The sequence below is a fragment of the Pteropus vampyrus genome, unplaced genomic scaffold (assembly GCF_000151845.1).
Source record: "Pteropus vampyrus isolate Shadow unplaced genomic scaffold, Pvam_2.0 Scaffold331, whole genome shotgun sequence".
In the NCBI taxonomy this organism is placed as follows: Eukaryota; Metazoa; Chordata; class Mammalia; order Chiroptera; family Pteropodidae; genus Pteropus; species Pteropus vampyrus.
The window spans coordinates 663752-735840 of record NW_011889112.1 but is presented as its reverse complement, the minus strand read 5'-3'; the positions used below and the strand labels follow the sequence as shown (position 1 = coordinate 735840).

General features: G+C 47.9%; 1 protein-coding gene across 1 annotated transcript; it reads right to left on the bottom strand.

The window, feature by feature from the left end:
• Positions 1-19525: 19525 nt before the first annotated feature.
• LOC105304166 (ATP-sensitive inward rectifier potassium channel 12) lies at positions 19526-58751 on the bottom strand. The gene is made up of 3 exons (XM_011378138.1): positions 58675-58751; positions 27461-27582; positions 19526-21864 (listed from the first exon to the last, which is right to left on the bottom strand). Exon 3 carries the CDS (start codon positions 21814-21816, stop codon positions 20530-20532), a length of 1287 nt encoding a protein of 428 aa, XP_011376440.1. The 5' UTR covers positions 21817-21864; positions 27461-27582; positions 58675-58751; the 3' UTR covers positions 19526-20529.
• Positions 58752-72089: the final 13338 nt, after the last annotated feature.

Sequence of the window (72089 nt, the reverse complement as noted above, 5' to 3'; positions counted from 1 at the left end):
ACATGCATTACCAGGAGCCCCAGAAAAAAGAGAAGGAAAGAGGCAGAAAGATTAAAAGATAGATGTCCAGATTCTAGAAGCCCACAAGACATTACTAGGTTAAACATAAAGAGGCCTACACTGAGGCAGGTGTAATTGTCAAAAGTTAAAGGCAAGAGAGAAGTTTGAAAGCATTTAGGCTCTCAGCGAATTTTCAGTACAAATATTGCAGGCCCGGAGAGAGACAGATTATATATTCAAAGTCGTAAAGGAAAAAAACTGCCTAATGAATACTATATCTGACCTATTCTTTTAAGATGAAGAAGAGATAAAGTCCTTTCCAGGCCAATAATAATACTTAATTATAATAATAAGTTAGAACCTGAGGGAGTTTGTCAACACTAGACTTAATGTACCTGAAATGTTTAAGGAAGTTCTTCAAAGTTAAATGAAAATAGGTTTACTAGCAATACACAAGTCTAGGAAAGAAAGCATAAATCTCACTGATAAAGGTATAGACAAAACAAAATAATACACTGCTGTAATGGTAGTATGTAAATTATTTTTTAACCCTAATAAAAACTAAAGCAAAAATGTTTTAATGGATACGCGATATAAATAAAAGCAAACCCTGTCTAAAAGTACATAATGCGTATGAGTGGGAGTAAAGTAGAGTTTTATTTCTAGGTACTTTCACCATAAGCATCTTTTCTTTAGCTATGTTGCAAGCATTTGTCCACATGACTAATTGGCTGACAGGGAATTTTGCCATTAAAATAAAATCATGATAAATAAAAAATAGTCATTTAAAAGGACATAATGAGTTATGGATAAATGAATAACAAAATTAAAAAGACTTTGTTGAGAGGGAGGAAGAAAATGGCATAGATGATAGAGGTTCTGTTCATCCCTCTGGAGACTAAATCATAGTTGTAATGGAAACAAGGAGCAACAACAAGGAAAAATCACCTGGGATGAACAAGCCATACAATTGGGGAGAAATCCAAGAAATCACCCTGTAACGGCAGAAAGTAGGATGGAGCAAGGACGCAGGGCTGCCTAGTCTTGAGCAGCTGAGTGGGATGGAGGCTGCGGTGGTGGCAGAGGCAGATGCCTCTTAAAGAGGCTGGATCCATGAGCTGATTTTCACGGTAACAGACCTACTCTGAACATCAGTGCCAATACGGCTGAGCGCAGGGAGCACCAGAGTCTTATAAGCAGACATTGAGTGAGAGCCGAAGTGAGATTCACTTGGTACAGAAGTGCCAGCAGTATCCATTGTTTCCTCAACAGGAGTTGAGCCCTCTCCCCTACCAGTGCGCTGGACACAGTGCCATTATAGCGTGACATCATCAAACTGGGTAACGGAGATTGCTCCGCCCAGAGGATTCCCTGAAACCCCGCCTCCCCCAACTTGCGGGCCTACCCAAGTGTATATCCTCAGCAAGTCAGGTGCTCCTTGCTGAGCAGCACCTAGACTCACATTGGAGCCAGCTGGCCTCGGTTTCTGGTATGTCCTTTTGAGGCAACTATAAGCACAGCATCTGTGGATTGCTTGCTGAATCTTAACAGGTGGCCCCAGAGGGATACAAGCTGAGGCTAAACTGGGCCCTCTGCTAAACTCCTTTCAGGACTGTGCCACTGGACACCTGCTTCACAAATCCACACTAATAAGACCAGGAGACTTAGGAGCTTTGCTTAGCATGCAGAAACAGACATAGAAAGGCAGCCGAAATGGGAAGACAAAGAAGCAGACCATATGAGAGAACAGACAGAGATCCAGATATAATGGAGTCAAGTAATCTAACAGATGCAGAGTTCAAAACACTGGTTATAAAGATGCTCAATGAACTTTCGGGAAGTGTAGAGAACTTCAACAAAGAGATAAAAAACATAAAAATGGAAATGGAAATTATAAAAGGGAAACCATCTGAAATGGAGAACACATTATCTGAGGTGAGAAGTATATCAAATGTAAGAAACAAATGAATAAACAAAGTGAATAAAGAAAAGGATCAAATGCCTTAACTAAAGGACGGGAAAACCAAGGACACAGTATCAGAATGGCAAGAGATAAGATGCCAAGACTATAAAAATAATTTAAGGAGAATATGAGACCCTATTAAGGGTCAAAATATCCATCTGATCGGTGTACCTGAAGAAAATCAAGATGTTAAACAGCTATTTGAAGAAATAATGATGGAAAACTTCCCTAACCTGGTGAAGGAAATAAAACCCCAGGAAGCTCAGAGAATTCCAAAAATCAGGGGTCCAAAGAGGCTCACACCAAGACATATCATAATCAAAATGCCTAAGGTTAAATACAAAGAAAGAATAGTAAAGCAGCAAGAGAAAAACAGATAGTTACTTATAAAGGAATAGCCATAAGACTGGCAGCTGATTTCTCAAAAGAAACAATGCAGGACAGAAGAGCTTGGCAAAAAAAAATATTCAACAGGATGAAGTCCCAGGATCTACAACCAAGAATAATTTATACAGCAAAGCTATCCTTTAGAGTTGAAGGACAGATAAAGAGCTTCCCAGACAAAAATAAGCTAAAGGAATTTATCACCACCAAGCCAGTAGTACAAGAAATGTTAGAGAGACTTCTTTAAGAAGAAAAAACATGTATCAAAAACAGGAATAAAGAATGGTAACAACTACATTCTTATCAATAAGGACCTTAAATGGAAAAGAATTAAGTGCTCCAACCAAAAGATAGAGTGGCTGAAAGGGTAAGAAAGCAAGACTCCTACATATGAAAAGGAAAAGGATGGAAAAAGATATTGCTTTGATGGACCTAGAAGGTATTCAAGTCAGACAGAGAAAGATAAATACTATATGATTTCACTTATATGTGGAATCTAAGGAATAAAAAGAATAAACTAATCAAAAACAGACTCACAAACATAGTGGACAATTTGGTGATGGACAGAGGGGAGGGCAGTTTGGGGGTTAGAAGAATGGGGTGAAGGGTTAAAGAAGTACAAATTAGCTGATGGATGGTCACAGGGATGGGGAGCATGGCATAGGAAATGCAGTTAGCATTAATAAGTTGGCTATGTGGAGGATCAGGGGAGGGAGGAAGCAATTGAGGGGATCATTTTACGAACTATATTGATGTCTAACCAATGTACTGTATACTTGAAACTTATTAAGATTTTAAAAAGACTTCGCTTAAAATGTGTATAGATTCTGGTGATACCGTGCAAATAACTGATTTTATTTTGTGGATTGTATCTAAGGACTTGGCTTCATTCTGTGGGAAGTGTGGGTTCAACTAACCCCGTACCATCAAAGAGAGCCTTTATTTCCAAATAAGAAACCAATTTTTGGAGCAAATTATCATCATATGGAAGAAAAGCTAACTATTTGAAGACCAGCACCACCATGTCTACTCATCACTGTATAGAACACTATTAGGGCCAGCTAAACTTTTTATGTAATATTAAAATGGAAGTAACTACAGGAACATTGTCAATGGAGAAATGAAACCAAACAAACAAAACACTGTTGACCAGATATTTTGTCTTTTTTATGGCAAAATGACTTAGAGCCAATTAGTTATGCAGTGAAAATCTTTGTGGAAAAGATGTTATGGCAAAAATGGGACATAAGAGTTTTTGTATGTGATTGAAGTTCAGTTGTTATAAACTTAAAATATATAGTTATAACTACAAAGCATTTTATGCAAATCTTGAAGTAACCAAAAAAAAAAAAATCTACACAGACCTCTTATTGATTATGTTGAGGATCTTCTAATGGTGAAAATGTCCTAGATTTCCTGGTAGGTCTAATATAATCACAAAGGGTCTTGCCCCCACACACAGACACATGTGATGATAGAAGCAGAGAGACAGAACATATAAGGATGGAAACAGAGGTCAGAAAAAAAATATACTATGACACCTAAACAAAACACACCTATAATAGATACACAAAAGATACAAAGAAAAACATCAAGACACATCATTACTAGAAACCACCCAATAACAAAGGGAGACAACAAGAAGAGAGGAACAAAACAACTGCAAAACAAACAGAAAACAACTGTACGGCAATAGTAAGTCTTAACCTATTAATCATTACTTGAAATGTAAATTGATTAAATGCCCAATAAAAGCATAAAGTGCCTGAATGGATATAAAAACAAGATGCAGTGATATACTGTCTATAAGAGACACAGTTTAGATTTAAGGACACTCACAGGTAAATTCGACAGGAATGTATAACACTTATAAATTCATACATAGCCAACATATAAAATCTTAGTAAATATATTGCATTTCCAATATAATAGTGTATAATATGACATACTTTATATAAATTAATAACTTCAAAACAGGCAATATTATTTTCTAGTATTTATTGACCAATTACAAATATGGTCATAACAGATCAGGGGATCTTCAAAGTTACTACCCTTCAGATTATATTTGGAAAGTTTTTATTATCCATATCTGTGACCACACACCTGTTCTGATCTTGTCAGTTGAGGAAAGGAGGTAGTAGCTAAGAAAGTGTATAGTTTAAAAGCTGCCAAAAAATTTATGTAAGAGTCAATGATTTGGATTTCTTGATCTAGTCATATTAGAATCCTTCTCAAGTTCAAAAACAAAAACAAAAACAATCTACAAATCAAGTTATCTGAAAACACATAAACCACTTAGGAACAACTAGCATAAGAATTAAAGGCACCAAACAATTTACTCAAAAGCATAAAATCTTTCACAAGTCACTCTTGGACCAAAGAGGAAATCTAATCTCTATTCAAAACTATTCAGAATGAAGAAGAAATTTGAACATGACATATAAAAATTAGGAGCAGAGAACCAGCCCTGAAAAGATATTTAGAGGCTGATGTATAAATGAACCAGAAATAATATAATCAAATGATTTATGCTTTCAATATAATGAAAATAGTACGGGAAAAAATTGGAACTGAGGAGGCCAGTAATAAGCAATTGAAGATTAAACACAATAAAGTATAGAAATTTAACAGGATGAGGAAAATAGGTTAGAAAAGAACAGAGTGCATGAATGTACGTAGAAAATTTGTATAAGATAGTTATGACATTTCAAAATGAATGAATAAACATTGAAGTGGTGATATTTACTGACCTTTTTTAGAAAAGTGTTAGTTTTCTATTTCCATAATACATGTCTTATAATTCTCAGATGGCTTAAAAGAATATGAAAAATTAAAATGTTCGAAATTTAAATGTACTAAGTTCAATGGAGGAAAGAATATTCTGTTCAACAAATGGTGCCAGATAGCTACAAAATAATGATATAGGACATCTACATCACATACAAAAATTAACTAAAAATAGGTCATAGATGTAGTGTAAGAGATAGAAAATAACACTCTGGGATGAAAATATAGCAGTAAATCTTTGTGACATTATTTTAGGCCATGTTTTTAAATAACATCAAAAGCACAAAGCAACAAAAGAAAAGAGATACAGTTGATGTCATCCAACTTAAAAACTTAGTTGCCTCAGAACAGAAACAAGAAAGTTAAAGCCAACCCATATAATGGGAGAAAGAATTTGCAAATCATATGTCTTATAAGTGACTTGTAACCAAATAAATAAAGAACACTCTTTAAAATTTATTTATTTTTCTTCTTTTTTTTTTATAGTGACATTGGTTAATGAAATCCAATAAGTTTTGGCTGTACATTTTAACAGTAAGCCATATATATATTTACCACAGTGTGTTCACCTCCCATAGTTAAATTTCTTTCTGTCACCACATATTTGACCCCTTTTACCCTGTCTATCTCCCCACGCCCCACCATCCCCTACCCTCTGGTAACCACTAGTCTATAGACCGTGTCCATGAGTCTCTGTTTTTCTGTCCTGTTCATTTGTTGCTTTTAGGTTTATATTCCACATATAAGTGATATCACGTGATTTTCAACTTTTTCTGTCTGGCTTATTTAGCTCAGCATGATTATCTTGAGGTCCATCTATGTTGTCGCAAATGGCAATATTTCAACTTTTCTTATGGCTGAGTAATATTCCATTGTATATATGTACCACAGCTTCTTTAGCCAATCATCTGTTGTAGGACACTTTAGTTGCTTGCATGTCCTGGCCACTGTGAATAATGCTGCTATGAACATTGGTGTGCAAATATCTTTTTGGATATGGGTTTTCAAGTCTTTGGGATAAATACCCAATAGAGGGATTGCTGGATCATATGGCAGATCAATTCTTATTTTTTTGAGGGACCTCCATAATGTTTTCCATAGTGGCTGTACCAATTTGCAATCCCACCAGCAGGGTATGAGGGTTCCTTTCCCTCCGCCTCCTCTCCAGCATTTATTACTTGTCTTGTTGATTATAGCTATTTTAACAGTTGTGAGATGGTATTGCATTGTGGTTTTGATTTGCATTTCCCTAATAGCTAGCGATGTTGAGCATCTTTTCATATATTTTTTGGCCATTCGTATGTCCTCTAGGGAGAAGTGTCTGTTCAGGTCCTCTGCCCATTTTTTGATTGGATCATTTGGGTTTTTGTTGTTATTGAGTCATATGAGTTCTTTGTATATTTTGGATATTAGGCCCTTATCAGAGGTGTTGCTTGCAAATATATTTTCCCATTGAGTTAGTTGTCTCTTTACCTTGTTGATGGATTTTTTTGCTGTGCAGAAGCTTTTTAGTTTGATGTAGTCCCAATCCTTTGCCTTTGAGGACTTAAAATCCTCTTTAAGTCCAAGGTCCTTGAATTGCATTCCCCTGTTTTCTCCTATGCATTTTATTGTTTCAGATCTTATATTCAGGTCCTTAATCCATTTTGAGTTAATTTTGGTGTGTGGTGATAGACAACAGTCTAGTTTCATTCTTTTGCAGGTGTCTTTCCAGTTTTCCCAGCACCATGTATTAGGCTTTCCTTTCTCCACTGTATGTTTTGGGCTTTTTTGTCGAAAATTATTTGCCCATATAAATATGGGTTTACTTCTGGACTCTCGATTCTGTTCCACTGCTCGTGTGTCTGCCATTATCCTGTCGTTTTGACTACTGTCACTTTGTAGTATAATTTGAAGTCAGGCAGAGTGATACCTCCAGCCTCGTTTAAAGAACACTCTTAACTCTAAGATAAATAGACATATAACCCTATTTAAAAATGGACAAGTTATTTGAATAGACATTCCTTCCAAGGAGACATACAAGTGGCTAATAATTACATGAAAAGATGCTCAACATCCATTATGTCTTAGAGTTTCAGTCAAGGAAGATGAATAAGCTCTAGATACTGCTATAAAACATTGTACCTATAATCAATAGGTATTAAGTGATGTATTTTACACTTAAAAACTAATGTTAATACTAACATTTCTCCAAAATGAAATAAAAATTTAAAAATAAAAGAAGAAATGTAAGTAGAGGAAGAAGACTTGACCCAGAATTTATAAATTGCTCTGAATTTATAAATTTCACCTCAACTTTTTAAGACAACTTGCCTATGAATAAAACTTAGAATGAATAAGAAAAAGAAACTTCAAATATAAAAGACTTCACATCCCCTAGGATAATTATAGTAGAAATAGGAGTAGTAATAGTAATAATAATATCATCATCATCATCATCATCATCATCATCATCATACATTTTAAACCTTGCAAAGTAACACAGTTGGTGAGGGTGTAGAGGATTTTTAGCCCTCATACATTTTGGGTAGGATTAAAACAATGTAGCCATTTTGCAATTTTTCATTTGGCAGTTACTGAAAAAGAGAAACATAGAGCAATTGTATGACCTCAACTTAAACCTAACTCTAATTTAAACTTAAAATTGAATCTCAAAACTAACTCTAAGCCTAACCATAATTCTAACCCTAAAAACAAACTCGACCAAACCCTAAACCTATTATAAACCCTAACCCAAACCATAACTGTATCTCAAAACCTAACCCTTACCTTAAACCTAACCCTAATCATAAACTCACTACTAACTCTAACCCAAGCCTTAACCCTAAAATTAACTCAAAATTTGGCTCTAAAATGAAAATGTAAATCTAAACCTAACATCCTACCTCTTACCCTAACCCTAAGTCTAACCCTAATTTAAACCTAAACACTAAAGTAAAAGTTAATGCTACTTATATCCCTAACCCTAACTCTAATACTATTTCTATCCTTAACATTACCCAATACCTAATGATAACCCTAAACCTAACCCAGACCTTGACTCTCATCCTATCCCTTGGCTGAAACCTAACCCTAAATTCAACCCTAATTTAAACCCAAACCCTAACCTCAAAACTAATTCTAATCCTAAATATAAACCTAACCCTAACACTAACTCAAAACCTAACCCTAAATGTAAACATGGTTGAAATATAAACCCTAAACTCAAAACTAAATCTAACCCTAACCCTAATCATAAAATCAAACTTAATCATAACTGTGGCCCTATTCATAACCCTAACTCTAAACCTAAAACTAAACCTAACCTTAATTCAAAACCTAACCCTAATCCTAAACCTAAGCTTAACCTCAACCCTAACTCTGACCTTATCTATAACCCTATCCTAGCCCTAACTACAAAACTGACCCTAAATCGCACACCAAGCCTCAACCTAATTGTAACGCTAATCAAAAACTCAACCTTAAACCTAATACTTACTCTAGAACTTATCCTAATCCTAAATCTAAACCTAAGCTTAACATTAATTCTTACTATAAGCCTAAACAAAACTTTAAACCAAAGTATAACCTTAATACTAACATTAAACCTAACCCTTACCCCAAACTTTACACTAAACTTTGACCTACCCTATTTATACTCAGTAGCTAACCTCAAAGCTAACCCTAACCCAAACCCTGGCCCTAATCATAAACTTAACACTAAACACATCCCTAGCTTTAAACTTAAAGTTAACCCTATCGATAACTTAAAACCTAACCCTAACCTTAACCCTATATCTAACCCTAATTCTAACCTTGATTTAAATTCAAACTCTCATTTCAAAGCTAACTCTAACCATAACCACAACCTTAACCATAAACTCACCTTAAATTTAATGCTAACCCTAATTCTAACCATAACATTAATCCAAACCTAGTTTAAACCTAGACTCTGACTGCAAAACTAACTCTAACCCTAATGCTAATCATAAAGTCAACTCCAAGCCTAATTTAATCCCAAATACTAATCCCAAAGCTAACTGCAACCCCAACCTTAACCCTAACACAGACACAAATACTAGCTCTAAATTGAGCTCTAACCATATACCTAACTAAACCCTGACCTTACTCTAACCCTTTCACAAATAATCTAATCAAAAACCAATTTCTATCCCTAATCCCATCCTGAAACCTAACACTATCCCTAACTCTAACCTTAAACCTAGCAGTTACCCTAACCCTAATTCTAACTCTAATTTAAACCCTAAGTCTAACCAAAAGCTAATTCTAACTCTAAGATGAAACCTAATCACAAACTCAACCCTAACTCTAATTCTACATCTACCTCTATCACTATCCTTAAACCTTACCCGAACTCAAAAACTAAACCTGACCTTAAACATAACCCTAAACCTAATCCAAAGTCTAGCCCTTACACTAACCTTAACCCTATAACCAAAATCCTATTTTAAACCCAAAATCTAACATGAAAGCTAACTCTAACTTAACCCTAACCTTTCATTGAATCATAAACTTAATGCTAATCATAACTCAAACCTTAATTAAACCCAAACCCTCACCTCGAAGTTTACTCTAACTCTAATGTTAATATAGCCCCATTCATAATTTCAACCTTGACCATAACTCTAACCATAAACCCCACTCTAATCCTCAGCCTAAACCTAACCCTTACACGAAACCTAAAACAAAACTAGCCACAAACCCTAGCCCTTACCCAAACTCTAAACTAAACCTAACTATAAATTCAACACAAACCCTAACCTCAAAACTAACCCTAAAACTAACCATAATTATAAACTCACCTCTAAACCAAACCCTATCCCTTAGTCTCACACTAACATTACCCTAATTTAACACTACCTGTAGCCTTACCTTAACCCTAACAATAACCCTACCCCTAACTTACACCCACACTCTAACCTGAGCTAAATTTAACCCTAATCCTAGACCAAAACCTAATTATAAAATCAAATTTAACCTTATCCCTAACCCTAACTTTACCCTTAACCCAAACTAAAAACCTAGGCCCAACCCTAACCCTAAACTAACCCTAAACTCTATTTGAAGCCTAAAATTAACCCTTGCTATAAGCCTAACCTTAGAAATGAACTCAGCCCTAACCCTAACCCTAACTGTAACCCTAACTCTATCCTAACCTTAAAGACAAACTAACCCTAAGCCTAACTTCAAATATAAACCTCAACTCAACCCTAACCTTCAACCTAACCCTAACCCTAATCCTAGACTCAACCAAAACCTTAACCCTGACACAAACCCTAACCCTAATCTCAAACTCAATCCTAACCTAACTTCAGCTTTAACCCTAATTTAAAACTCAACCCCAGAACCTAACCATAATCTGAACCGGAACATAATTCTAACCTTAAACCAAACACTAATCTTAACATTCACTATCACTCTAATACTAAACTCAAAAATAACCTTAACCCTAATCTCAAACCATGCCCAGCCCAAAAAGTAGTTCTATCTAGACTGCAACCTCTAACCTACCCTAACTTTAACATTAACGTTAACCCTAATCTTTACCTCAGTGCTAACAACCCCAAAGGTAATTCTAACCTCAACCTCAGCCCTAACCTTAACATTAACACTAACCTTAATCCTACCCTCAACACAAACCCTAAACCTATCCCAAAACTAACCCCAGCACTAACTGCATCCCTGATCCTACCTTAACCTTAAGGTAGGATATAAACCTAACTTCAACCCTGACCCTAACCTCTAACCTACCCTTAACATTAACACTAACCCTAATTCTACCCCCATCCCTAGCCATAACCTCAACTTGAACCCTAATTCCAACATCAACCCAAACTCTAACCCTAACACTAAGCCTAAACCTATACCAATCCAAACCCTAACACTGAACATTAAGCCTAAACCTAAACCTAAACTTAAACTTAACCCTAACCCTAATCCTAACCATGACTGCAAAATTATCCCTCACCCTAAATCTAAATCTAATCTTGCCTCAAGTTAACACTTAAACCTTCCTAGTGTCTGACTGATTAGTCAAAAAGATGTATGCCTCTAAAATACTAACAAGTTATTTCCAAACAGTGTGTTCCTCACACTTGCCTCTCAGCAAATGGAAACAAAACATATTCTCTAACCCTTGTGGTCTTTAAAAAAGTTGTCCAAAAGATGCTTGAGACATCAACTAACACACTGAGATAGCATCAAATGTCTGTTCAGAACACTGCTTAGACAGAAAATGAAATTCATATTTATCTGTTATGTCTATGACTACGATTATGATGTGACTGTTTTCAGTACTATTGTAATAGGCTAGTTGAAAGCACTCTTTAGAACAGTGGCTTCTTACTCTTCAAAGTCCTACACATTGTGAAAAGTGATTAGTTAAAACTAAGCTCTTACTTGTAAATTCTTACCAAACTAGATACTTGCCAAAAAGTATCACAGCCTGTTTATTTGGTAAATAGACCCAAAAGCTTTCTGTAATACATGTGGTACTTTGTTTAAATACGATACATACTTTCTGTATCATAAAAAGATACTTGCAAATTTTGTTGATCAAGTCTTTTTCTCAGCAAATGGGAGCTGAACATATTCTCTAATTATATGGCCTGTGACCAATGTGTCTGAAAGACTTTTTCACAAAAGCCTGATACAATATATGAGAACCAAGACTGCACTCCAAACAGTGTTTCGTCAGAGAAGAGATATCACAGTTACCAGTAACGCGGATAGTAAAGCATTCGACTTGAACACACTATATTCCGCAGGGTTCATTCTTAAAGTGGAACTCAAACACCTCCTCTCACGCATGGAGCTAAGTTTATGATGTGACTTGTTATTGAACTTTTTCTAAAAGGCAGTTATTAAAAGCCTCTAGAACATTGGTCTTTTCATTATTAAACACATACACATTGCATAATACGATTAGTTAAATATGTGATTTCACTGGTTTATAATTCGTACCAAATGGGAGAGTTGCAAAAAGTGTTTTGCAGAGTGTTTATTTGGTGAATTGACCTAAAACTCTTTCTATAATACAGGTGCTGCTGTGTTTATTATGTGTCTTGATTATGTGTGTGGATTATTTTTATGCATGTTTGTGTTGAGGTTAGGATTAGGGTTAATATTAGGTTTAGGGTTAGGATTAAAGTTATGGTTAGATTTATGATGTGGTTTAAAATTAGGGTCAAAGTTAAGTTTAGAGTTAAAATTATGGCTTGAGTTGAGGTTAGTGTTTCCTATGAGGTTAAATATAGGATTGGGGTTAAGTTTACAGTTAGAGTGTGTGTCATAGTGTTTAGAGTTAGGTTTAGGGTTAGTGATGAGTCTAGGATAATGGTCAGGGTTAGCTCTAATTTCAGGGCTAAGGTTTGGGTTGAGGTTAATATTAGGGTTTAAATTAGGGGTAGGATTAGAATTAGGGTTAAGGTTTCATTTTAAGTTAAGATTAATGTTAGGTTTAATATTGGGTTATGGTTAGAGTTGAGGTTAGTGTGTGGTATGAGGTTAGGTTTAGGATTGGGATTAAAAGAGTTTCTAAAGAGAAGGTTCAACTTGCCTGTTAGAAAGGTACTGATAAGAAGTCACATTATTAACTTTGCTACATGTGTGACTGGATAAGTTGGAGTTCCATTTTACAAAAGAATCCTCCTGACTATAGTGAGCTCGAGTCAAACCCTTTATTACAGGCATTGCAGAAAAGCATGATTTCCATTCACTGTCTAAGCACTGTTCTGAACACAATGTGCTAGTACTTGTCGAAAACATCTTTTTTGAAAAGATGGTAAAACCAAAGACACCCGAGAATATGTTTAGTTTCCAATCCCTGACAGATAAAAGTGATGCACAGTTTACAAGTAACTTGTTGGTAACATAGAGATTACAGATCATGTTTCAACACAGTACTCTCTACATTCATTACAGAATGGCATCAGTTTCATTCACCTAATAAACACTGTGCTGAACTCAGTTGGCAACTATCCCATTTGGTAAAACTAAGTACAAGTTGTTGCCACCCACTTTCTACCTGCTTGTGTAGGAGTTTAATGACTAAAAGACCACTACTGTAACACTAAATCAAATCCTAACCCCAACCCTAACTCAAAACCTAATCTTGATCTTTAGGCTAAATTTCAACCTAACTCTAAACCTAACACTAATTAAACCCAAATCCTAAATTCAAAGCTATCTCTAACCATATTGTTAACCTTAATCCTAACACAAGACCCATCCCCGACCATAACCTGAAACTATCCTTTATGTGACAGTAACCCTAACACTAATGCAACCCAAACCATTACCTCAAAGGTACTTTAACACTAATCCTAACCAAATCACATACAAAATACTAAACTTAACTCAAATCCTAATTTACATTAAACTCTAACTTTAAAACTAACTCTAACTCTAACCATAAACCTACCCTAACTCAAAAGCTAACACTAACCCTATTATCCTAAATTTAGCCTTAACCCTAACCCTTACCCTAACCCTAACACTATCCCAAAAGCTAAACCTATTTTAACCCAAATGCTAACCTCAAAGATAACTCTAAACCTAATCGTGTTAACTCAACCCTAATATTAACCTAACCCTAACTCTAAATCTAACTCAAAACTTAACCCTTCCACTAACTTTAAATCTAACCCTGACCCTAACTAAAAATCTAAACCTAAACCTAACCCTAATCTTAAAGCTAACCAAACCTAGTCCTTACCCTAAATCTAACCCTAACAAGAATCTTTTTGAAAATGCAAACCTTAAGCTCAAATCTAACTCTAACCTTATTGTAAACCCAAAACCTAAACTTCAATCTAACCCTAACCTACACCTTAACCGAATCATAAACTCAGCCCAAACCCTAACCCTAACATTAACCTTAACTATAAACCTAACCCAAAACCTAAACCTACCTCAAACCTAACCCTAACTCTAATCCTAGACTTGCTCTAACCCCAACCCTAATACCATCTCTAATTTAAACCCAAACTCTGCCTTCGAAGCTCACCTTACACCTACACCTAACCCTAACAATAACCTCAATGTAGCCCTTAACCCAATTCTAACCAAACCCTAATCCTATTTTAAACCCAAACCCTAACTTCAAAGCTGACTCTAACCCTAACCCTAACTCTAATTCTAAAGTTAGCCTCTGTGGTCGGAACTCCTAGTCACTCAGGACACTTGTCTCAGGGCTGGGCCAACCCATGGGCCCCTCCTTGGAAGGAGTTGGGCTCAGGGACCCTACACACACAAGGCTGGTTACAGAGTTCACTACTGCACCTTTAACACCTGCCCATCTGGCCCCAGAGGCTGAGCCCAGCTGTTCTTCCAAGGAGGAAAGGGCATATGGGGCCTTATTCTGATGGCCGCCTAAGGTGGGGTTATGAGCACCTGTTTGTGCTGAGGGATTCCTGGGAGGGCCAGAACCTACAGCCGGTAGCCTCGCCAGTGTCTTTAAATGGGGGAGGGTCTTGATGTCACATTCCCCTTGCCTGCCACCCATGTCAGTGAGGGCCCCACCTCACACCAGGTGCCCCCCAACTCACCCCTTTGGTCACCATTTATCTCCTCCCCAGCCAGCCCAGCTTCCATGCCCCTCTGCCTTCCCTAGAAGGCTCTATCCACAAAGTGATGGCTCCCAGTGGTGGCTGACTAAAAGGACAGGACATTGTAGCCTTGAGAAAGTCACTCACCTCCAAATTTCAGCTGCAAAATCCACTCTCTGATCGTCAGAACATGTGGTCAGAGAACCTCCCCTCATCAGACCCTCCCTCCTGATCCAGGTGCTGCCTATTTTCTATTGAGCCCAAATGCAGTCACAGGAAAGTTCTGTCCATCAACACTCAGTCACTGGCTCACCTGTACACCACAGGCAACCACTGTCCTGATTTCTATCCCCATAGATTAATGTCTGTTCTAGAACTTCACATGGATAGACTTAAACATGCACCCTTTTGTATCTGGATCCTTTCATTCAACACTGTGTCTGTGAGGTTCATCCACCTTGCTGCATGCATCAGGGAACTATTCTTTCCCATGGTTGTGTAATATTCCGTACGTTGTTGTATATACTTGTGTTTGTATGCATTTTAGGTATTTGTCCATATATTTGGGGGGCAGGTCTGTATGTTGTGTTAGTATGAGGCTGCAGTACCCTTTCAAACATTTTCTAGCCAGTCAGCGGGTTCACAAAAAGTTATTGGTGTCTGTAGAAGCAGCCCCCATCTGGACCCCCTCCCCTGCCATCCCATATTGCATGTTCCACATGTGCCATGGATCCCTCCCCACTGAGCCCATGGGCAGCTCCTCCCTGGAGCCCTGAAGCAGTGAGGAAAGGTATGAAACTTCAGAGGTTACTATTGCTGTGCATAATTGTGTAGGTTGTAAATGGCAACCTTCGGGTTGTGCAGTATACAACCTGTGCTACTGCATTGCTCCAGAACCTGGTCTGGGGGCCCTACCCTGTCCCAAGGCTAAGGTATCAGAACTATAGCTCAGCCTCTGTGCCAAGTCTCAGCAGAGAGTGAGAACAGTCCCAGGCCTCAGCATTGACCTCAGCATTGATCCAGGAAAGGAAAGGAAGAGCCCTCTTAACACCTGGACCCACACAGCCTGGTCCAGCACTCAGAACCCTCAAAGAGCATCATTCCTCTTGTGTTGGATTGCATATGGGGAAACTGAGGCCCAGGGAGGGGCTGCAGCTAGCAGAGACAGGGAAGATGGATCTAGGCACCAGGTCACTGATTCACTCCTTTTTGTCCAGCCTAATTCTCTGGCAGCCTCCATGTAGTTCCCCAATGGACCTCAGGGTCCTGGGGTAGGAAGCCCAGGTACAATCCAAGTGAACATCCCCCAGGTCCTTCACTGAGTTCTCCACTTGTGGAAATAGTTTGAACAAAGGAAAGCATTCTTTCTCTGTGGGTCTCTGCCAAAAGGCCATTGAAATACCAGAGACTGAACCCTTGGTACAGATGAAATTCTTTTCCCTCAAAATGGGCCTCATGCATCTTCCTTCCTGCACATGCTGTTCCCCCTGCCAGCAGCACTTGTCTGCTCTCCATCCCCCACTAGGCTGATATAGGGGTCTTCCAACCCCTTATCTGTCCCAGCTTCCTCTCCTTTTACAGTGGTGAGAACCCAAGCTGCTATCTTGCTGGGGACCTCCCCTAGCATTAAGGATTCTGGAGTGGGCCTCTAGTCTCCTGCATATGGGAGGTGCAGGTCCAAAGAGATCAAAGCAGTGGCCAAGGTCACACAGCTGGGGAGGTGTGACATCCAGTCATAGTGAGTGATCTGCAACACTCAGGGGCAGTGTGGGAGAGGGTGTGCAGTCATAGGAGAATGAGGGCATGTGTGCTGGCTGAAAGAGCACTCCAGAATCTATGAGGAAGCTGTGTTCTGTCCCCTCTTCCCAAGCTGCTGCCATGTCCCACTCCCACCCTAAAAGGCCCCTATGTCCATCACTGCAGGATACAGGTGGCTAAGGGAGCATGAGAATGGCTAGCATATTCTGGAGCCAAGTGGGGCCTTTCAAACACACATCTCTGCATGGTGGCTCTCAAAGAGATCAAAATTCACTTAATCTGATCTAGTCTCGTGGCCTATATCTTTAGATACTGCTATGTATTGAAAATAACATGAAAATTCTCCAGTTTTACCATTTAAAATATATTTGACATTCTGTGACCACAGGCAGGGCAGACATCCCTTTGCAGGGGCCTCCTTCCCACCAGGGCCCCCAACCCCCACCAGGACCCTCGAGCAGGCAGGGACTGGGAAGCACAGCATCAGCGGGGCACAGGAGGAGGCATGCAAGGGTGCACACACAGACATGCCATTCCTTGCTATTTGTGCGCACAATTCTCAGGACCTGCACATACTCACACACATATACACTGCCCCCAGCAGGCAGGCACCATCTCCACTCATGGAAACTGGCACAGCTGCCACACAAATGCACCACACACATGTACATGTTCACATGGACAACCACGCACATGGCATCCTGCCCACAATCACTTACTGCTGGAAGCCAAGGACTCAAATACATGTGTGTAGATATTACCTCATACACACACACACACACACACACACACACACACACACACACACACATACACACACACCCCCCACACACACAAAGCTTACCCTGGTACACATACTCCACACAGCCTATATGGACATGATCAGGGCAGAGGGCCAGTGGGACTACTGAGTTTATCTGTGCTGATGGCCATGGCTGGTGTCCATCCTGAGAAGTGTGTACCCAGCCTTACAACCTGGTGAATATTTAAGCCAACACCCACATATAAAACACACACACACAAAGACACCTATGGATAATAAACACATAATTTTGTGTGTATGTGTGTGTATACATACACACATACATATCACGTATATATAGAGATCATCATATGCATACATCCATACAACAGTCTCACACGATGATTCCACATGGTCATGCACTTACAGGCAAAGCCATAATTGAATGTTTCATTTGAACATAGATGAGAATTCCACATATAAATCCACATACTTTCTCACATTCTCACAGTCACACACACACACTGCCAGTACGGCCCACATAAGCAGCTAAATGTCTCAGAGCAGAGAGTGCCAGAGGCCACATTCTAAGCCCACTCTCAACCTCTGGATGTCCTGGTTCAGGCTGTTGAGAAACTTCTTGGAAACTCCACTGCCTAAGAGGGTGAGGGTGGTAGCAGGTTGGAACACACACCTGCATGTCACACAGACCACACATGACACACATTTACTTGCACACACACACTCATCACACGCCACATGCACGCACGTGCACGAGCATGCCCCACTCACCTGTGCACAGCACAGTCAGTGGGTTAACTAGCTCTCCACACATCACACATGGGCACGCATGCCCCCACACACACCTCTCAGGGGCCATGTGATCCTTGCTTGGTATACACACAGCTCCTCCTCCCATCCACCCTCCCATTTCAAGTGCATTAAAGAGGGAGACTGTTTTGGTCTTTAGCACAAGCAATAAATAAATAAATACAGGAAAGGAAAAGAAAACGGCAGAAGAGTTTGAAAATGCAGCATCTGCCTTTGGCAGGGAATGAAAGGCAGCATGGAGTTGCTCTCCCACAGGATCTGGGGCTGACCTGGGAGGTGACAGCCATGAAAGGAGGTATACCAGGCCACCCGAGATTGCCAGAGCCTTGGGGTTCTGGGGTTCCTGGGCTCTGCTCTGGATGGAGTGAGTGGAAGTCTGGTCCACCCTGCCCTGGAAGGATTTCCAGCTCCTGGGCAGATCCAAGCACTGGCCTCTATGCTGCCCTGATTGTCTAGGGCCACCTTGTCCCTCCCTGGCTCAGCCTGACAATCTAGGCAGGGGTGAGTGGGTAAGTGCTCCTACATCAACTCCACCCTTACCCTCAGCTAAAGCTGAGAATGCCAGCCAGGCTCAGGGCAGGGGGCCATGCCAGGCTGGAAGGAGCCCCTCCAGCAGATCCTGAGAGGAAAGAGCTGCCTCTAGTGCCTTGAGCTGAATCTTCTTGGCCAGAAGTTGGGGTGAGGTCTGAGGCTAGGACAGGGTATGGGGAGTCAGGTCTACCTCAGGCCAGGGACTGCTGGGGTATCTCTGAGTGGGAGCTGATAGCCTATGCCCAGGGCTCTCCACTGCCCCTGACTTCAGGTCAGGTTTCCAGCTACCATGGAGATTGGTGGAAGAGGGAAGAGGCAGGAGACCACACCCAGGCCCCGGCCTCTCTGTGTCTCTCAAGTCTCATCCCCTATTTATATGACTTTACACTCTGTCTCAGCTTCTCCATTTGGGCTAGAGTCTCTGATGCCTTTAGGTTGTGAGCTGTCTTAGGGGCACAGATTGGAGAGGCCTGGTAAGGCAGGCTGAAGAGACACAGTATATTTCTAATACTGACTTCCTTATGGGCCTGGTCATTTAGAAGGGCAGCATTCTTAGCTGTCCTGGGAAAAGTTCCCAGCTCCATCCCAGGGTCCAGCCCCTGCCAACTGTCTTCTCTGCCAAGAACATGCCCACATTGGGCAGCTCAGGGTGCAGGGGCCTGCTTTTGGGCCAGTAGGGCCAACAACCTCTTCCCCATTAGGGTGCTTGGATGCATGTGCCACTCCCAGGGACCTCAGCTGACAATTCCATGCCTTTCCTACAATTGCTTCTCTGCCATTCAGGCAGGATACATCCAGGCTGCCACCCACTTGGACTCACCTGTGCTGCCCCAGGTGCAGGGAGAGTACCACGTCAGTCTAGCCTCTGCAGACAGAGGGGCTAGCAGGGACTTTGCAGTGGAGTCAGGGCAGTGGGAGGGGACAGTGGAGTTTGATAAAAACAGAAACAACTGGGGCCAGACCACTCAGAGTCTCTAAGGCACAATTCACGTGGGGGTCCCATTCAAGATGGGGCTGAGCCATTTCCTCCTAGTCTGGGAACTGAGCTTCCCTTCCCACAGAGCCACCCAGTCCTGCATTTCCCAACTGCCCATCACCATGAAAAGAGTGGAGGCCACTGGCCAGAAAAGGAGAAATAAACAAACCCGGAGAATCCGGTGTGTTGGGAGAAAGGGGACGCTCTATGGCAGGCAGGTCTCATATCTGGCCCTGAGATGCACCTCTAAGGTACAAAGTCAAACTCAAAAATCTCAAACTAGTTGTTTCCCAGCCCTTACTCCCACCTATGACATTGGAAAGCTTTTATTATGATCATTAACATGAGCTTGGTTTTTCTATCACAAATGGAATCTAATCTGCTCATGTACATAAAGAACCATGGTGAGCACTGTGCTTACTGTCACTGCACCACCTGCATACGCCTGGCCTTTGCAGAGTAGAGGCCCGTCCAGTCTTAGAGAGCCTTTTGGAGCCTCTACCCAGCTGCCTGCATCCTGGCAGACCAATGGAATTCTAATTGTCCTTAAAAAATTTTTTAATCATGTTAATTTCTTTTTTTGTAAACAGTCTTACTCAAGTTAAGATTGAGAAAGCCAAAACCCATTGTTTCTCCCCAAGTTAAAAACCAGCAAGGTGCCCTGTAGCCTGCCAGCTTTCTCCCAAAGCCTGGGCAGCTACAGAGCCCTTTCTGGGCAGGCTTCAGCACTTTCCTCAGGCAGAAGCCCCTAACTCCCATGGCCCGGCCCCCAGGAGGCCACCTCCTTGCCCCTGAGCCTGCTTGGGCCTTTGAGGCCGGGGGCTACCAGCTCCAGCTGCCCACTTCCCCGCCAAACTTCCAAGGCCATCATAAAGAACATAAAACATCTAAAGTGCTACTGAGTCTGCAACTGGGACACCTTGCCCATTCTGCTCAAAACCGGAGCCCTCACAGGATGTGGGCCTCTCCTTGGCTGAGTGGATGCTGCATCTTGGCCAACAGTGGCTCAGATCTCAGACTCCCGTCTGTAGGGCCGCTGCTCAAGGGCACCCCCACCAGCTTGGAGTCTGTCAAAGTCATGCCTGGCCTGAGGGCTACTGCTGTCCTGGTCTTCATCTGCTTCATCATCCTCATCACGGCTTAGGAAGGCCAGCTCATTCTCATAGCAGAAGGAGTTGGCGCTGGGCAGTAGAAACTTGTTCTCCACCAGGTCCTTGGCACTGCAGCGGGGCGTGGAGGGTACCTCGTAGGTCTTGTGGAAGTGCGAGTAATCGATCTTGTACTGGTTTTTCTCCTCAAAGAGTACAGGCTCAAAGCGGTGACCCCACAGGATCTCGTTGGCCAGGTAGGAGCTTCGGGCCTGTGTAGTCATGGCAGTAGCCTCCACCATGCCCTCCAGAATAACTACAATTTCAAAGTCATCTGTCTCCAGGTCCTGCTGGCTAATGCCAAACAGCGGGCTGGCCTCATCGATCTCATGCAGGATGGTGATGGGTGACACCAGGAAGATGCGGTCAAGGCCCTTGTCGAAGCCAACATCGATGTCAATCTGGTCCAGTGGGATATACTCACCCTCCTCCGTGACCCTCGGCTTGATAAGCTGAGCCCTCACATGGGCCTCCACAATGTGGCTCTTACGCAGGTTGCCCACACGCCACATGAGACAGAGTTTGCCATCTCGCAGCGCCACAACAGCATTGTGGCTGAACAGTAGCGTCTGCGCCCGCTTCTTGGGCCTGGCCATCTTGGCCATAATGGCACCAATCATGAAGGAGTCGATGATGCAGCCCACAATAGACTGAGCCACCACCATGAAGACGGCCACTGGGCACTCCTCCGTCACACAGCGCAGCCCATAGCCAATGGTGGTCTGTGTCTCAATGGAGAAGAGGAAGGCTGCCATGAAGCCATGGACCTGCATCACACAGGGCGTGCGACCACGGTCCTCAGCAGGCTCCAGATCACCGTGGACCACAGCAATGACCCAAAAGATGACTCCAAATAGTAGCCAGGAGGCAAGGAAGGCCAGTGAGAAGATGAGCAGCATGTAGCGCCAGCGGATATCTACGCAGGTGGTGAACATATCAGCCAGGTAGCGCTGCGACTTCTCGTCCATGTTGGCAAACTCAATGTTGCACTGGCCGTTCTTCTTGACAAAGCGGTTTCGGCACCTGCGCCGTGTATGCACCTTGCCATTGCCAAAGCCATTGGTTCCCGACATGGTAACCAGGTGCAGTCCGTCCTCCTCTGATGACACAATGCTGTAGGGATTGGCCCGGCCGGCAGTGGTCATCCCGGGGATGGGGTGGGCAAGCCAGGCCAGCTCCGGGTGGGGTGGCTCCTGCAACAGATAGGACGGCAAGTGTCCCACACTCACCCATGCCTCTGCCCCCACCCAGAACTCTCAGATGTAGCTGGCCAACATTTGACCCTAATTTACCCATAACCAAGCTCCTGATCTTCCTTCTCACCTTAAGCCAGCTCTTTACCCTCCTTCTCAGATTGGAAAACGGCCACTCCATCCTCCCAGCACCTCCAACCAAAACCCTTGGATTCATCTTCAACTTCTTTTAACCCCACCCCAAGGACTCTGCTTTGAAAATATATTTAGGATCCAACTCCTTCTCTCACCCTCATGACCTGAGTCCCCATCATCACCCACCTGGATCAGCATGGTGGCCACCTCACCAATCTTCCTGCTCCTGCTCCCACCCAATCTCAGTCCAGAAGCAACCAGGGGAAGCCTGTCCATCATCTGCTCAAAGCCAGAGTTCCTGCTGGCACCTGCAGGGCCTGCATAAGCAGAGCCCAGGACCCCTCGGACCTCACCTCCCTGTCACTCGCCCTGCTGTAGCCCACTGTTCCTTAAACCCACCCTGGACTCTCTCTTCCCATTTTCCCACCACCTCCCTCTTTCAGGTCTTGACTTTCATGCCATAAAAACATCTCCAGAGGCCTCCCTGTGCCTTCAGAAGATGGTACACCCCTCCCAGGTCCCCACTGTAACCCCACAGCCCTGACCTCGAACCTAATAATGGTAGTAATAATAACAGCAATGATGCACACGGGGTTATACTTGGCTGCCATCCCTACCATGAGACTGTTGGCCACCTGAGCACAAACAGCTTGCTGTTTCCCTCAATAGTGTCTCACCCCCAGGGCCTAGAAACAGCTCTGTTCCCAAGGACATCCCAAGCTGGGCCCCACCCACCCTCCTGATGCTCTTTGCCTCAGACACCCACTCAGCACTCATGTCTCCTGTCACCAGCAGTAGCTAGGAGGAGACCACTGAGTCAGTGCCCAGAGGGGTCACTGACTGGCTGACCGCAGTCCAAGGGCCTCCCCCACTCCCACCTTCCTCAGCTCTAAAGAGTACATTAGGGGCACTTAGAAGTGTCACTGTCCTTGGCCTACTCAGGGGACCATCTGGTTGGCCTGCTGCACACACACATACTCACACATACTTGGCCATCTCAGCGCATGCCCCATGGAACTGCATCCTCACCAGTCAAACACTGCTCCCATGGCTGGTGGTATGTGTCCAGCACCTAGACACACAGGCCAGTGGCCACTCCTTCTCCAGTGCCCTGCTGGCTCCAGGACAGCCTGCTGGTGCCAGGCTGAGGCATCTGCAGGCTGGGGGCCATGGCACCACTTGGCCCTGTGGGCACTAAGACAATCTGGCCATTAGCTTCAGGGCTTTGGGTGCTCAGGACCTCAGCTTGACTCAGCAGGGCTGGGCTGGCCTGAAAGGAGGGGTAGACCCCTGGCCAGTTGGCCTGGCTAGGACACTGAGGAGTTGGGCATGTTCCTCCCCACAAGCAGGGACCCCACACACCCCCAATCCCCACCTGGTCAAAGCTAGACAAGGCTGGGAGCCCTTGAGCATCCAGAAGACAACAAGGCCCCAGAGAAGAAGGTCCCTGGGAGGCTGAGCCAGAAGCAGGGAGGCAGGTAGCTGGGCACCCACTAGAGGCTTGGAAACTGGAAGTGATATAGCCAGGAGGTAACAATGCTAAGATTCAGCCCTCATCTGTGTGACCAGGTACAGCCAGAGCCTCAGAGGAGCAATGACCTCTGACCTCTGCTCCAAACATCTGGGAGACAAGTGAGGGTACAGCCCTCAGGCTACAAGGCTGCAAGGTCTTTCAGGGTCTGTCTTGGTCACCAGATGCTGCTGAGTCTCCAGAGCTGGCATGTACATGATGCTCACATGGCACTTACTGCCTGAGTGAACCAGCTCCTCAAACCACAGGTAAAGCAAGTCAAACACATAAGCGAATGCTCTTAAATCATCTGGACAATAGCTCAAGGAGGTAGGTACTATCCTTACTTCTAGCCTCTGAATGCAGATTCAGAAAGGTAAAGTGACTTCCCCAAATCCACACAGCCAATAAGCAGGAGAACTGAGATTTGAATCATTTTTGTCAAATGCAAGGTCTCCCATTATGGAGCCCCAGGCTCTGCAGGGGCCCCTCTTCACGCTCCATCCTCGCCCCACAGGTGCTCCAGCTGACCACCTCACCATGGGTCTGAGGAGCTGAGGCTGGAGGCCGTAATGAAGAATGCTGCTTCTGCCTGGGCCAGGAGGCAGGGAGTTGGCAGTGGTGAGGACCCCGGGGACTTTGCCGGAAGATGGCTCAGCCCCAGATTCCTGGATCCTCCAGAAGGAGGTGGTCAGAGTCGAGGTACTCAGATGCTGGCAGGAGGCTGCCAGATTGCAGGGGGTGGGTTTGTATGGCCTGGAAGCCTTGAGGGATGTCCAGTGGGTCATGGCTGCTCCAGCTGGGGCTCCAAGCAACTCAAGGTCTGTATAATACAGAATTACAATAATCAAAGGCCAGAGTGCCCAGCCTGGTGCACTGCTCCTGGCAGCTGGGCAGCCTCACACCTACCTGGTCAGCTCCCAGGTCGATGGGGCTGCTGCAGTGACTCCTGGCATATCTTGAGTCCCAGACTATGTCACACAAGCCTGGGAACTCCCTCTTCTGTTGACTTTACTCCTAAAATTAACAAGATCATGTTCACACCCACTCCCCCTTTTCTCAGAACTGGAAACTTGAGACTCAGAACAAAGTCACTTGTCCAAAGTCACCCAGAAACTAAAGAACACAAGAGTTGGAATCCTGTGTATTGATCCAGTCCTCAGTCTCTCATGCCCTCATTGTGCTGTGCGTGTGCACACACTCATGTGTGTGTGTGCATGTGCATGTGTGTATGTGTGTGTGAGATGCTCAGGGTATAGGGAGCCCCTCGCAGACTCTTGGTGAATACAGCACCACAAAGAAAGACCCAGAAGAGGATCCATGAGTAGAAACCCCAGCCCCACAAACTTGCCAAATGTCCCAAGGATACTCCTCACACACAAACACAGTCATGGCAAGAAGGCTACACAGCTCTGCAGTCTTTAAGGACTCAATTTAAGAAACGTGGAACAATATCCTCAAGGATATCAGGCCTGATTGACTCTTACTCTTACATATGGTTAAATCAGATAAGAAATGGAATTAGATTTGTTTTCTTAGAAGAGGCCTTAGCAAGCAAGGAGGCCAGCTCCCCTTTTTTATAGATGAGAAAATTGAGGCTGAGACTCATCCCAGGTCACAAAGCAACTTGTAGACAGAAGTGAGATGGTAAAGATAACAGGACCATCATCAGCAGATGCCCAGCTTGGCCAGCGGGGGTCCAGAGCATTGCTGGGACGGAACGGAAGAGAAGCAATAGGGTGCACTACCTGAGCTAGAAAAGGCGACTTCCACACCAGAGACAGCAGCGAATCAAGCCAACAGGCAGAGAATAGGCAGTGGAGAACGTGGACCCAGAGCCCCTGAGAGGTAGCGAAGCTGTCCCTGCTGACCCCAGTGTCTATGGACACAGCCTCCTGGCACCCAGCGTGTTCAGAACACTGGTCAGGCCTGGGCTGGGAGCTCTTAGAGAGGCAGCTACCACATGACCAGTGGGAGGGGCCTGAAAGTCCCTGGGAGGGGCCTCTCAATAGAGCTGGACACCCCATGCCCAGAACACTGAGGCTCTGGATACCTCAGGTTTCGGTGACATCCGGGAAAAGAACAGGGCAAGGTCTTGGCCCATATTCTCAGATGTCAAAAAAAGCAGTGACTAGAAGGGCCAGTGGAGGGGGCTCCAAGGGGACAGGTCTAAATGTCTCCTTCCACCAATGCACAGACAGCCTCTGCCCACAGTGAACACCCATGGCCTGCAAACATGCAGAGCAGGCTCTCTGTGCCAAGGCCATGCTAGGCCCGAGGAGAGAAATAGTAATGACACATTGGTATGTGCTGGGGGGGTGGGGGAGGTGTGATCAATTTACCATCAATTCCCCAGGCCCTTACCACTCCAGGGCCCACTGCCCAATTTCCAACCACCAACATCAGTCTTTTATCCCAAAAGCTCTCTCCAGCCACTGAAGAATGCTCTGCCCATGCATTGAGCAGGCAAAGGAATGAATGCCCCAGGAGCAGCCTTCAGTCAGTGATCAGCTCCCTGTCCTCCACAGGCACACTCTGGGGACACACTCTGGGGTACCTGCTCTACATTGCCTCCTCAGGTTCCTTGGTCAGACTGAGCTCCAGTTGCCCCCAGCAGGGACTGTCAAAAATACACCCCACAGTGGCTCCTTCCCTTCCTGGTCTCACCGACCACTAAACTACCTGCACAGAATCTTGTCCCTTGGGCCTCCCTCACCGGCCTCTCCATGGCAAAGGTGCCTGAACTGGCACCTTCTCTCCCAGATGCCTCAAAATACCACATGGGCAATATGGTTCCTCCTCTTCTTCCATACTTCTTTCTCCCCTTTCCCCTCCCTCACCTCTTCTCCTCCTCCTCTTTCTCATCTCCTTCATACCCTCCTCTTCTCCTCACTCTCACCTTTCCCCTCCTCCCACTCTTCATGGGGTCAGTTGGCAGTCTGACCACTTCTTTAGTTGGCCCAGCCAGAAGTCTGGCCTTCTTCTTCTCCTTCAGCCCCCTATGTCTACTCCCTCACCAGGTCCTATGTATTTTACCTCCTAAATTCTCAAAGCCATCCAGCCATCTCCTTGCCCACAGCCACCTACCTTCCCAAGCCACTCCTGTCTGGACACAGCAACAGGCTCCTGCTGGATTTCATTGTGATGACCCTCCACCCCATGGGGTCCAACCCCCAAATCACAGCCAAAGGGAATCTTTAAAATCTTCTCATCCATTAGAGATCAGCTGAAGGCCACTACTTCCATGAAGTCCTTTTGGATTCTCTGGCCCTGGGTTTCTACTCTACCTTGGGCCAGTAGCTACTCTACCTTGTATAAGAGTTGACCTTGCTCAGGCCCCATCTCTGGCCAACCTTAGAGGCCCAGAGGCTGATGCAGGCCTAGCACAGAGAGAGCATCCAGAAAATGCTCACTGACCAGAAAAAAGGATGAGAGAATAAGCAGTTGAATAGAGAAATGGGTGAGGAGATGGATGGATCAATAAATGAGTAGACAGATATATGTACAGATGGGTAGTCGAGCATAAGGATGGATAAACAGGACTGACAGATGCATGGATGGATGGATTGGTGGTGACCAGAGAGATGGATGGGTTACGTGGGTGAAAAACTATTAGATGAGTTGGATGAGTAGATTAGTGAGTGAATGAAAAGATGGATGAATCAGTGGATGGAAAGATGGATGGGTGGCTAGGTGAGTGGATGAATGGCTGGGGAGTAGATGAATAGTTGGGAGAAGAGTGAATACATGGATAGAAAGATGGCTGCATGGATTGGATAGGTGGATAGATTGGTAGGTGGATAGCAAATGGATGGGGGGATGTGTGGATAAATAATGGGTGAATGAGAGGTTGATTAGGTAGATGAATACATAGATGAGGGGGTAGGTGGGTACACAGATGAGTGTTTGGTTAAATACATGACAGGTGCACATCAGTGACCTTAATCTTACCTCTTGAACCCTATCTTCTAAGTAACAGTGCTGAGCAGGCAAGTGGCTGTCTTCAAGGCTGCCTTAGCAGCAGCTGCCATTTCCCAGGCACCAGTCGGAGAGGAATCAGTCACTAGAAGACCCTAAAGTTAACAAAGCAAAGCCAAATTACTGCAGACAGTGCCACTCTCCTTAGAGGGGCTCAGAAGTCAGAAATTTCCACATTAACCCACATTTCTGCTTCTCCAGGGCCACATGGGAGATGGAGGTAGCCTCCCACACTTCTGATGCCCCACACCTTCACAGCCTGTGAGCTTGTTTATAACAAACTTTCAGAACCAGAGAAAGGCAGAACAAGATGGGTCCCCAAAAAAATAACAGCTTATAATTAGCAAGTGCCTACTATATCCTAGACACTGTGGTAAGTGTTTTACAGACATCAACTCGTGTAATGCTCACAACAACCCACAAGATTGGAACTATTGCTATTCCCGTTTCAGAGAGGTAGGTAATGTGGTAATTCTCCTAAGGTCACAGAGGAACTCAGGTCCCTAGCCTGTGCTTCTAGTCACCACCTGCAGAGCTTTCCCAATGCCAATAACATTGTGGATGGATGGATGGATGGATGGACGGATGGACGGATCAATTGCTTGATGGATGATGGATGGACGAGTGGGTGGATGAAAGGGTAACGGATGGATAAATGAATGTGGATGCATGGATAGTTGGGTGGGTGGATGGATGGACAGATGGATGCATGGACGGATGGATGGATGAGTGGACTGATTATGAATGGGTAGGGGGGCGTGTGGATGGATAATTGAATGGGTGGGTGGATGGATGGATGGATGGATAGATGGATGGATAGATGGATAGACAATGGATGGGTGAATTATGAATGGTCGGATGGATTATAGATGGAAAGATGATGAATGAGTATATGGATAGATAATGGATGGATGGATGGGCGAATTATGGATGGGTTGGGTGGGTGTGTAGTTGGGTAGATGGGTGGGTAGATGTACGTGTGAATGAATGGATGGATAAATGAGGTGGTTGGGTGGGACAGATGGATAAATGAGTAGGCGAGCAAATGGATGACTATACAGATGGGTACACATCAGTAACTTGTCAGACACCATAAACATACACACATCCTATGTGGTCCCTGCAACCTCCGAGCCTATTATTATTCCATATATCAAAGGCGCTCCCAGCTTTCCCCTCCCATGTTCTGTGATCAGAAGAGAGTGTATTGGTTAAGGATTCTGAGAATTTCCAGAGGCAAGCTGACTTGGGATGCCCTTCTCACCTTCCCCCACCTGTCAGCCACTGAGCCCATGGAGCCTACCTTTTTACAGCCAAGGCTATCTATAATCCACTGTTACACTGGATTCTCTGGCAGGGATTAAGGCAACTGTTGGTGAGTCATCCACACATCATAAGCCTCCTGGGGCAGTCAACAGCAATGGGTTTAGAAGCACACAAAGCTGGGTTCAAGTTCCAGCTCTGTCCTTCACAAGCTGTGTGACCTTGGGTGAGTCACTTCCCTTCTCTCAGCCTCTGCTTACTCTGTAGGGGGATAGCCTGGTTGGTCCCTCTTCACTCTCTGGGTTCTCACCTCAAGACTCTCAGTCCTTACCTCCTGCTTTCCAATACTTCATCATTCCCTGAGCAGTTGCCATGGGCCCTACAGTGCCTCCTTAGGTCTTTCGCTCTCAAAACTGATTGGGAAATTGAGGCTCAGGAAGGCTCCATCACAGCCCACTACCCACAGCTGGGAACCTCCATAGCAAGGACTCGTGATCAGGTCTCTGATCTTATGCCCATCCCCTTGAGCGGGCCGTATTGTGCCTAGCCCTGTGTGCTCTGCTCCTGGCTTCAGTTATTCCAACCTTCACAGCCCCATCTTGAGGGAGAGTTGATTCTCCCTACTGGAAAAACAGGGAAATTGAGGCTGAGAGAGGTTAAGTCACTTGCTCAGGGTCACCTACAGCTGGAACTCTGAGCAGAAGATGTGTCTATCACAGGGCAAGGGAGCTAAAGGCTAGAGAAAAGGGGTGAAGAGAGAGGTGTAGACAGCCTGCCCCTCCCACTTCCTGTTGGTCACTTGGCCTGCTCCAGGCTCTCTCAACCTCATTCCTGACTCCCTATTTCCTAAAAGGGGCTTTCTCCAGACCCACAAATCTACTCAGTCAGATTTGTTCCCACCCATGAGGGAGGCAAAATTAGCTCCACTCTAGAGGGAAACTGAGGCTCAGAACCAAGAAGTGATTTGCCCAAGATTACAAGGCCACTGAGTGGCAGCTTAGACAAGAATACAAGTCCCTGAGTGCCCTGTCCAGTGCTTCCCCTGCCACCCTGCAGTGGCTGTAACAGCCCATGATGTGAGCTCAGCCCTCTGAAGTTAACCAGACACTTTTCTGGGTCATGGTCAAGTCCTGGACAGAATAGACTGGTTTGGGACCTGCACATGACAGAAAGGCAGTCTGAAACTGGACAGACCACACTGGCCTTCAGTCTCCCAGCAAGCAAAGGCAAGTCCTGGACTGACACTGGAGGCTTCCTGCACCTTATCCCTCCCACCCCACCCCCAACAGAGCACCAACCTGTCAGCCAAGGCTAAGGCTAAAACTGCCAGGGGCACAGGGCAAGGCATTTCCCCTTCCTGAGGCCCAGCTTCCTCCTGTACAAAACGGGCTGATGACTGGCCTCCCAGAGGATGTGCCTATGAAATTCAATGTGGTGAGGGAGGTATGCTCTGGGCACAGAGCCTGGCACAGCAGGGCTCTGGGAAGAGGCAGCTGTCATCATCACCATAATGACATCAGCCATCCCTGGAGGGGTGGGACAAGGGGCCAGCAAGTCTCCAGTCCTGCATTTGAGGCCTGGCCACTTCCCGGCTCACCGAAGGCCCTTCCATGGGCCTCAGCCTCCTCATCTGCAAAATGGGTAGACTCCGCCTATCTCAGGAGACTGTCGAGAGGGTAAACTGAGGCCCTGTCTCAATGTGTGGCACACAGCAGACCCGCAGTAAGTGCCAGGTCCTCCCAATGTTCTCTGAGAAGGGTTTCCCAGCTCTGACAACCAACACAAGCAGCTCAGAGAAGAAATGGGAATTCCCAGTGGTATCAGAGCTGGAGAATCCCTGACCCTCCCACATGGCCCCTAGTGATGTGCTCCCAGTGCATCCCAACAGGCAACAAAGCAAAAGAGCCCTGAGCTCCACGTGGGCAGCAGCCTGGCTGCCTTTTTCCTCTGTGCCTGGGATAGTGCCAGCTGGCAGGCAGTGCTCAGTACATGCTGGCCATAGCATCCACAAGTGCCCATGACCCTTACATGGTCTGGAGACAGGGGCTGGACAAACATGTCCAATCTCCTGAGGTAGGTGGGGTCTACCCATTTTGCAGGTGAGGCTGAGGCCCAGGGAAGGGCCTACAGTGAGCTGGGGAGTGACCAGGCCTCAAATGCAGGACTGGGGACTCGCTAGCCCCTGGGTCCTACCCAACCCCCTGAGAGATAGACTGCACCAAATGGCTGAGAGGAACAGACATCTACCCTCTATGTCCTGAAGGGAAGCCAGGGCAGGAAGTTCTGGCCCCCAGGGTGGATGACAGGTTAGACCAGGCACCAGAAAATGTTTCCGGTCAGCCCAGGCACCGGGGAATGTTTCTGAGGGTATTTTTATCTTGAGAACATCTTCTACAGGAGGGAGACAGGGTGTCCTTGGCCTCAGGCCTCTGGGAGCAGCTGAGGACAGAGGCTTCTGGGCACTCTCTACTAGAATTGTCATTACAGGCAGTGCCCCATCCCTGGGCTTTTGTTGGGTCCCAGGAGCAGGTGGGACCTGTAAGGTTTTGGGAGTTTCCTGGAGCTCCCTGCTCTGCTCCAACCTGCTGTGTGACCTGGAGCAGGTCCCTGTCCTACTCTGGGCCTCCCTTTTGCAGCCAACCTTTCCTGAGGGCCTACTTATGCTGGTCTCAGCTGAGCACCAAGGACTTAGAGATGGACCAGCAAGCACCTGCCTGTGTAGCACCCCACCAGGGAAGGTTGACAGAGTAACCAGCAGCTATGACAAGGCTGGATCAAGGCCAAAGTCAGAGTCCTTGGAACCCAGAGGAGGTATCTAACCCAGTTGTGGGGCAGGAGGCCTTTCTGGAGGGAGCAGCAGGAACAAAGAGAGCCGAGCTTGAGATTGCAGTGTGGTGAGGGAGACTCAGAGCTCCACGGTCTGGGATACACATTTGGCTCTGTTCTTCACACACTGGTCCTTGGGCAAGGTCTTCCTGCCACTAAGCCTTCCAGTTCCTACCTGCCATCGATGGGGCTGGCCCTTCCAAGCCTGACATTTCAGGAACCTAAGAGATTTGGGGCTGGGGAGGTGGGGGGAGTAGAGAAACAGGCAGGGGCACACCTTGTCACCCTAATAACAGAGAAGAAAGTGTATTGAGTACCTACATGCACAGGCACGGGAGCCATGGCATTACATTGACAGACGGAGAAACTGAGGCTCTGAGAGGCCCTAGATGCATATTAATGAGCTGGGACTTGATGCCAGAGGAGAGTTAGAAAATCTGAGCCAAATCTTATCTCTGGATTCAAATTTTGTCTCTGTCCCTTCCTGTGTGATCTTGGGCAAGTCGTATAACCTTTCTGAGTCTCAGTTTTCTCACTTGTAAAATGGGATTAATAATGGTATCTGTCTCATGGGGTGATGATGGGTTTTCAGCAAGTTAATACGTGGAGGTTGCCCAACTGGAAATCTCCTGCCCCCACTGCCACTCACTCCTATCATCACATCTCTGAGCCCAAACCCACATTGGAGGGATCACAGGCCCTGGTGGCCTCAGCTGGACCTCACTCCAGGCAAAAAAGGAATGAGCAGATGGACAGAATGGAAAGTAACTCCAGGGGGAAGGACCCAGTGAGCAAATGCACCATAGCTTCTATTTTTCTTACAGTGGTAATTTCTCAAGCTTCAACCTAATTTGAGTCTTAAACATTTCCTAAGTGCCCAGTGTGTGCATGGGAGAGCAAAGACCTGAGATTAAGTAACAAAAAACATTCTGGAACAAAAAAGACCATTAATAAATAGGCTGAAAATTTTGCAACATAACAATATTTGTGATATTGTTTATCAAAACTCACAATAAGCAAAATAAAAGTTATAAATTCTTTGTTTGATGAGTGTTATTAATAAAAGGATCAATGTACTTCAAATATAAAGAATTCTTATAAATCAACAAGAGAAAAGGTCACACTGGGAATGAACAGAAGGCAGGGCTGGGCTCCCCACTGAGGGTCATGTGATCCTCAGTGAGTGACATCTTAGGAATGTCCACACTTCAGAGCCTCAATGTAAGCTGACCCTCACCGTAGAAGGCCTTGCCCTGCCTTCCAGAACTTGATGCATCCTTCGAGCTCAAAGGATGCCACCTCTATGAAGTCTACTAAGATTTCCCTGGGTCCCCTCTGCATCTTGCCAAGTCCCCTTAACATGTTTCTTGGGCCCCTAGAACTAGTGCCTGGCTTCAGCTGAGTGTTCCTGGCATTGTATCAGAGATTGTTCAAGGAGGGGTGGCCTAACCTTTGACAGAGAAGGAAATAAGTCAAAGAAAGGTGCACAGCCATGTCCAAGGTCACCAGTCTATGAGCCACATTGCTGAGTCTAGCACCCAGGTTTCTTGCCTCTGTGTGTTCCAGCCACCTCCTCCCTAATGAGTCCTCCAGGCCCACCTTACCCCCATCAAGGAAAAACCCCTCCTTGGGGGCTACATGTCTTCATGGGCTGTGCCCAATATGAAGCCTGTCTAGGCAAAGGCCAGGCAGGATCAGGGTCTAAGCCACAGCCTGTCCTCCAATTACCCAGAAGCTCTACTGAGGAAACATAGAAACAGTTGTTTTCTCAACTTCTTTTCTTTCTCTTCTCATTTTGTAAATTTGATTTTATTTTGGGACCAGGAATTCATTGGGAGGGCCTAATACACCTCTGAAGGCCCTGGAGTTCACCTGGCATGGGCAGGAGTCTGAGCTCAGAGATCAGAGTCCATGAAAATAGGGTGGGCTTTCCATTACTCTACCCTAGGAACCCCAATACAGCTCAGGTCTGGGGTCACTGCCAAGGCCTTGCTCACCAGTCATTCTAAGCCTTTACTCACTCACTCAGCAGATATCTACTAAGCCTCTACTATGTGCAGGCATAGTGCCTGGGGCCAACATTCGAATGGGGCAAGACAGACAGAAAACATGTTAAGGAGAAATAAACCCAAATAATTCTGGAAGCAGGGTGGGCACTATTCTAGAGGTCAGGTAAGACCTCTCTGAGAGAATATGAGAATACTGTTCCTGGAACAGTAAGAACAATGGTCCTGAGGCTGGAATGTTGTTCTATGTTTTCAAGCAACTGGAGGGTGGGCAATGGTGCTGAAACTGAGTGTGCCACAGAGAGGAGCAAGTAGGTAAGAGGGAGCAGGGACAACTCAAAAAGAGAGACTTATCTGGGGACATAGCCAGCTAGGCAAATGGGAGCACCTGGGCCTCCTCTTCCTCATGTGCCAGTGACGATAATCCATGTCTCAGAAATGGTGCTTCCTGTCTCCCCGCCAACTCACCACATGCCAGATCCTCTGCACAATGCCCTTTCTTCCTCATTCTCCCTCAAACTCCTATGCATCATTCAACGACCACTTCCAAGTCCCTGCCCCTTGTAATTCCTTCAGTCCTAGACCAGATCATTCTAGGTGGCAATTATCTATCCCTCCAAGTTGTCTCCACCAGGCTTGGAGAGCCCTGAGGCCAGGGCCTAGGTCTGATGCCTTGAGTGTGGGGTCAGATCCCAGAAGGAGGCTAAGGGGAGCAATAGGAATGGGGCCTTATAAGCCCTTCATGATCTGCTCCTGTAATTCAGGAGTACCCTTGAGGCCTGCACTGCAAGAAGGCAGGCAGGGCTGTAATCTGTCCAAAGACCATTCCAGCCTCAACTTGTTCTGGGACTTCGTCCTGTCTGGGCCTGTTTCTCCAACTGTTAAATGAGGGGCTCCTCTGTGTCTTGTTCAACTTGTTGCAGGGAAAAGACTGTGGCCTGGGGGATGGGGAGTCCCCTACCTCCTTCCTTTATTATCTGCTTATAGCAGGGAGCGGGGCATGGCTGTCACCACTGGAGGCCCCTTGGAACTCTGGGCAAGCCCATAGGGCAGGAAATGTTAGCTTTCTGCCAGGTCAGCAGAGGGGCTCCAGACCAAGCCTCAGGGTGTTGGGGGGCCTTTCACCCCTAACAGGACCCTGCTGGGAGACATCACAATGCCTGCCTTGGACATTTCACCCAGAATAGCCAGGTGGGTAGGCCTAAGAAAGCAGCTCTCCACTGCTGTAGATGCCTTTGCTGGCCCCCAGACCCCTATGACGGCTGCCCAAAGAGACTGGAGGCGAATCAAGGGGGTATGTGGAGGAGTTTGGCGGGCTGTGTAGGGCAGAGCAGGGCTATGTGGTCCCTGCCACAACTCAGCACATTCCAGGAAATCTTACCCAAAGCCCAAGGATGGAATTCAGGGCTCTAAGAACATGATGGAGAAAACATGTGAACTCTCCCTTTTCTCTCTGCAAAATGTACTGTTCTCTCAGCGATGAATGAGACAGCAAAGCCCTAAAGCTTGGCACTGTGTACGGGTGGTACGAGGGCCTCTGCTAGGTCTTGCTGTGGAAGGCATTATTAAGTAACAACATGCTAATTACCATATCGCATATTCTAAAATAATATTTTGATAAGTATTCACATTTCTGGTTTCCTCTGTGGCCCTATACAGGTTCTCTCACGCGTTCAAAAATGTTATCCTGAGTAAGTGAACATCAAAGGCATCCACAGCCAACCAGGTTGGGACCAGGACACGACTTGTGAAATGGTGGGGTTGCCTAGGCCATCTACTCACTCATTCATTCATTCATTCATTCATTCCACAAGCATATCTTCATTGAGAACCAAGTCCATGCAAGGCCTTGTGTAAGGCACAACATGAACAGGATGGAAAGCCCCTCCGCCTCGGTGCTCAAGATAGGAGGGGAGAGACAGACATCTCAGAAGAAAAAGAATAAATGAAGATTTAGGCTGCAGGAGGCACTGTAGGACCAACTGGGGGTGGTGTGGTCCAGCCAGTAGGGACAGAGCCAGGGCTTGAAACAGAAAACAGGGCTCCAGGCAAAGGCCCGTGAGGCAAGAAGGAGCTTCAGTCTGAGGAAGGAAGTCAGCAAGAGGGAAAGTGGGGAGACGAAGACTGAGAGTGAACAGTTGGTGTGGGCAGGTCAAGGTCGCACCTGTGACCAATCTACGATGTCCCAGGTCAAATCCAAAGTCCCTTGAGAGTCTTCCCAGGGCCCAGGCCAGAAACATGAACCTAAGGAATTTTCTGGAACACAGGGAAAAGTATTGACAGCATCACTTCATCTACTCCTGGATAAGGTGCGCAGACTCTTCTTGGCAGTTTCAAGAAAAATAAGGTTCGGGGTGGGAAGGCACCCACAGGTAGAGGCCGACTAACGTTCTGACCCTACAGCCACATCACATTGGCCTCACCACCACACAAGCCTTTCCAACCCCGAAGAACTGGAACTGTACACCTATCATGCATCAGGCATGCCCAACACTTGACACACGTTACTTCAGTGCATGCAATCATTCCTTTCAATAGAGGAAAGAGACTGGGGCTCAGAGAGGGAGAGCGCCTTGCCCAGAGCCACACAGCCAGTCCACAGCAGTGCTGAGAATCCAGGCTATGGGAACAGAGACCTTGGAACTGATCACACATGCCTGGTCCTAATGTCTCTAGGAGAAGCCAGTCTCTCCATGTGGCTCAGGACCACCTCCTACAGGAAACTCCCTAGCCGCATGGCTCCTACCACTTCTCCCTCATGCCTAACTGGTTCATTGGAAAGGCAGGGTCTATAGAGAGCCAGGGGCTGAGGGAGCGAGGGCCTAGTATCTGGACCTTGTTTGGCCCCTGCTGTGCTGTGTGACCTTGAGACACTGGCCCTCTCTGAGCCTGTGCTCAGAAGAATGAGGTAAATGTGGGGGCATTTGTACTGCGGCAAGGGGTCTTACCAGCATGTCTCTGCTCTGAGAGCAGGAGGGGCAGCCACTGAAAGTCCCAGGGAAAGTTTTCTCATGCCTCAAGCTTTTATTTAGCACCTACTGTGTGTGCCACTCAATAACCCTACAAGACAATGCCTGGGTCTCTCCCTGCCCTGAGAGGAAGAAAAAGGGTCAAAGAAAATCCAGTGGCCCAAAGTGAACAACTAGTCAGTGCCTAGGGGATTGTCCTCTCTTCATGCTAGGCATCCTGGTGGATAGAGCACATGGTCAGAGCTGGGAAGATGAATGAGGGTGCTTTCTACCTCCGTCCTCATACCAGTATCTGCCGTGGCAGAGAAGGGTGGGTAACAGGGTGAGGGAGGTATGGATTCTTCCTATGACAGGTACTGGCCTTTACCTGCTCTAGCTTGCCCTACCCCCGCCTCTAAGGCACACATTTCTATGATTAATCCTTGCCTCAATTTATGCAATTTCCACTATTGGGAATTAATGGAATTAGGGGATGAAAAGTGCCCAGATCTGAGTCTAGTACACAATAGGTGCTCATGTGTGCACCATCCTTTCATGGACACACAGCCTGGAGTATGGTGCATGCTATTCTAGGAGTGTCAAGGATGTGCGTGCACCTGGCCCCACTTTGCATTTCCCCAGAAACAGACCTTGAGTCAAAGATTTGGAAGCAGGCAGTTTGGGAGGTGACTCCGAGGAAAGAGGTAGGTAAGGACAGTAGCCAGTAACAACCATGTTGATGAGCACCTCACCATGGTGGGCACCAGGGCTTTAGCCTGCTGGTGCCTAGAACTTGTGCCCTCATTATCTCCCTCAGGGGCAAGGAAGCCCCTGGAGTGGCCCATGGTGCTGTAGGATGCGGGGGTTGCAGTGGCCTGGTGCCATCCACTGAGGGCAGCAGGGCGGATACAGTTCAGTTAGCCAGAGGAAGTGCTTGTGCAGAGGTGAGGGTACAGATGGAAGTTTGAGGTATGAAATGGGCAAGCTGACAGCTCACATCTCTCACGCAGCAGTGTGTTTCTACGTGTTTAGCTTGTGTCAGCTACGCAGCCTGCACCTTTGTGGAAACACATAAGTATGTGTGCAGTGTGCACAGACATGGGCCTGTGTGCTCACAAGGATAGAGCTGTGTCAACATTAGTGCTGCTGCTGGATGTCATGGGTTAGGTCTCTGTGTGTCTGCTCTTGCACACATGTATGCAAGCTTTGTGTACCAGGCATGGCACACACATGCATGTGTGCTCAGGCTATGTGCATGTGTGTCATCATTGTCCCTTGCCCAACCCTGGTAGTGGCGATGGTCTAGTCCCCTTGGCAATGGGGCAGGGGCTGGTTAAGCTGGGACACCTTTGTTTCAAACCACAAAACACAAAGAAGCTAGGAAAAGAAAAGGAGCTAGAGGGCTGGGAGGGGGGCAAGGCTCAGCCTCCTGGCTCTGCTCACAGCTGCCCCACCTACACCAGGGCCTGTCCCATCCCTACCCCAGTTGAGGGCTTCTGGGAACTGGGACACAGGTCCAAGGCCTTGTATCAGTCCGGGCTACCCGAGCATCCTGAGGATCCCACCTCAGAGGACAGCAAGCATTAATGAGGTGGGCCCCCACCCAGGCTCCAACTCTTCAGGATCTGGGGAGAGCCGGCTTCCAGATTCACTAGCCCCAGAAGAAAATGCCCCAGACACCAGGCACTTTGTAAACCAGGAGATGCGGGGTCACCCAGCACAGAAGTCACCCTCTCTAGACAATTAGTGCACTAATTGCACATGCTGTCCCATGGCAGTTCATTAGCCCAAATCATGTTTACTGAGCAGGTCTGTAAGCCAGGATTCTCTCATTTAAGCCTCCCAAAAGTACTATGAAATAGATATTATAATTTTATAGATGAGGAAACTGAGGCACAGGGAGGTATCCTGAGAACACTGGAGATTTCGCATGGGCCAAAGCCTAGACTCAGACTCCTCTCTCTGCCCATGAGGCAGGCGGGCAAGAGAAGCCAGCACTAGTGACCATAAGTGCCCTGCAGTGGAGATGGTTCCCTTAGGCTTAAATTTCGAGGAGCCTCTTTCTGTCAGCCACCAGCCCATATGAGAGGCCCCAGTGCTCAGTGTGGGGGCAGGACAAAAGAATGATGGGAGGGCTGGTTTCAGACTTGTGGGATTGCATCGTGCACTCCAGGTCCCTGTGGCCTCATTTGTAGAGTGGGGGAGAGTGGGTGCTCGGCAATCAGTCCCGGAGGAAAGAGCTGAAGGAGCCTGCCGGCCTTGCTCCACTCACGCCTCCACCCCCTAGTGGTAGGTCAGCCCGGACAGGCGTCTGAGGCCCCCAGAGGGGCATTGAAGGGCCCAGCACCAGACCAAGGGCCCGCAAAACAGAAAAAGCACCTGAGGCCTCGGACGAAGGCCAAGAGCTGCGCAGGCTGTATGTGCACGGAGAAGGGCAGCCTTCGGGACAGCAGTAAGCAAGGCCAGTGCCGGGGGCGGCCAATAAGTCAGGGCAGACTGCACGGGCGCTGATGCTGGGCTTCTGAGGACTGCCCATCAACCAGAGCCTGACCCCTGTTGATCAGGGCTCAGAGAAGCACCTGAGTACTAGAAAAATCCCTGAAACCTCTAGGAGCCTCATGTCTTTATCTGTAAATGGGGATAATAAGAGAAAGTTACCTTCTAGGGTTATCATATGAAAGCAAATGTCCTTCCCAAGACCCAGGAGCCTGTACTATTTCTCCAGCCAAGTGGGGAGTGTGAGAAGTTTTGGGAGATGAGGACAAGTAAGCCAGAGAACTTGGGAGTTGGGGAGATGCAGTCACCGTAGTAGAGGGAGACAACGAAAGACTCAAAAGACATGTGGACTTAAAAATCCAGCCCTGGCCTGGAAACAGCCTGGGCCTCTCCCCAGAGAGTGGTGAGTTGGGCAAGAGGGGCCAGAAGTTACTGAGGATCAGAGCGTAGGGGAGTGGGAACCCAACCAACCGATATATGCCACCCACACCATTCACACTGCCCTCCTCCACAGCCAAGGAACTCCAGCCTCCACTGCCCATACCTGCCTTCAGGCCTTCCATCCCTCTCCACAGTCCACATCCATCTACACTGCCCCAAAGTTGTACCCATCACTGTGGGCCACAACCTATCTATACTGTCTGCCATTCACACAGCCTGACCCTGTCTACATGGCTGGTCCCAGCCCCCACTCTCTGAACCTACTTGCCTGGGCTCCATTGGTTGTGAAGAGGGAAAAACAGAGGGGAATCATGAAAACCGCACTCCCAATAGCACTAGCACCCCCAGGCCAAGGGGAGGTAGGTGGCTTGGATACCCTCCAAATCCAGTTGCTGGGCACAGCCCTGGTCGGGGACTCCTGCTGGCTCTCCAATGCTGACAGGCCAATTAGGGATTGGGGGATCAGCTGGGCCAGTGCCTCCCACCTCAAGAAGCTGCAGCCTTGTGGGGAGAAGAGAGAAGACCCTTTTGGGAGGAGACATCTGTCCCCTGCTTTGCTTTCCATCCCCACCGCAGACCCACCCTTCCCTGGGGAGTCCCACCCACTGGATTGGCAACCACTGAGGACACACACGTCTGTATCCATGACCCCCACGTGAGCACACACTGAGCGCCTACTGTATGCCAGGCCTGCAGGAACCCCTGGACACATAGTCCTGCTAGGACCTCTAGTGGGTACGTTATTCCCATTTTATACCCAGGAGAAAGTAGGCTCAGAAGAGCTCTGTGGCATGCCGGGAATGCTTCCTGCAGAAGTTGCTGCTGTTCAGGAAGCAAGAAGGGAGGAGAAGCCCCTTCAGGAAGTCCCCTGTGCAGCTACACATGTGGCCCTCTGCACAAATCATCTGGGTTCACCACCTTAAGGTCTGCCCTAGGTAACAGGTGGGGGTTCTCACATTCACATTCAGATGAAGAGCCCAGACTGGGGCAGTGAAGCCCTGCTGAAGGTGGTCCCCCCAAGTTCAGGCCTCCCCTCCTGCTGGATTATTCTAAGCATTTCTGAGAAGTCATCCAGGTCATCCTCAGCATGAATGTTGCACCTTCCTCTCTTGGGGAGAGGGGCAGGGAAGAGCAGAAGCTCGGGGGAAGGTGGGAGCTCAGCTCCAGTCATCAAGATCCTGAGGTGCCTGCAGACACCTGGGGGAGACCCACATGGGCAGGTGGGTGGCTGAGCCTGGAGGTAGGAGAAAGGTCTGGACTAGGGATGAAAACTTGGAGCTGGTTGGGGGATGGGCTGAGCCCTGCAGGAGATTGAAGGGGCACCCCAGTGAGCAGGCCTCGGGGGAAAAAGCCAAGCCTCAGAGCCAGGAGACCGAATGGGTGCCAAGCCATGCAGGCGTTCCCAGGAGGAGTGAGAACGAGTAGGACGAAGACTGGAGGTAACCATGGACCTGAACAGTTTCACTGGCATCACAGAGGCAAAAGCCAAGAGGAGAAATTGAGGAAAGCAAATGCGGACAACACCCGTGAGTTGTGTGGTTCCTGAGAGAAGAGAAGTGAGGCAGAAGCTGGAGGCAGGTCAAGGGAGGTACTCTAATGTCGAAAGATGCCTTTCAAAGATAACGTATCTTCAGAAGCTTAAACAGAGAGCTACCACAGGACGTAGCAATTCCACTCCAGGTATACACTCAAGAGAACTGAAAACAGGTGTTCAAACAAAACTGTGTACACAAATGTTCACAGCAGCATTATTATTCATAACAGCCAAAGGTGAAAACAGCCCTAATGTTCATCAGCTGCTGAAGGGTAAACAACCGTGGTACATCCACACACTGGAACATCATTCAGCCATAAAAAGGCCATAAAAAGGGCTCAAACACTGACCCCATACTACATGGATGAGACTTAGAAACATTCTGCTAAGTAAGAGAAGCCGGACACAAAAGACCACATACAGTGTGATTCCATGTATATAAATGTCCAGAAGAGGCAAATCCAGAGAAGAAAGCAGATTGGTGGTTTCCAGGAGTTGGGGAGTGACTGCTGATGAGTGCAGGATTTCCTCTTGGGTGATGTGAAAGTGTTTTACAACTAGATAGAGGTACTAGGTGCACAATAATATTGTGAATGTTCTAAATGCTACAGAAAGGTTCACTTTAAAATGTTTAATATTAAGTTATGTGAATTTCACCTAAAAAATATTTGTTTTTTTGAGACGACACATGAAAAAGATTTGAACCCAACTGCAGACTGACTGATCCAAGCCTACTACCTGCTAAGTACAGCCTCGGCCACCTACCAGAGAGTGGAAAAGAAATGCTTGTGGCTGTAAGAAAGAAACAATACGAGAATGCTACACTGCGTTCCAGTCCTCTGCAAGCTCCCTGCTTGCTCACTCTGCTCCAGCCCCACTGTTCTGTTCTCCAAGCTGGTCCTTGAACCCAATGAGTACCATCTACCTCTGGCTTCTCCCCCTGCCCCGTACCCCCCACCTTTCAGCTCAGGTATTCTCCTGGCTCCTCCCTGATTCCATGCAGGTCCCTGCTCAGATGTCTCCCTGATTCCATGCAGGTCCCTCTCACATGTTCTATGGTCATTTATTCAGAAGTCTGTGTTCAGTTACATAGTGACAGGTGAGGGCAGGGGTTCGGTTTTTTTTTCTCCGAGACTATTTTTAGAGCAATTTTAGGTTTACAACAAAATTGAGGGGAAGGTACAGAGATTTTCCACACACACCCTGACACGCACACAGCCTCCCCCATTAACAGCATCACTCACCAGAGTAGTCCATTTGTCATGGTCTATGAACCCACATTGACACATCATCATCACCGAAAGTCTATAGTTTACCTTAGAATTCGCTCTTGGTGTTATACTTTCTAAGGGTTTGGATGAATGGATAGTGACATATATCCACTATTATAATACCAGACAGAGTATTTTTACTGCCCTAAAAATACTTTGTGCTCTGCCTATTCATCTCCCCTTCTCTAACCCTGAAAACCACTGATATTTTTACGGTCTCCATAGCTTTGCCTTTTCCAAGATATCATATAGTCAGAATGATACAGCATGCAGCTTGTTCACATTGGCTTCTTTCACTTAGTAACATGCATTTAAGGTTCCTCCGTGTCTTTTCATGTTTTGATAGCTCATTTCATTTTAGCACTGAATAATATTCCATTGTCTGGATGTATCAATTTATTTATCCATTCTCCTACTGAAGGACATCTTAACTGCTTCCAAGTGGAGACATCTGTCCCCTGCTTTGCTTTCCATCCCCACCGCAGACCCACCCTTCCCTGGGGAGTCCCACCCACTGGATTGGCAACCACTGAGGACACACACGTCTGTATCCATGACCCCCACGTGAGCACACACTGAGCGCCTACTGTATGCCAGGCCTGCAGGAACCCCTGGACACATAGTCCTGCTAGGACCTCTAGTGGGTACGTTATTCCCATTTTATACCCAGGAGAAATTAGGCTCAGAAGAGCTCTGTGGCATGCCTGGAATGCTTCCTGCAGAAGTTGCTGCTGTTCAGGAAGCAAGAAGGGAGGAGAAGCCCCTTCAGGAAGTCCCCTGTGCAGCTACACATGTGGCCCTCTGCACAAATCATCTGGGTTCACCACCTTAAGGTCTGCCCTAGGTAACAGGTGGGGGTTCTCACATTCACATTCAGATGAAGAGCCCAGACTGGGGCAGTGAAGCCCTGCTGAAGGTGGACCCCCAAGTTCAGGCCTCCCCTCCTGCTGGATTATTCTAAGCATTTCTGAGAGGTCATCCAGGTCATCCTCAGCATGAATGTTGCACCTTCCTCTCTTGGGGAGAGAGGCAGGGAAGAGCAGAAGCTCGGGGGAAGGTGGGAGCTCAGCTCCAGTCATGAAGATCCTGAGGTGCCTGCAGACACCTGGGGGAGACCCACATGGGCAGGTGGGTGGCTGAGCCTGGAGGTAGGAGAAAGGTCTGGACTAGGGATGAAAACTTGGAGCTGGTTGGGGGATGGGCTGAGCCCTGCAGGAGATTGAAGGGGCACCCCAGTGAGCAGGCCTCGGGGGAAAAAGCCAAGCCTCAGAGCCAGGAGACCGAATGGGTGCCAAGCCATGCAGGCGTTCCCAGGAGGAGTGAGAACGAGTAGGACGAAGACTGGAGGTAACCATGGACCTGAACAGTTTCACTGGCATCACAGAGGCAAAAGCCAAGAGGAGAAATTGAGGAAAGCAAATGCGGACAACACCCGTGAGTTGTGTGGTTCCTGAGAGAAGAGAAGTGAGGCAGAAGCTGGAGGCAGGTCAAGGGAGGTACTCTAATGTCGAAAGATGCCTTTCAAAGATAACGTATCTTCAGAAGCTTAAACAGAGAGCTACCACAGGACGTAGCAATTCCACTCCAGGTATACACTCAAGAGAACTGAAAACAGGTGTTCAAACAAAACTGTGTACACAAATGTTCACAGCAGCATTATTATTCATAACAGCCAAAGGTGAAAACAGCCCTAATGTTCATCAGCTGCTGAAGGGTAAACAACCGTGGTACATCCACACACTGGAACATCATTCAGCCATAAAAAGGCCATAAAAAGGGCTCAAACACTGACCCCATACTACATGGATGAGACTTAGAAACATTCTGCTAAGTAAGAGAAGCCGGACACAAAAGACCACATACAGTGTGATTCCATGTATATAAACGTCCAGAAGAGGCAAATCCAGAGAAGAAAGCAGATTGGTGGTTTCCAGGAGTTGGGGAGTGACTGCTGATGAGTGCAGGATTTCCTCTTGGGTGATGTGAAAGTGTTTTACAACTAGATAGAGGTACTAGGTGCACAATAATATTGTGAATGTTCTAAATGCTACAGAAAGGTTCACTTTAAAATGTTTAATATTAAGTTATGTGAATTTCACCTAAAAAATATTTGTTTTTTTGAGACGACACATGAAAAAGATTTGAACCCAACTGCAGACTGACTGATCCAAGCCTAATACCTGCTAAGTACAGCCTCGGCCACCTACCAGAGAGTGGAAAAGAAATGCTTGTGGCTGTAAGAAAGAAACAATACGAGAATGCTACACTGCGTTCCAGTCCTCTGCAAGCTCCCTGCTTGCTCACTCTGCTCCAGCCCCACTGTTCTGTTCTCCAAGCTGGTCCTTGAACCCAATGAGTACCATCTACCTCTGGCTTCTCCCCCTGCCCCGTACCCCCCACCTTTCAGCTCAGGTATTCTCCTGGCTCCTCCCTGATTCCATGCAGGTCCCTGCTCAGATGTCTCCCTGATTCCATGCAGGTCCCTCTCACATGTTCTATGGTCATTTATTCAGAAGTCTGTGTTCAGTTACATAGTGACAGGTGAGGGCAGGGGTTTGGTTTTTTTTTTCTCCGAGACTATTTTTAGAGCAATTTTAGGTTTACAACAAAATTGAGGGGAAGGTACAGAGATTTTCCACACACACCCTGACACGCACACAGCCTCCCCCATTAACAGCATCACTCACCAGAGTAGTCCATTTGTCATGGTCTATGAACCCACATTGACACATCATCATCACCGAAAGTCTATAGTTTACCTTAGAATTCGCTCTTGGTGTTATACTTTCTAAGGGTTTGGATGAATGGATAGTGACATATATCCACTATTATAATACCAGACAGAGTATTTTTACTGCCCTAAAAATACTTTGTGCTCTGCCTATTCATCTCCCCTTCTCTAACCCTGAAAACCACTGATATTTTTACGGTCTCCATAGCTTTGCCTTTTCCAAGATATCATATAGTCAGAATGATACAGCATGCAGCTTGTTCACATTGGCTTCTTTCACTTAGTAACATGCATTTAAGGTTCCTCCGTGTCTTTTCATGTTTTGATAGCTCATTTCACTTTAGCACTGAATAATATTCCATTGTCTGGATGTATCAATTTATTTATCCATTCTCCTACTGAAGGACATCTTAACTGCTTCCAAGTTTTGGCAATTATGAATAAAATTGCTACAAACATTACCATGCAGGTTTTTGTGTAAACAGAAGTTTCCAAGGAGTATGATTGCTAGATAGTAAGGATATGTTTAGATTTGTAAGAAACCATCAAACTATCTTCCAAAGTGGCTGTGCCATTTTGCCTCCCTACCAGCATTTAAAGTTCCTGCTGTTCTACATCCTCGTTGGCATTTGGTGATGTCTATGTCCTGAATTTTAGCCATTCAAATACGTGTGTAGTGGTATCTCATTTTAATTTGCATTTTTTCCCTGATGACATACGATGTGGAGCATGTTTTCATGTTTACTTGCCATCCATATATCTTCTTTGCTGCAGTATCCATTCAGGTCTTTGGTCCATTTTTTATAATCAGGTCGTTTGTTTCCTATTATTTGAGTTTTAAGAGTTCCTTGTGTATTTTGAATAACAGTCCTTTATCAGATGTGTATTTTGCAAATATTGTCTCCCAGCCTGTGGCTTCTCATTCTCTTGACAATGACTTTCGCAGAGCAGAAGTTTTTCATTTTAAAGAAGTCCAGCTTATTAGCTATTTCTTTTATAGATTGTGCCTTTGATATTTTATCTAAAAAGTCTTCGCTATACTCCAGGTCATGTATGTTTTCTCTTATGTTATCTTTTAGGCGTTTTATAGTTTTGCAATTTACTTTTAGATCTATGATCCATTTGAGGTAATTTGTGTGAAGGGTGTAAGGTCTGTGTGTCTAGATTCATTTTTTGCATGTAGATGCACAGTTGTTCCAGCATCTTTTATTAAAAAGACTCTTTGCTTCATTGTATTGCCTTTGCTCCTTTGTGAAAGATTAATTGACTATATTTATATGGATCTATTTCTGCACTCTCTACTCTGTTCCATTGTTCTATTTGTCAATTCTTTTGCCAATATCACACTGTTTGATTCCCGTAGTTTTATAGTAAGTCTTGAAGTTGGGTAACATCAGTCTCCCAACTGTGTTCTTCTCCTTCAATACTATATTGGCTGTTCTGGGTTCTTTTGCCTCTCTATAAACTTTAGAACCAGTTTGTCGATAACTACAATACAACTCACTGGGACTTCGATTAGGATTGCTTTAAATCTATAGACCAAGTTGAGAAGAACTGACATCTTGACAATATTTAGTTTTCATATCCATGAACATAAAATCTCTCTCCATTCATTTAGTTCTTTGATTTCCTTTATTAGACTTACAGTTTCCCTCACATAGATCTTGTACAGATTTTGTTAGGCTTATACCTAAATATTTCATTTTGGGAGGCAGGGATTATTAAAAATAAATGGGATTATTTTTAATCTCAAATTCCACTTGTTCATTGCTGGTAGATAGGAAAGTAATTGACTTTTTTATATTAACCTTGTATCCTGCAACCTTGATATAATTGCTTATTTGTCCCAGGAGTTTTCTTTTTTGTCAATTCTTTCAGATTTCTACATAGACAATCATGTTATCTATAAACAAAAACAGTTTATGTCTTCCTTCCTAATATATACAGCTTTTATTTCCTTTTCTTGACTAATCACATTAGCAAAAACTTCCAATAAGGTGCTAAAAAGGAGTGGTGTGATGGACATCCTTGCCTAGTTCCTGATCCTTGTGGGGAAGCTTTGAGTTTCTCATCATTAAGTATAATGTTAGCTGCAGGTATTTTGTAGATATTCTTTTTCAAATTTGGGAGGTTCCCCTTTATTCCTACTGTACTAAAGGTTTTTATCATGAATGGTTGTTGGTAGGGCTTTGTTTTATCCCCTGGAGTGTCCTGATGCTTAGAGAAAGTACAGGCCCACCGTGGGCCCCTAATGATCACCTTAGGAAGAAACTGGTGCAGGATGTAGAAGAGTGTCCAGCAGAAAGAGGGAGCCTCGCCACAGCAATGCTCTTAGGCAGGCAAGAGGGGTGGGAGCCTGGGGCACAAGGCAGGGAAAACATTCCACCCACAAGAAAGGGAGGAAGGCATGGTGAGGGGCGCAGGTGCCAGGACATGGGTAGCTATGGTGGGAGCAAGTGGAAGTTCTCTTCTTTGATTTTCTCAGTGAAAGAGGAGGCCATGCTGTTAGCTGAGAGTCCAGGGCTTTGGAGTGGAAGGCAGGGTCCCAGGACTGAGGGGGCAGGTTCTGGAATGGGGAGAAAAGAGGTGGTTCTACGACCAACGGCCCAAGCTTGAAAGCAGGACCTGGAGTGAGAGGGGTCTATATAAGGCCAATCAGCAAAAGGCTGGGCAACAGAGGGCTGCAGGGCTTCTCCACTTCCCCTCAGAGAGCCCAGAAGGGCCCATGGCATTCTTAAAAGACTTTGTGCCTTTGGAGAGAAACTGAGGTCTATCTATGGGGCTTCTTGGTCTGGGTTCAAATGCAATTTGGCCACCTGCCTCCCTCAGTGGCCTTCTCTCCCAAGTACTGCTCCCCACCAGGCCAGGATGTTTTAAGTATTAAATGAGATAATGTTCAGAAAAGCACTGAGCACAGCACCTGGCACCAGAAAGCACTAGGTAAACAGTCATTTTCATTATTAATTTTGAGTGCCAAGTCTCAGCAAAACATCATATCACTGAGAAATAAAGGAACCTGGCAAGACCATGGGCTGCTAAATTCACCACCAAGGCATGTATTTTGCTGAAGTCCCCCAAATATCTTGATGACTGCCCAGAGCCAAGGGATGAGACAAGGACACCCAGGCCACATGACATCAGGCCAGAGCATGACAGCAGTTCATCAGTGCACCAGCCATCTCCAGAGGGACACTGCCTGGCAGGCCAGTGAAAGGCTAGAGTGGGCTAGCAGGAGTGAAACTCAGCCCCTTCCCTCCAGCAACAGAAAGCTTTCAGAGAAATCAAGAGGCCTGAGGAGCCTACTCTCAGGTTCCAGGTTGCAGATTGGGCTGCTGTGCAGTCTCTCTGAGCCTCAGTTTTGGCATCTATGAAATGAGGCAGCTGCTTCCTGTCTGTCCCTGGAGTCAGCCAGATCCCAGGAACATGAGATCCACTAGAATGAGAAAGGGCAGGTGCATCCCACCTGACTCCCAGATACCTCACCTGGGGAAGGATGAAGGTCAGAGAAATAACTTCCTTGCAGGAGTCAGCAGCTGCCAGAAAAGGCACTGAGAAAGGTGTTTTCAAATGATAGGACATTCCACCTGGCTCTAAAACAAGGGAAATGCAAATGGAGTGACTGAAGTGAAGGTGCCACTCTTCATGGCCAGGACTAGCAGCGTCTAGGTGATGGGCAATGTTGGTGGCCGGGGGCGGAGGTGGTCCAGGCATACTTAACTCCGCCAAGGGGTGGGAGAACTGAGATGACCCCATGGAGGACACAGGAGTGACAGCTCTCAAAGTCACAAAGGCACGGGCCATCTGACACAGCAGGGCCATTTCCAGAATTTTTTGCTCAGACAGCCCAGGCACAAGGACCTAAGTATCTGGGTATTTGTAGCAGCATTATAGACAGTAACGGCCAAGGGCTGGACAAAGACCTAGAAGTGCATTGGAATAAGACAGGCTAACTAAATGAAAATTCAGCCTCATACAGGAAACACTAGTTAAATTTTAAAACCATTGTGCTGATTGATGTACTAACAAAAGGTGTCATCTACCACACTCTCCCCATCCCAGGGCTGCATGTTACCTCTGATTGTTCCCATCAGCCTGATGGGGGAAAGAACCATGAATATCCCTATTTTGCAGAAGAGCAAACTGAGACACAGAACAGTTGGGTAATTTGCTCATGTACATACGGCTGGTAAGTAGCAGAGACAAAGCAGAAAACCCCAGTGCTATAAGTCTCTAAGACACATTGCTAAAATAGAATATTTCTCTTAAAAAAGAAAAAGTCAGAAAAATAAAAAAAAAAGAAAGTCAGGATACAGGACAGTTTATTCAGGTTGATTGTGTGTAATGGGTTGAATAATGTCCTCCCAAAAAAGAAATGTCCACCTAAAACCTGTGAATGTAAACTTATTTAGAGAAAGGATCTTTGCAGATATAATTAAGGCTCTGGAAATGAGATCATCCTGGTTTAGGATGGGCCTTTGTAATGAGTTTAATGATGAGCTTAATATGAGTGTTCCTATAAGAGAAGAGGACAAGACACAGGGAGAAGAGGACTATGTGAAGACAGAGACAGAGATTAGAAAGATGTGCCTATAAGCCAAGGAACACCAAGGATCGCCAGCAGCCACAGAAGTCAGGAGCAAGGCATAAAACAATGCTCCCTCAGTGCCTCCAGTAAGAAGCAACCCTGGCAACATCTTGATTTCAAACTTCTGGCCTCCAGAATTGGGACATAATAAATCTGTGTTGTTTTAAGCCACCCAGTTTGTGGTCATTTGTTATAGCAACCATAGAAACTAATACAGGGTCCAATTTGCTCCCCACTGTCCCTGCCTGTTTTCCTTTTTGGACCTGACTGATTGTTCCCCGACTGGAATGCTGCCCCAGTGCTCCTTCCACACCCCAGACACAATGACAAGTGTATAGATTCATTTAACCCATTTTCCCTGGAGTTCCCATTTCAGAGAGAAGGAAACTGAGACCACAGGCTCATCAGGTCAGTTCCCAGGGGTGCTACTCCCCAACCACTCCCGGTCCACCTGCCCTTGATCTGTGGCAGAATAATGTGAGAACCCCTAGGGCCCACCCAGTTGCAGCTGGTCCTGAGGCCGCCAAGAGGACAGCTGGGTCAGGACAGGGCCCAGAGCCTGGTCACCTGGCCCTGGAGCTTCAGGGCCAAGGCATCTGCTGTAGGATCAGGGCCAGGCCCCATGGGTACCTATGAGGCTGTCACTGGCAGGGCCAGCAGAGGAAAGGAAGAGGATGGCCAGGATCTATTCCATTATGCAGCCCTCAATGAGGGGCTGGCCACTCTATGCCTGCCCCAGTGACTTCTGTATAGACAAGTGTATAGATTCATTTAACCCATTTTCCCTGGAGTTCTCATTCATGGGGCACCGCCTCCAGTGGTCCTGAAGGCTCCCAGGGCCTGGGGCAGGGGGTTCTGACTGCCACAGCCAGGCAGGTGCTACAACAGCTTGAGGCCCAGCAGGCCAAGGTGATGGACACAGCTGAGCCTCCGGCTCACAAGGCAGAGGGAGGGGAAGCAGGGAGAGAAGAAGCTTCCCTGCCCTGCCCTGCCCTGTCCTGCTTGCAGAGCCAAAGCCAAGAGGCAATGAGAAAGTGGACACTCAGATTGGGGCTTGGTGTTTATTTCATAAATAGAGAAACGGAAGCTTAGGGAAAAAGAGCAACAGGGGTGATTAACATCTCTGTTAGACGTAGTCTATCAGATTCTTTCCAACAGGGACCCTAAGTGGAACAAGGCGGGGACCATCCTGATTTGAATCAAACCAGGTTGCAAGAATGACAGGGAGGTGGGCACCTGCGATGGAGAAGCTCAGAGATGAATCAAGGATGACCAATTCCCCTAGATGCCTTCTCCTCATCTGAGGACCATGAAGGAACAAGTAATCAAGGCAAGCACCTTCCCTGCGGTGTTCAAGCAGAGTGGCAGCCTCTTATTTGTCTACACTGCGCTGCATGGAAGCTAGATTGGCCCAAAGCGGGGAGGACCCGCCCCAGGGTCAGGGAGCTTAACTACAGCAGGGTGACTTCCCTGCAGGGGGCTGGGCTAAGAGCTGTACTGTTGAGGAGATTTAAAAATGTAGATTCCAGGCTCTATCCCAGGCCCTCTAAACCAGAATTTCCGGGATGGAGCCAAGAGATCTGGATTCTCCAAATCAGAGGTCTGAGGAAGGAGATACCCCGGCAATGATTCAGCACCTCATCCAGAGCTAAGATGAGCCAATTCTGCAATTCCAGGTTCTCTGTCTCAAAGAGGCTACAACTTCATGACTCGAAGAATTCATGACCCATGAATAGCTCTGTGCATTAAAAGACTCCATGGAGGAGTCTATAATCTGGAGGCTTTGTGACACAGCCCTCAACCCAGTGCCCGTCAAAGGAGAGAGAATGAAGTCTCTGGGTCCAGATTGCTGGGGTACCAACAGGAACAGCAGGTATGGAATGATCCTATGGATGAAAAAAAAAAAAAACGAAACAAAACAGAGAGAGAGAGAGAGAGAGAGAGAGAGAGAGGAAAGGAGAGAAAGGAGAAAAGGGGCTATGTATGTTGGCATGTTTATATAACTACATTCACATGTTTGCATAAGCACTCAGTCAATCCAGAAGATTCTCTAATGATGAGCACTTCAAGAACAGAAAGTTTTGGGGTAGAGGTGAGGTGGAGACAAGATTTGAGAGAAAGAAATTCACTTTCTATCTTTATAATTGTTTAATACTTTAACATGAGCATGTAACATTCATAATTAAAAAATTGTAGTAATTAACAAAAAAATATGACAAAGTCTATACTTCTTTATGTATTTGTTTACTTCTTTTCTCCTCCCCACCTACCCAGACATCAGCCCCCAGCCCTGGCATGGGACAGAACTCACATGCTCAAGAGCTAGTTGTTGAAAGTGTAAATAATATGAGACCTCTCTGAGAAGGGAAGGGAGGGGCCAGCAAGACAAGAGATGCCTGGGGGGCTGGTCCCTCGGGTGGTATGTAAAGGGGTTCCCAGGGCCTGTCCATACCCTGCTTGCACAAGACTCATTTCTGGGCCCCCCGCCTGCCCTAGGATCTCAGAACTCTCGGAAGCCCCAGGTGTCCATCCGCCTCTGCCTTCTGTGTGACACAGCTAGGCCCTCGCAACACTAGGCCTTGCCAAGATCTAGTCCTATAAAGGGATGGGGCCAGCCTCCTTTGGCCCTCCTCAGTCCTCCTTAGGCCCCCACAGGCCTGAGTGAAAGCTTGGCCTGGCCTTGGCTTGGAACCAAGAGCCCAGAAGCATAGGGGCAGGGGCAGGGGGGTGGCACGGCTGCTACCACCCAGAACACCAGCTGCTGGCAGCGATTAATTTTTGCTTTAAGTGCTAGAGAATTGCAGGGCTGGAGCCACCAGCTCAGGGGGCTCAGGCTGCAGCTGGAAGGAGAGGGAGGTGGGCAGGGGGTGGGGGCCACACAATCCTTCCCCGTCCTCTCTTGTCCTTGGTCTTTCAGCCTCTCCATTATACACGCACACAAACATGCACACACAACACACATGTGAACAGGCAAATACACACATAGCTCAGCACCTCCCCATCTCCACACGCTCTTTCTTCCCAGCCCCAGCTGCCAAAGTAAGTCTCAAAACAGATTTGATAAGGCTTTGGTAAAGCATCCCCACATTGCTTCTAAGGAGTCATGCCACCTCTGATTGTGACTGTCCCTCTCTGGGCCTCAGGCTGCCCTCTCCCACAGTGGGGATGTCATGTTACACCCTCTCCCCAGGGCACCCCCTCACAGAGTAGGAACAGGTCAGAGGCTGGCGACAGCCATAGGTGAGCCGGACTCGAGTCTGGTTATCATTAGGACCAGGTCCCTTTTATGCCCTGGAGGTGAGCCTCAAGAGACAGTGTCCTGCCCTGGGCACATCCACCAGAGAGGCCCAGCCAGTACCCAGTAGAGCCCAACAACCCAGCCCCTTGGACCCATCTGCTCAAGTAAGCCCTAACTTGTCACAGGTGACAGGAAGATGAGGAGAGAACGAAAGGGGGAAACATGTAGGTTCTTTTTAAAGTGGGAAGCTGCTAAAGTTAAAAATGGCAAATACTTAAAAATAAAAAAACTTAAACCTGGGAGTCGTGTTCAAAAAAGAGACTGGAAAGGGGAGGTCAAACACACTGACACAAAATACGAACAGCCAACAGACACCTGAAAATGCTTAATTGAGCAAGAAATGGAGACACTGAGCCCTGGGTCACCTCACGCCCAAAGCTGGCCCCCACACACTTGATTCATGGATGGGCGGGGCACGGATGAGAGCTGAGCAGCAGGGCTACCTGTGCCTCAGTTTGCTCAGATCTGCAATGGGAACAGCTTCTGCCCCTCGCAGGGGTGTGGTAGAGACATCCTAAGCTGGAAGCAGGCCAAGTGCCAGGGACATAGCAGGCTCAGAGCTTGAAGTTTACAGATAGAAAGAGCTCAACACAGAGTAGGGGTCTGAAATAAATGCCAACTCCTTCCCCGTCACACAGACAGATGGCAAGCCAAGGGCTCAGAACAAAGGTCTGAATACCAGTTCTGCTCCCGACAAGCTCCACAATTCTGGGGCAGTGATGTCACCCCGCTGAGGCTCAGTTTTCTCATCTGGAGAATGGGACAATAATTCTGGCTACCACTGCTACTGAGCACTCACTGTGTGCCAGGCACCATGAATGGATACTGAACACCTACATACAGTGGGCACGCTATAGCACTGGGAACATAGCTGCGAACAAACCTGACCAAAAACTCTGCACTCAAGGAGCTTACATTCCAGGGAGAAGAGGCAGTAAACAAGATAAGCAAATAAAACATAAGTTCTATAAAAGGAAAAGAGCAGGAGAGGGAATGTGGGAAAAGGAGGCCATGGTGTTATCCACGAATGCCAGGAGCCTCATGGAGAAGGTAGAACTTTTGGGCAAGAGCTGAAGGTGGCGAGGGAGGGGGCTATGTGGAGATCTGGGGAAGAGTGCTCCAGGCAAAGGGAGCAGTAAGTGCAAAGGCCCTGGGGTGGGAGCAGGCCTGGTGTGTTAGAGGCACAGCAAGAAGGGAGGTGGGTGGCTTGAGGGGAAGAAAAGAGTGGTGAAAGTGAGGGCAGTAATGAGGATCCAACTGTGCAGCACCTTGTGGACCACAGTGAGGAATGTGGCTTTTATTCTGAGTGAGAAGGGAACCATGGGAGGGTCCCAAGACGAGCGCTGTCTCAAAATTAAAGAACCTAGAGTATATCGAGTATACATTCGGGGCTCAAGAAACCATGCCATGGGTGGCACTGGCAAAAGCCTCCTCTCTGAGGGCTTTAATTTTTGCTCCCTGGCGCCTCTCCAAGCCTGAGTCCTCCAGAGAGGCCCAGACCACAGGTGAGGAGAGGAAAGAGAGGCTTTATCTGTCCAAGGAGGTGGGAGAGCTTAGTCCAGGCTAGTGAGGGTTGGGGGTTCCCCAACAGGATCCAGGAGGCCACTCCCACTGACTCTGTGGCAGCATTAATGCACAGCCAGAGCAGACGTGCTCCCTGAGGCCATTGAAAAACGGGCTTCCACTCCTATCTGGCCATGAAAATAGAACTATGTCTAGTGCTGCAGAACAGAAGGCCAATCAGGGATTGGACCAGGGGTCCCCAAGGTCCTCACAGCTTCATACTGCCTCTGCAGCTGCCATTTCAGCAGCCGAGTAGGAAGACCTGAGCTGAAGAACATCAGTGGGGCAGGTGGAGGAAGCAGGTAGGAAGCGGGGAAACAGAGGACACAGCAAGAACAGGAGTCCTGCATTTAAGGCCCTCTTTTGCTGCAGCAAATCATCTGCCCTCCCTGGGCCTCAGTTCCCTACCTGTCGAAGGGAACTCTGGCCTAGAATGACAAATTCCAAAGGCTCTGGCATCACAAATGCTCACGTCCCCTTTCACAGAGCCCCCTATATATACCCCTATTCCTGTTGAGACCCCTTGCCCAGAGGCATACATAGAGGCTCACATTTCTACTCTCCCATCCTGGGTGCTCTCAGCAGCCTCCCCAGCTGGGGCTTCAATCCTTCGTCATGGATGATAAACTGAGGCCCAAGAGGAGAAGTGACTGAGCCACAGTCACACCACGGTCCTCGCTTGCTCTAGCTGCCTGCCCAGAAATCTCCTCCCGAACACTGAGATCCTCAAGGGCAGGGGATGGGTCTCCATTTATTCAACACACATTTATAAGCATCTTCTTTATGCCAGACACTGCAGTGGGGCTCAGCTGAGTACTAGGGTGCCAGGGTCTCTATCCCCAGAGCTCACAGCCAGCTACAACTCATGCCAGCACAGCAAGGCCCCACTGAGGACTCCGTGGCCAGAGAAAGCAGCCCAGACACAGACTCGCCAAACATTTGCTGAGCACCTACTGCATGCCAGGCCTACACCAGTTCCCAGGGATACAGCACCCCAGGAGCTGCAATGGCAGGCAGGCATCAGGGCCCGTGTAGGACCAGCCCGTGGAGCGGTGGCAGGAGGGGATGCCATGCGATTCTGGCTGCCCCGCAGCCAACAGGGTGCACATATGCACCTGGCAGGGTGTCTGTGGAATGAGCTCTGTCTCTGGGAGAGTGCCAGGGTTCTGGAACTAAGGGGGAACAGATTCCATTCTCTCCCAGTGCCTCAACTCTCCTATCTATACAATGGAGCTAATGCCACCCCTTGTACTTGGCAGACCATTAGGAAATTAACAGCTAGCAGAGTGCTGGGCCTTCACCCAGTGCCCAGCGGATGCCCAATGAGGGCTCTAGTCCTGCCCTCCTCCCCAGCTCCTCTAGAAAACCCACCTGCCTTGGCCCAACCCCGCCTCCCATCCCAACTCAAGTCTCCTCTGAAGCCTCCAGCCTCCCTACCTTGCCCATCACCCAGTTTCAGGCCAGCTTTCTTCCATCTACAGCTTTGCTCTCTCTCTATCATGCTGCCAATTCCCCTGGTGCAGCTGTCCCATGAGACTAAGCTCATACCCACCACACCTTCTGAGTGGCAGACGTAGCTTCCACCCCTCCTGCTGCCCACAAGCTGCCTCCCTCCCAGCCTCTACTCTGTGCCAGCCTGTGGCAGGGCTCCAGTTGCAGGACCCAGGGGAGGAGGAGATGTACCCATGTGTCACTCGCAGCAAAGCCCTGGCAGGAACCCAAAAGCAAATACCAGCTGCACCTGTCAGGGGGGTAGCCCAGCACAGAGCCGGGCCTGGGAGCAGCAGGACTGAGGGTAGACATCAGGTGGCCTCCAAGAGAGCAACAGCAGCCCCCAGCCTGGGACTGGCCAAAGGCCACAGAAGTTGCTAGGGGTGACAATGTAGTTGCTTCCACTCCAGACACATGCCAAGGCCTCTGGGTGCCATCTATTGCCCAGGGCACCGGAGGGAGGCCTGGCTGGGCCAGAGGAAACTGTCCATGGGCAGAACCAGTCCCAGTGCTATAGAGTGCTGCTGTCCCTCTTATTGTTATAACTATTGTCATTGCTATCATTATTATTTCACAGGGCCACCAATGTTACCTTGTTCTGCTTTAGACAGACTTGTGGGAAAGGGCACCATGGCCCTGACAGGAAGCCTGACAGGGAAGAGCTAAGTGGGGGCTTCTGCTCAAACCCCTGACTTGTTGTGCGGCTTTGGTCAAGAACTTGCCCCTCCCTGGACACCTCTTCCTCCCAGCGCAGCACAACTCACTGAACATCCCTCCACCAGGACACCTAGAGGGGTCCCCTCCTGAGCAACCTAGAATCCCCACAGGGGTCTGATGTGGCATTGGGCATGGCAGGAAGGGTGTCCAGGGATAGGCTGACAAACTCAGACTCTGCTCCCTTCCCCCAAGAGAAGAACCAATCCCTTCAGGGTTGGGGAGGGAGCTCTCACCTAGAGAGGGGGAAAAGGGGGTAGTACAGGACTTGGAGCTGTGTCTGCCAGGTCTGTGTTAACACCCAGCATTTAGAGCACCCATTGTATATGCTCAGCAGGGCACCAGTGGAGAAGAGGGGCCTTCTCTGCTGTCCAGCACACTGGATCCTCTCTTCTTGTCCCCAGGTATACTCAAGTAAGCTCCTACCCCTCTTCACCCTGCTCTCCTTCACAGGTCTTGGCCCTGCCTGATGGGAGCCCTTCCAAGGTCTCCCTCTTGGAGCTGCCAACCTCCAGTGCCCTGGCTAGATGGGAGGGGCAACCAGAAAGCCATAGGGTAGACTGCTGAGGAGTCTCTTAGGGTCCCAGCATGCAGGAGGGAGGGGTACTCTTCTCAGAAAAGAAGCGATACTCCACAAAAAGACCATGAACCTCTGGTGCTGGTGCCCAGGGCTGGGATCTCCTCCCTGACCCTCTCTGGCCACATGGCAGTGGTCCAGGGTCTGGAGCAATCTAGCACAAGGTAAGGCTGAGGCTGGGGCAGGGTAGCAGCTAGTGGCCACCCTTCCTTTGGCACCTCAAGAAGCATGTGATGGATAGGCTCAAGGGCTAATGCCTCTGGGTTTGCAACTTCAAGGAGGCAGCTGCTAATTTCAGCGGCATAGGGCCACCTCTGTGCTCCCAAGAGATGGAGCCTGAGAACCTGGGTTTGGGGATGAGGATCTTGGGAACAGGAGGTCCTCAGCACTTTATTCCAGGGCTCTGGCCTGGCCACAGAGAGCAATCAAGAAAGTAGAAATGGTCACAGGTAGCACAGCACTCCGGGATGGACATGCCCCCTAGGAAATGGAAAGCAAGTGGACCCAGGTCCTAGCAAGTTCTGGCTGTGGGGAGGCAGAAGAACCTCCCCAAACCGAAGACCACCTCCAAAAAAACACTTCCTGTGACCTTCCATTCCAAACAGAGCTTTTAAAGAATTCACACGGCAGGTGCACATTCCACCCAAACAGGCAGCACAGACATTCTCAGCTCCCCTCTTTAAGCGCCCTGCCAGGCGCTCCCAACCCCAGTTCCTCTCCAGTGAGCCCCGCCTTCCACACCCCAGGACATCCACAATCCACACGAGCACGTGGGGTGGAACGCGGCCCTGAAACCTGGAGGGGCTTCTCAGCTGCGGGGCCATCTCCTCCGCGGTCAAGGCCCATTTCTAGAAGCAAAAAAGCAGTGGCCGGAGTAGTCAGCTCTCTTCCTAGCGGAGAGCACCATTTCCAGAATATTTTTACTTCATTAGAGCACAGAAAGTGAGAAAGAGAACGACTCTAAGGACCCGCAGATCTCCGGCCTGGGGGCATTTTGGGGGGGCCGCTCGCAGAGGGCGCCCCCACCCGCCCCCCTCCCTGATCGCGATGTCTCGGGGAAGGTCACGCGTAGGGCTGATGCCGCGCGCTAAAGTGCCTCCCCACACTCCCCCCCAAGCCCCCTCGTGCAAGTCAGCCAGAGGGGGCTGAGGGCTCCTCAAAGTTTCTCGGAGCGCCCCCAGAACGAAGGTTAGCAACGAGCAAAGTTCCCTGGTGGCGTAGCCGGAGACATGGCAGGGGAAGAAAAGCTAGCAGTCAGCATTTTCTCCTGTGGCTCATCAAGAGAGGGGGGCGGGGGGGGACAGAAAACGAGAGGAAGAAAAACCTCCTGCTCCACCTTCGCTGTTACCGCACCACCTCGTGCTCACTTCGGGCCGAGAGGGGTCCTGCGGGTAGCTGGAGCCGAGCCCCCGGGGAATGTGCGCCCAGCGGCCGCGCACTTACCTCGGTCAGTGCCCGGGGCGCGGCGCGCTCCGCGTCCTCCGAGCTCCGGGCGGCCGTTCCTGGCCCCGGCCGCCGCCGCGCTGGCTGCATAGCCGCCGCCGCCTCAGGGTAGCACCCGGGGGCGCTCCATGCCTAGGGGTGCGTCGGTGCGGGAAGCCGATCGCCCCGGTCCAGCTACGGGTCAGGGGCACGCGCCTGGACGGCTTCCCAGAGCGCGGGGCGCTCGCTCCAGCAGGCGCGGCTAGTCAGTATCTCCGTTGGGCTGTGAGCGCGGCCGGTGCACTCCCTCCCCCGCCAGCTGTTATCTGATCCTGGGCAGGCCGGGCGCGCTCCGCGCCGCCCGGAGCCTCCCTCCCCGCTCCGGCCGCACAAGCTCCCTCACCCCGGGCTACCGTTTCCCAGGGAGGCGATGATAGCGGCCAGGCCCGGGGAAGACAGCGAGAGAGGGAAGGAGGGCAAGGAGGCGACGGGAGGCTGAAGCTCGGCGCGCACCCAGCTCTGCGCCCCGCTGCCACCAGAGCCCAGCTCAGCAACTCCTCTAACTCTCTGCCGAGAGCACGCCCGCCCCGCACCGCGCCGCCGCTGCCTCCGCCCACCCGGACCCTGGCCTAGCTAGGGCACCTTTCCAGCCCCGGGATGTCCCCCACACACACCACCAGCTACTTGCGCACTGGCGCGCGCGCCGGCGCGCGCCCCCACACACACACACACACACACACACACACACACACACACACAAACACACAGAGGCATGTCCTCCACATACAAGCAAGGGAATTTTGCACACAGGCATGCACGCAGCCTGCACACAAGTTCAGGTGCACACAAGTTCAGGTGCCTGTATCCACACGTACAAAATGCATGCCCTGATGTGCATGATTTTTGCAGGTGCACAGGTGCACACACACTCATATATACACATGTGGGGTAGGGTCTGCACGTGTGCACATGTGCCCACAGATCTCAGCTTGAACATTCCCACAGAATCCTTTCCTCTTGTACACTCACACACATCATCTTTTTCTCTTTAATAGCACTTCTCCCCTCCCATTTTGTTCTCTGTTTGGCTTCTTCTGTCTCCTGCTTTCTCTTCTGTGCTCCTCCCCCTGTCCTCCCTCTTTTCAGACCTGACCCCCATGTGACCCTCTTCTCTTGCCACCCCTGCCTCTGGAGGCTCAGATTTTTTTTCCCAGCCTGTCCCCTTGAGCCCTGCCCTCCCAGCCTCCTGGGGCCTATTGTCTGGGCCTCAGATCTCTCAGTCTCCTGCAGGGCCCAGGCCTTTCATCCTTGTAGACAGACCTGCCCAGCTGGGCCTTGGCCCAGGGAGACCCCATTTTATCACCAGTCTGACCCCTTGCTCAGCCTTGGGGCCTAAGAATTGGGCCAAGGAGACAGGTCTGTGCCTGGAGCACAAGCCTGAAAGGGCTCCCAGGCCCCCTCAGCCTCCAGCTCCCTCTTTAATGTGAAATATAATTATGTGTCTGCACAGCAGGCAGATTGGCTGCAGGATTCTAACTGAGGAGGATCTGGCCAACGCCCAGATTGCTGGCAGCTCAGACAGAGCAATCTGCAGGCCTTACCAGCCCCTGGCTCCTGCCCCAGGCTTCTGGCCCCAGGCAGCTAGCCAGTAGGTACAGCCTGGCCTAGGCCACCCAGAGAGTTTGCCGACCTTAGGTTGTCCAGGGTTTGAATCTCACTACCTCCACTCACCAGATGTGGAAGCAGCTATCCATGCCACTTTTCCATTATCAAGTGGGTATAGTGAGATTTCCTATGACCTAGAGCTGCAGTGAGGGTCTAGTGAGTACAGAGTCTACCCAGAGTGCCTGGCACAGCTCTGACTGTGTAAAAGAGCACTCAACACATACAAGACTCTGTGCTAAGGACCTCTCTAGAATTATTTGTCACTGCAACCGTCTGCAGTCACTGGCCCTATTTTACAGGTAAAGGAGCTGAGGCACAGAGAAGGGTGTGGTCACTTGCCTTTCACAGAGCCAGGCCTCAAAGCCGGGTCTGTCCACAGGATGAAATCCCTGCCCTGTTCCAGGGATGGCTACCTAGGGCTGTAGTGGACAGAAGGGCATCCCAGGAGATTCCAGCCTAATGTTCCTATGCTGCCCCTGACTGGCACACAGTGTCCTGGTTTCTTCCTCCTCCTCAGAGACCAGCCTCCTAGGGGACCAAAAAGCACTCAGGGAACTTTTTCTCCTTCTCCCTCGAAGGAGGGAAGTGACTCAGCTCTCCACCCTCCCTGCCCCATTTCCCAGAACATGGAGGCAACAATTCCACCCCAGAAACAATGGACCCCAAGACACCCCTCCTGTGAGGCCCCATCATGGGTCCCCTCAGCTGAGAGACTGGGTCTTTGACAGGAACATCTAGGGTACTTCTGTGTCTAGGATGCTAACAGCTCCTAGGACAAGGGAGTGAGCCCAGGCCATCCTCATTCCTAACCCCCCACCCACCCACATACACACAGAGCCCGCCATCCTGCTGCTTACCAGGTGGGCTAGTGGAAGGCAAGCCAGATCTTCTCCTTGGGCCCCAGGCCTTCCCCAGAGCCATATCAGACCCCTTTCACAGAGGCAGCAAGTATCTTGCCCAAGGTCACCCAGCAAAGAATATCCCTGCAGAGGTGCAGGCCTTACTCCTAGGCCACTGCCCTCTAGGTTCTGCATCCCACCCTCCTGACCCACTTGCTGTGTCAGAATTCAATTCTCAATCATAATCACATCCTGTGAGCAGCTGTTGTGGGGCCTGGATGTATTGCCCTTTGCCAGACGACATAAGGTGCTAGCCTTCTTAAGGGGAGCAAGCCTGTGTTCCAGATGCAAGGACTGAGGCACAGAGGGACAGGGACATGTGCAGATATCTCTTTAACCAGCTCACACACCTTCCCCAGGGCTTTCTGTCTGTGAGCAGAAGGGCTCAGGGCCCTCCTAGGGCACTGCCCACAGCCAGGGATTGCATTACTTCTCCCTCTAGTATTGAGTGGAGGCTGAGCAGGGCCAGGTGGTGATGGGACCCTAGACATGTCCCTTGCTTATGTCCCACTCTGTAACATGGGGGTTATGGTAACAGCCACAACAAAGACAATAATCATGACCCTCCACAGCCATGGGAGAAGCTGTTAAGATGAAAGGGAGTTCAGGGTCCCCCATGTAGTAGGAGTTCTAGCAACATACAATCTTCCCAATCCTTTCTGACTGTGCCTGGTGCCCGGCTTCCTCTTAATCTGAAATTCTTTTCTTCCCCTCCAAGGTGGGGCCCAGTCCCTCCCAGCCCTGTGCCTGGCACACAGTTATTCAAGAAACATTTTCTGACTTGGGTATCCCTCAGAGACACAAACCAAGAGGCCAAAGAGCCCTTCAGCTCACTTGTCTTCATTTTAGGAAAGGGAGGCCCAGACAGGGGAGGTTGCTTCCAAGGCTACAAAGCTATCGAGATGTTTGGGGGGCACGCTGCTAGCTGGGGTTTGCTGGTCTGAGTAGGCAGCAGGCTCAGAGCTGCTGGCTCTTGTAATATTCATGTTTTAATATGACAATGCTGATGCATTTGTTTCAGTCATAAATAAATCATTGATTGAGATATTAAAACCAGAGTCTCTCACTGGTATCTCTTTAGCCCCACAGGCAGCTACGCCAGTGTGCCCCAGAATCCTCCCAGCATCACAGTGACTTGAGGGCTACCTTCTCCTAGGAACCCACCCAGGTTTCTCCTGCACCGCCTAGACTTCAGTCCAGCTCTGGCCACTGAGTCAGAAGATCCTTGAAATGTAAAAATGGGTTCATGGCCTGCCCAGTTCAAACTCTCCCAGGGCAGACATAAGAACCAAAGTCCCTGGGGCCCAGGACCTGCCCACCCTCATCTCACATAGCCCCCTTGGCCTTCTTGTTCCAGACATTTTGGCCCACGATCTAGGCCGTCAGACACCACCAGCTTAATTCTGTCTCTGGGCTCTTTCTCAAAACTGCTCTTCCTTCAGGGGCAGCTCAGGCAGCACCTCTTAGAAAGGTCCACCAGGGTCTCCAATGGCCCATTTTACTTCCTTTCCACACTGGCCACTCTTGTTGGTTTCTTCTGAGGCATATCAGCTCTGTAAGGGCATGCCCTCCCCTTACCACAAAGACGTTCCCCACATTGTCTGCAGTGGTCCCAGCCCAGAGCCCGGCACACAGTAACTCTGCCATGAATGTCTACAGAATGAAAACAAAGGGGCACGGGATGGAGAGACCCAGGAGATCACAGGTCAGTTCTCAGCAAGAGCCTTGCATCCTCCTCCAAGCTGGTGTCCAAGATATGGGGCTTGCCCTGCCTCTCACCTCCACCTCCATAAGGTGTTCAGAGAGACCTGTGCCTGGCTGGTCCAAGACATGCATTTCTGGTGGGACACACAAAACTCTGACCAGAGGGCAAGAGGTGCAGAATTGCACTCCATCAGGGCCAACAGGGTAGGAGAGGCCCCTGATCACTCAGGCAGTGAGTGGCAAAGCAGAGCTGGGGTTCAGGAGTCCTGCCCTTGGCCCAGTCCCTTCCCTCAACACCATTTTATCCAAGAATAACAACAATGATGGCAACAATAGATGACATCAATTGTACATTTGGCTTCTGCCAGGCTCTAGGTTTAATGCCCACTGCATGAACTCATCATGAAGGATGACATAATTGCTCCAATTGATAGACAGATATATGCCATCCCAAATGAAGAAGCAACTCCCAGATAGGTCTGAGTTCCTACAGTAAAAGAAATTGTCTGGGAGGATGTGAACTGTCCAACCGTGGTGGCCTTTTGTCAGAGGTGCTATGGAGGGGTGAAGGTGCAGAGAAATCAAGAGACTGCCTTGCTTTCTCAAGGCCACACACCTTCCCTGTCTCCAGGCATCCACAGGCCCCAGGCTGACCCTGTGGCATCGATTTGAGGAGAGAACTTCAGGAATGGCTGGCAGCCCTGGAAACAGGACACTGAGTCCCTCCCAACCCACCAGGAAGTATGCATTGATCCACTCAGCCTGAAGCTGGCCAGGTGACTTATTTCCCTCATACACAGGCTCTGACACTCGCCCTCCTGCCTTCGCTCCTCCTCTCTGTCTCCCCTGGAGCTTCAGCTGTCAGGAAGATGGGCTGATGGAGGCAATAGGGCTGAAGACTGGGACTTTAGGCCCCAGACTATCTGGCCTCTCCTGGGCGTCAGGAGTTTTCTGGCTGCACAACCTTAGAGGCATCAGTGCTCCACATCTCCCATTGTTTAGGCCCTTCTTTTGGGAACCTTGCTCTTTGGGGACTCACCCCAATATCCCATACTCTCTACCACATGCTTTTTGGGAGGCTGGGACCATCCCCAGGGCCAAGGAGTGGGCAAATGACCCAAGCCCGGCTGTGAGCTTTACTGCTATTGGTTGAGGGACTGACATGTGATTGGAACAAACCAATGAAGATAGCGCTAGGACTTTGGTTGTATCAGCTGGAAAAGAAGGAACTCTGAGAACAGGGGCTGCTGGAGACCCCCTTGCCCCTACATCGGCTGAGCCCCCTAAAACAAGACCCAGCCAGAGGAGAGCAGAGCTGAAAAGTTGAGAGAAAAGATTCCAGACATGTTTCTTTGGGGTCCTTAGATACACCCGTGGAGTCTTGAGTTTTGTAACCTAGCAATCTCTTTTCTAACTTAAGAGATTTTTGAGATGGTTTCTAATACTTCTCTTCACACTCTCAAGGCGCAGCTGGGGGAGGTGGCAGATGTAAAAAGACCAGCAAGGACTCCAAAATGTCCCTCAAACCTCCTGAACTTCTTTCCTCTTCTCTAACGGGGTGCATAAGAGCAGAACTGTTCAGGGATAAACACTGGCACAAGCCAAGAGCATCTTCTCCCTCCCTTCCTTTTCACTTTTTCCCTTCCTCTAAAAGGACAGAGCTTCCAGGAAGGCAGCAAGGCCTGCAGGCCCCAGGAAGACAGGAATAAAGGGCAATAAAGGGAGGGAGAGAAGTCACTTCAGCCTTGCTCACAGTTAAAAATAGCTTCTCCCAAGGAGGCCTCCCAGCTGAGATAATTGAGCCAATTACCCGGCCCCCCTCCATCCCTGTGGACAGTGTCTGCCTCCTCTCTGAGATCTCCATCAGGTCCCTACATGAGGCCATCACCCCAGGGATGGGGCTTCTGCCCCCAACACGTGCCCTATGACCAACCCCTCACCCTTTTTTTTTCATGAGGGGGCAGAGCTGGAGCCCTCAGCCTCAGTCTTCTTTTCTCTGAAGTGATCTTGACTCTGAAACAGAATGAAGTAAATCTATCTCTAAGGCTTGATAATGGAGAGTTAATTGGCCAAGACATACTGTCTCCCCTCCCCACTCGCCAAAAAAGAATCAAGAGGCAGAATAGAGCCTAGTGCATGATCCTATTTATGTTAAGAAAAACTACAGATATATTTGCATCAGCAAAGCAAAAGATCTGGAAGTTTGGAGATGAAACTGCCAGTGGCGTGTCCTCCTGGTAGGGAATCTTTTTCTTCATTCACTTTTGTGTGCAGGCAAATGTCTGCACCTGCTTCCTGAGTGTTCTGGACTCAGGCCCACCTGGTCGGATTCCAGATCCTTCAGCAGGAAGGCCAAGGGAGACTTCAGCAGGAGCTCAATTTCTCTCTGAGTCCTCTGCTCGGTGAGATGTGAGGAATGAGAGCAGTTTGGGCATATGTGACACATAGGCATGTCCTACAGCTTCAGGGCTTCTGAAGTTTGTACAATAAGCTTTTTTTTTTTTTTAAGTCAAGTTATCTTGTCAAAGTAATAAAGCCTGACAACCCAGCAATGGAGTGAACAAGGCTTCCTGGTATCCTGAGGTCCATTCCCAGCAATCATGGCAGAAGCTGATATTTATAGGAACACTCACAGCTTGGGCCATTCTCAGGGACAGAGACAGAAAGGAAGGGAACTAGATGTCTGGGGCTATGGTTTTTGCTTTCTGCTTCCAAGCCTCAGTTTCATCAACTATAGAACAGGCATGCTGCTCCCTTACTATAGTACCCAGTGCTTAGGAGGCCCTAGGGTTATTCATTGCACAAGTGAATGAATGATATAGATCTCCTGGGATAATGTGTGAGAAGGGCCCGGGACAGCCACAGATGCACAGTGGGTGCTCAGTGAAGAAGGTGCATCTTAGGAGCCTCCAAGGATGCTCCCCACCAAGACTGGGTCCCGCTCCTCCTCTGGGCACCCACAGCTTCCTAGGCTGCCCGATCATAGGTCTCCGAGGTTGTTGTCCCTCTCCAATCCTGCCTTTCTTCAAACGGAGGGCTCCTTGAGGGCTAATGTGGCCTCTCTGCTCTCCCTCCCCAAGCACACCCCACCACTGACCCGTATCTCCCTCTCCACCCAAATCAGCCTCACCTCCAGCCTGGGTCATCTCCCTGCCCAAAACCTAAACCCTGAACCTTCAACCACAATCTGGTGACAGCTAGCCAAGTTAAGAAGGCACATCTCTTTAACCCCAGGAATTCTGCGTCTAGGAATTTATTCCATGCAATGCTTGCACACTGGTAGCAAGAGTTCAGTTACTCTCTTTGTAATAGCAACAACCTGCAGGGAAGGTGCATCCGGAGAAGGTGAAGCCAGCAACACACATCAGTGTAGCTGTAAGAAAGTAAAGACCCAGACTCCCTAAGAATAGGGGTCTAGCCTATCTGGCCACATAAGAACATTTAGTAGGTGTTTAATAAATCTTTGTTGAATTAATTTAATAGAGAAAGTTTTCTAAGGCATAGTGAAAAATCACAGGACAGAAGAGCACGTACTAGATGCCATCGCTGGGACTTTTTAAAAAGGGGGATCCATGCATATGCATGCACCCATGTGTGTTTGGTAGTTTTGAAAAGAGGCATCAAAAGTGACTACTGGGAGATTAGGGGGAGCAGGAGGGAAGTGAGCTGTTCTTGATAAGTCTTTTGTATCTTTATACCATGTTCAAGGATTCCATGTGTCCCCAACGTAAATTAATTTTTAACATAACCCACTGCCGGTCCTGAGCTCCTCCCTTCACTCCTTTTCAAGCCCAGTTCCTTCCCACTCCAACTCCCCATGGAGCTACCCATCCCCATCCTGTCTGTGGTGATTAATAAACACTCTATGATGACCTGAATCTCACAGAAGCTCCTGGGGGACAGCCTTGTTCTGTGCCGTGGACCAGGAGGACCTGCTAGCAAGAGGGGCTTGTGTGGCTCTCCCAGTAGGGAGTTCTTACCACCACACCTTTACCTACTGTTTCCTCAGCTTGCAGGAGTACCCTCCCTACTTGTGTCTCTGCCTATTTAAATCATCACCATAGGTTCAATGTTGGTTTATGTTAAAGAATTTGGTCCCAGAGCTGCAGTACACTCTGTCCCCAGGCTGGCCCAGCCACAGCACAGGGATAATTAGTATCAATTCCATTTAAAATCCATTATCCTGCCTGGGTAAGGGGATGATACATATAGAATCAATTGTAAATCCAGAGCCCAGCACAGCCCCAGAGCTTGTCTCTCTATGAAGGAAGAGGATTCAGCAGTGATCCTTTAAATGCGCCAAACATCTATTAAGCCCCACTTGTGTGCCAGGAATTCTACTGCGGTGAGGGTAACAGCACAGGATCTGGAGTCAGACAGACTTGGGTTCAAATCCTGGTACCAACACTTAAGCTGGGGCAAATTACTTAATCTCTCTGTGTCTCAGTTGATCTCTCTGTAGAATGGGGATTACACCAGCTCCTGCCTCATAGGGCTGTGGTGAGGATCAGATGAGGGAAAAGCACTCACACGAAAAGCACACACCCAGTGTCTGGCACAATGCAAGACCTCCATAAAGACCAGCACTCATCTTTTGTCACCGTTAGTCAATGAATATGGTATTATTGGTGTGGTTGCTCTTGCTCTTCCTGGCAGGGAGTGCAGGAGCAGGAGAAAAGTCAGGATGGAACTCGGGGTCCATATATTTGAATGGAGGAAATATCACTATTTTTACTAACCTCTAGCTGGAATTTAGTGTTTCCTTCGACTGTGGGAAGGAAGCTCTGGTATCATCAGCAGTATCTGGGACTTTGTCACCAAGAAAAGTCACAGATGTGTTCATATCCCACTCCCTGGGTTGCGGCCCTCTCCAAATGTTATTTGCATTCATTTCTGGTCTGAAATTATGGTTAGGATTAAACTTACCATCAATGCATCCATAAAAAAGCACATATTTCACCTTATCACAAATGTGCTTTTTACCTATTGTAATAACTGGCCTCTTTGGAATCCTGTGTGCTATTTGATATGTGTAAGACAAGGATTCTGAGGAGGGGTCTGAGGCACAGTAAAGGGCCAAAAGGATGGCACCATGATAGTACTGGACCCATTCCTGCCGTGACCTCACAACTCCAATCCTGGGCCTGTCTCCATAGGACCTTCTTTGCTCTGAGCCTTGCACATCTATCTGTACAAGCTCTAGTATGTCTATGACACTTCAGAGAGGTCAGACCAAGATGGGAATGTCTGAGCCCTTGCTGGGGGTCCAGGTAGAATGTTGTGGTTGGGAGTGCCTCTGCCTCCCCTCTCATGCCCTGGGGATATCTCATGCCTTTACCCCTGGAGCTTTGATTTCCAAGTCTGCCTGGAGAGCCCTCTTACCACCAGCTGCAGGTCTCAATCCCTCCCAAGCATCCCAGCCAAGCCTTCTGATGCCTCTGGCACTCCAGAAGCTCCTGCGAGCCCATCATCTCCAGCCCCTGAAACTGGCACTCAGACGATGAGGAGGGGGAGGAGTGACAAGAAGATCTGGGAGGGCAGGACAGGAGGTGGGATGTGAGGGAACAGAATTATCTTCAATAAGAGGCTCTTGAGTAGGGAGGGTGGGTCATACTGAGAAAAGAGCCCTTCCTTGAATCCTCAATGCTGCAGCTTAGCAGCACATGGGTGCCCGGAATTCCCTGACTCTTGGAGAAACTCAAAGACCTCAGGGTGTTTCAGTTCATCCTTGGGACCAATGTGCTAAATTCCCTAGGCAGCCTCTCTTCCATATCTCCATTCCTCCAGTTAGAGCATTTTGCCATTTTACAGATGAGAGAAATCAAGGCACAGAAATGTTAGGTTCAAGGTCACAAAGCCATGAAGTGGCTGCCTCTAGAATAATGCTCCTAATCACTGCATGATGTACCATTCCCAGAGGAAAGTAGTTTCAGAGTTCAAGTTTCCCCCAGATCTCTGGTGCCTGGAAGCCCAACACTACATTCATAATGAGAGAAGAAAGGGCAGTAAGCACATAGGGCTGGTTGTGGAAATTGGGATGTGCGTGTCTAATGGAACCAAGGTCTCTTGGAGAGCCCTCTGCATTAGTGCAGAAGGAAGAACAACCTTTTAAGATCTGAGCAGATCAAAGCCAAAGATGGCTGTCCTGAGAGATAGTAAGCACTGCATAGCAAGAGATATGCAAGTAGCCAAGACCCTTCTGTCCCTGGGTGGCAGTCCTGGGATGTGTGAGTGGCAGCTCTTGTCAGCTTGCCCTCTGTGTGTGAGGGTGGAGGGGGTGTGCAGAGATCGGGCCTATCCAGGCACGGCCACAAGGTCAGTGCCAGAGCCAGGGCACATTGTCCTGGGATCCCTCCTGGGCCTTTGGTAGAGCCAGGGCTTAGACACAAAATGGGTGCAGTGAGGTAAGCAAGATGGGGAATTCAGGACTGTGTCAGCACATAGCTCATGATGGGTGAGGCCGGTACTGTCCCTACCACTGGGCCCCCAACCCAGGGAGGGGCCCCTTTCAACCTCACCAGTCTCAGGGGTTCTAAAGTTCAGAAACATCTCCACTCTCAGTATCATTTGGGAAGGTTGAGAAAGGATTCTTATCATTTTGCTTTTGAAACAATTTCAGTTTACAGCTGGCTGTGCCATACACATCCTTAGGGGTTTCTGCCACAGGAAAAAGTTGGACCATAAACTTTCCAAAAGGAAAAGATAAAGTTTCTAGAGGTGACATTGGCAGTGATGTGGGCTTGGCGCCACTTCCTGGTACATGTTTTCCTTCCCATCTGCAGCCTTCTTCTAGTGTTTGGAGCTGGGAGCCAAGGTTTGGGTCTCAGGTCCCAGCTGTCTACCAGCCCGGGCCCCCAAGCTCTTGTGCAACTAATGCCAGACCTTGCCTGGGGCCTGGTCTGGGGCAGCTACCAGATCCTTGCAGGCTCCACAGGGGCAACTAGGTGTGAACGGAGCAGAGGGTGGGGAAAGGCAGGGCTGAGCCCCTGAAGGGTCTAAGAGAGAGGCTGTTCCACCAGAGACAAACAGCCCCTTCCTCTTACATCACAGCCTTAGGAGCCTGTGAGAGGGATAGGAGATAAGATTGAAGAGGTAATGGGGGCTTTGAGTGTGTGGCTGAGCTGGGAGTGGAATCATCTGTGACTCCTAGCTCAGCCACACACTCAAAGCCCCCATTACCTCTTCAATCTTATCTCCTATCCCTCTCCTCATACTTTCTTGATATTCCTCCAACACCCAGGTCCTGCCCGCCCCAGGGCCTTTGTACTTGCCACTCTTTCTGCTAGAATGCTCTTCTCCCAGATCTCTGCATGGTTCACTTTTTCCACCAACCTCAAGTCTCTGTCAATTATCTCTTCTCAGGGATATGCCTTTCTGGATACTGTATTTAAAATCGCACCCTTCCCTATTCCATCATACCTTCCCCAACTTTATTTTTCTATATCACTTATCCCCACATGATATGGTGTACAATTTACTTATTTATATTAATTGCTTTTCCTAAAGGCAGGAATGTTTGTCTGTTTTATTCACTGCTATAGCCCTAGGACCTAGAGTGTACCTGGGAAAACATAAAGCTTTGTTTAAAGACTAGAATCTTAAAAAGATTCAAGGCAGGCATCCATTTCCCAATTTTAAAGAGAAAACTGAGGTTCAGAGAGAAGTGACTTGCCCAGGCTCTCCCACAAGGACGTGGCAGGGCTGGTTGGAATCACCATCAGTAGAATCTTAGCACCGACAACATCCCAAAAACTTTACATCCATCATCTCACTGTACATTCCCAATATCCCAGTGAGCCAACTGCGCATAAGGATGCTTGTTGTATCCTTTGAAGACTAAGACTCAGAGCAGTGAAGCCCAGGTCTGAGGGGCTGACTGGAGCACAGGCCCTGAGAATTAATCATGAGTCTCACTGAAACAGGCTCCCTTTGTCTGCAGTGAATCATGCCAGCTGCCTTCTTACCCACACTCCCTTCCTCATAGGTGAGACCACCTGGTGCCAATGTAGTGAGGAGGATTACAGGTGAGCTATTCTCACTGTCTCACTCCTCTGGGGCCAAATGTAGCTGTAAACATCAGATTGGAGCCAACAGATCTTTACAGAGACCTCTTCCCCCACAGGCTAGCTTTGGCGAAGCCCAGACAGGTTGCCTGACCCCAAAAGGTGGACACTCATGTGGTGGGGATCCAGTCCTGAAGAACAAAGGCTAAGCTGATTTGGATGGAAATCTGGTCTCAACCTCTCCTCAATCATTGGCCTTGGTAAGTCATTTCTCATCTCTGAGACTTAGTTTTTCCATCTGTAAAATGGGGACATAAATCCCTCCCTCATAAGATTGTAATGGGAATTAAATAAGATTGAGTATGTGAAGTGCGGGCAGGGCACACAAAACACATTCAATAAATAATAGGTGTTTTTATTATAATCATCATCGTCATCATCATCTTAGCCATCTGTCTACCCATCTGCCCACCCATCGATTGATCCATTCATTCATTCATTTGCCAATCCACCCATCTATCCATCAACCCATTTATCCATCTACCCATCCATTTGTCTATCCATCCATCCATCATCCTTCCATCCAACTACCCACTCATTCATCTATGTAACCATCTCTTTCCTTTCTTCATCATTTATAGTATCAGATTTCTCACTCATCTCTCACTTCCAGAAATTTATCTAGGATCTGACCCCAATCTTCTCAGTACAAATCCCCTCTCTGCCTCCCACTGCTGACAGAGTCAGAACCAAACTTTAAACTTAGCTGGATCTTCACCATTTACACAGGACCCTGCTGAGGCCTTGGGGCTCACATGGTGGAAGAGTAGGGCATAAGAGGAGGGAGGACAGCTGCCCATTCTCAGCCCTTCACATTCCTCTCCAGCCAAGTGCAGACTTGAGCAGGACACCCTGTAGGCATCCAATCAATCAATCAATTAATCATTCATTCAAGTAATATTTTTTTGGATACCTGCTGTGTGCCAGATACTGTGCTAGCTGCTGGGGATAGAACGATGAACAAAACAGAATCTTTGCTCTTGTGCAGGAGACAGGGAATAAACAAGCTGAGTGAAAATCAGAATGTCAGGTGTTAGGGAGAAAAATAAAGCAGGGTTTTTTGGGGGGATGGTTGCAATTTTAGGTTAGGCCACTAACGTTTTCA

Bases quoted from the DNA above. Each gene is read 5' to 3' on its own strand.
- LOC105304166 (XM_011378138.1), bottom strand. From the start codon at position 21,816: ATGACCACTGCCGGCCGGGCCAATCCCTACAGCATTGTGTCATCAGAG.